Source organism: Sminthopsis crassicaudata, chromosome 1 (assembly GCF_048593235.1).
Source record: "Sminthopsis crassicaudata isolate SCR6 chromosome 1, ASM4859323v1, whole genome shotgun sequence".
NCBI lineage: Eukaryota > Metazoa > Chordata > Mammalia > Dasyuromorphia > Dasyuridae > Sminthopsis > Sminthopsis crassicaudata.
The window spans coordinates 121,500,322-121,572,410 of record NC_133617.1 but is presented as its reverse complement, the minus strand read 5'-3'; positions in this window follow the sequence as shown (position 1 = coordinate 121,572,410).

Here is a 72,089-nt window from a genome sequence, read left to right as displayed (position 1 = left end):
CTGGTCATTTCTTACAGAACAATAATATTCCATAATATTCATATACCACAATTTATTCAGCTATTCTCCAGTTGATGAGCATCCACTCAGTTTCCAGTTTCTGGCCACTATAAAGAGGGCTACCACAAACATTCTTGCACATACAGGTAAGTCCCTTTCCCTCCTTTAAAATCTCTTTGGGATATAAGCCCTAGTAACACTGCTGGTCAAAGGGTATGCACAGTTTGATAACTTTTTGAGCATAGTTCCAAATTGCTCTCCAGAATGGTTGGATGCATTCATAATTCCACCAACAATGTCTCAGTATCCCAGTTTTCCCACATCCTCTCCAACATTCTGCATTATCTTTCTCTGTCATTCTAGCCAATCTGACAGATGTGTAGTGGTATCTCAGAGTTGTCTTAATTTGTATTTCTCTGATTAATAATGACTTGGAGCATTATAGTGAGTATTTTCAAAACAACATGCTACATTCTTGGGAAGAGAAAACGAGGGAAAAATAACAAAAACAAAATAGTCATGCTATCATGGAATATTCATTCTAGTTGGAATAATATGTAAATGCTATTAACTATAATGAATGATGCATATAACAAATATATTAAAATAGTGCTCAAGAGAGTTTTCAAATAAAGGGTTTGATTTGCGGTTGTTGTCTTGGTGATGGTGGTGGTATATGTATGGATCTATATATGTTACCCAAAGGACCATGAATGATGTAGCATTTGTGTTAGGGTATGTTGGAAACTGACAGGAGGAATGAGCTGAAATCTAAAATTTAAAAATGGAAAGAATAGGGAAGAGTGTGTACTAAGGAATATATTCAAGGGAATATAACACATGATACAATATCAAAAAGTAATCTAGTTTAGCTGGCATATAATATGTGTGAAACAATAGTAGTAACAAATAGTACTTGTATAGTACTTTCTTTGTGTCTGACACTGTACTGTTTTATCTTCTTGCAGTATCACAATAACCCTGAGAAGTAGGTGTTATCATTATTCTCATTTTATAGATAAGGAAAATGAAAACAAATAAACCTTAAATTACTTGTCCAGAGTCACACAATTAGTAAATAGATGAAAGAGATTTGAACTTGTCTTCCTAACTCAAGTATCTATTCATTTTGATTCTTATTGAAAGAAAGATTTAATTCTACAAAATGAAGGTGCACCAATTTTTGGAGGTCCTTGAATACTGGGTAAAATTTTAAATATTATTTTATAGACAAGATGAAATTTTACTTCATTACTTCATTGACCTCTGTTTTATCAGTGTGGGACCTTCTTGTATCTACTTAGTTTCCAATTTTTACAAAATGGAATAAGTTTTTAGTAGTTCTTGTGGCCATTCTCCTGATTTCATATTCCACTGCCATCTCATAAAATTTTCTTTCATAATTATATTGAAAGAAGTTGTTGTTCAATCATTTTTCAGTCATATCTGTGATCCTATATGGAATTTTCCAGGTAGATATATATGCGACTTTTTCATTTCCTTCTCTAGTTTCCCTTTACAGATGAGAAAACTAAGGCAGAGTTAAGTGACTTATTCACAACCACACAACTAATACATGTTGAAACCATATTTGAACTCTAGTAAATTAATTTTCCTAACTCTAGATTCAGTACTCTATCCATTGCACAATTTATTTGTTTCAATGAAAAAGGGGGATATTGAAATTCAGCATTAACTTTGAAGAATCTTTATGGGTAGGTGAATCACTTTTGTCCTATACTCACTGGGCTTTTCCTTCCATCCAGTTTGTAACAGAACTATTTTAGAATGAACAGAATTTAAATTCAGGAAATTATCTAAGCATTTGAAGTCAAGAGCATTGACTCTGACTTTAAAATACATAGCTTTCTCTCATTTAATTCTTTGAAATATTTTGTTCTTTTTTTCCATTTTGGATTTAATTTTGAGGTTTTCTGGTGTAAGCATTTAACTCTATAAAAACTCCAGGGATTTTCTACCAGTAATTATTTTAAAAATCTGAGTCATTTAAGAACTATTAAGGAAAATAATTTGCTTTTCCTTCTTTTTATCTTTTTTTTCTTGGAAGAAAATTAAATTTCAAGTTTTTCTTTGATCATTCAACATTAAAAGTTTTGAATAGAGGTTATGAAGTTAATAACTTCAATGACTTAATCTTTTTTCTTATGTGAGTGGTTTATTTCAGAGATAGGCTACCTCTGAGTAAGCTAGTCTTTTTTCACATTTTTGAAGTTTTTAAATTAAATCCAATTTCTTACTAGTATTCAGTGGTGTGGTTGTTAGAATTGATTTCCTTCAAATAGGTTTCAGAAACTTTGAATGAGTTATTATTTTGATAAATTGGGAACCAATAGCCATATTAGCCTTTAGGAGGTGTGTGTGTGTGTGTATGTGTTGAAAATTACCCTCTTATCCCAAAGCAGGAGACACTGATGACAGCAAATCATTTTATATAGCATCAGATTGAGCCATTATATTAGTTGTTTTACTGGTATAAAATCAAGGAAGATAATCAGAAATAACATACATATATATATATATATATATATATATATATATATATATATATATACACACACACATATATGTATATATTTATATTTATATATGTATATATAAGCACAATACTTAAACAAAATTTACTTAAATAATATTAATAATTAAATGATGCTTTTTTTAAAAAATCAGAATAAAATATAAAACTTTTCTCAATAGAACAGGGCTCACTGCCCAATGTAGTCAGTTCTAATAATGTTCTCTAGGTAGCTTGGTCGCTCAGTGGATAGAGTTCAAGCCCTGGAATCAAAAGGACATGGATTCAAATTTGTCCTCACTCAATTGGATTTTCTCTACTTAGGTAATATCTTCTTATGTTATTTTTCTGCTATTCCTAAGATCAAAGTTTTTTAAACTGTGGACTGCTACTCCCACATGGGATCACATAATTGAATACAGGAAAAATTTCCAGTAAAAGAGTTTTGAATGCAATAACCAAAAATTAACCCAATCAAAAGCATGATGAATCTGAAAAGTTTCTGACAGCACTTGTCTGTGTTGCACTTTGCAACTTCATGGCAGCTTTGATTCTGAGCATACAGCATGTGCACTTTGTACTGAGCATCTATTAATGCTGTCAGAAACAGAGTTGGCTCAGATTTGAGACAGAATCATGAAAAAATTTCTCAGGCAATAAAGTGTTACAAGTGAAAAAACTTTAAGAAGCCTTGCCCTAGATGACAAAAAGGCTAATATAATGTGTGATACCATGTCTACATTATTCCCTTAATTTCAGTATATTTAGATTTAGCATTTTTATATTTTATAATATAATATAATATATAATATTTGTATATTGTTAGTATTCTAAAAAATGTCTTTGCAAAGTATATTTAACAAAAATTGCTTTGTGTATTTAAACATATTATTGAATTGTTTGCTGAATGCCCAGCCATCTATCTAAATCTAGCTCAGTTGTCATTCTCTAGGTAAAAATTTGATTTTTTTGTTTAGATCTTGCCTAATATTCTGTTTTTTATCTCATATATGCTCAGTGTCCTGATAATTTACTCATTTTTCTATTCAATTATTTGCATTGCTATATATCATCCATCTATCTAATTAAATTAATGTTACTATACCTATTTGGTAGATGGCAGGTTCTGTAGTCATCATACATATTAGAAGAAGAATCCATCTGTTTTTCTTTCAGCAAAATAGATGCTGAAAAGGTTTGTTTCATTGAGCTTTTTTGCAATTAAGCATAACTTTTTAAGCTTTGTTTTATCATAAGCCTTTGTATTGTTATTTTTACTATTATATTCCAATGATTTATTGATATAGGGGTCTTCAGAGAGGAAATTCTCTCCACAAGTGAAAATAAGCTAGTAAATTATCTGCAATTAATAATCTTAATGTACTGCCTGGGTTACTGCAAAAGTCATTATTGTCTTGTTCCGGTTTACACAGACAGTGAATGTCAAAGGAAGAATTTGAACTCAGGGTTTTGTGATGCCTAAGCCAACCCTGTATCCAAAAATTCCATGTTGCCTCTACTCATAAAAGAACTAAATGCTGCAGTAAATTTTCTGAACATCCATCATTGTCATCATGAACATAGTTAGTTGATAACTTTATTCGGTTGTAATTTACAAGCTACACTAACATCATATTAAAATCTAATTGTACCTGACTCTGACTACATGAGCTATACTGTCAGAAAGCCAAAGAAAAACATCTCTATTATGGCCTTTTTTGGACTAGTTATGTGATATGTGTCTACTCCTTCCTTAGAGACATGATTTTTTTGTAAAAGTCACAGGGAACATTGAAATTACCTAATGCTTTGGGATAAAGATACTTTTCTGGCAAATGCCATATAATAACCCTGACATTTCAACAATAAGCATTGCCTTTGTGTATAACCTACTTCTAAGGTGCTATTTGTAGCATTCTTTAAAAAAATAATCAGCTTCCATTTTGATACATGACAAATTTCTCAATATTAATTTAACTTGCTCCAGAAACATTTTTAAAAGTCCCTGCTGATTCTCCTCTTGGCAAAATGAACATAAAGCCTTTGAAGTATCTCTTGAAAGGATCTTTGTAAACACGCAAATATACAAAAATTCTATTGATGTAACATTTGGATCTTTTACCACAGCAGATAAGATGGCTCGATTTCCCTATTGTGAATAGATTCTCATACTTTATTCTGTTATATTTCTTCCTTTGACTTGTATCTTTCTTTCATAAGGAAAGACAAAAACTTATTTGATAACTTTTGTTGGAACAGCTTTTTTTTTTCACCCTTTTTCTCAAACCAGTCCCTGAATACAGTATAGGATCAAAGATTCAAAGCAAGAATCATACATAGAAATCTTCATGGCAAAACATTGATTTTATGGATGAGAAAACTAAGGCACTAAAATAGTTAATTGGCACATTGAATAGAACTCTAAGCTGAAAGCAAAAAAGAGTTGGGTTCAAATTCTACCTTCTGCACACCTGACTTCATGACTCTATTCAAGTTATGTGTGGAATGAAGGAAGGAGGAAGAGAGTAAGCATTCATATATTATCCAATATGTGCTAGGAAAAACTATGAAGGAAAGAAGGAGGGAAGGAAAAGAAGGAGTGAAAAAGGAATGGATGGAAGAAAGGAGGAAGATAAGTGAGGAAGGAAACGAGGGAGACAGAAATAGAGGACTGGAGGAACAATTTAGTGAAAAATGAAAATAAAGAAAAGAGGAATGGAAATAAAAGAGAAGGAAGGATTTATTAGGAAACTAATATATGCTGCATACTTGGTTAAATGTTTCATAAATATTATAATATTTGATCTTTACCAAACTTTATCTTATTCATATTTTACATATATATATATATATTTATATTACATTAATTCAACTTTACATAAAAAGTTATAGAAATCTGAGTGAAGATTCTGAGTGAAGAATTTGCATCTGCTAGCTGCAAAGATTTTAGAAAGAAAAAAAAAAGGGAATCTTTGGAACCTTAAGTTGAACCAAAAAGTTTCACAACAAAGCAGTTAGCAGAAGCATTTCATCATTAGAGTGATTTTTTCCCCCTTATATTGAAAAGATTTCAAGTACTTCAAAATACTTTCAAAGACTAGTTGGAGGATAATGCATGCTATCATCAGATCATCTATAAGGGAAAAAAGAGAGTCATTGTTCAAATACATCTCAGTTTCATTTTTAAAAAAATGTGTAGACAACCGTCAATGACAAACGCTAGGTGCAGTGTGGGTAGGGAACAGACAGCCCACTATTTACCTGTGTTAACTTTACTATACAGTATTGCATGTATTTTATCATTAACTTTAACTTTCATTTCATGATTCTGTTTTTAGGTAGAGTATCTAATATGTTTGCATTTCAATACCTATTATGACTATGTGAAGGTTTTTTTTTTAATGCATGGCTTACTATAAATTGTGGATTGGTGGGGGCAAATTCACACTGAGTAAAAATAGCTTTATATTTGAGGTGGGAGGGGGGGAAAGAGGGGAGGGGAAATGGTCCAATTACATAAAAAGAAAATAGTACTAACTGGCTTCATTATACCCATATCCTTGTACACTTCCACTGGAGTTCAGGGTAACCCAATTCAAGAAAGAAAAACCTATTAGAGTAGTCTAGACAGAGATAGATTCCTTTGTGCAGATTGTTGGAGATGGCTGAGACTCATGATCAAGCCATACCTTCAGCAGAAGGAGACTGCTAACTCAATTCTTCATTTAACTGTCTACCCATCAAGTATAATTTCTCCTGTTAAAAACATTCCCTTTCAAAAAATAGTTAAGGTATTGTGTCTCTATTAGGTGTCTTTGGTTACTGAGAGAAACCACTGACCAACAATGTATTTATTATTAAATAATTTAATAAATTAACTAATTACACAGAAATTTTGTCTCAGGTTTGTTTTGTTTTGCTTTCGTTTTTGTTTCTTTTATCTCAGTAAGTTTCAAGTATTATTTATGATTTTGATGGCTAAGACACAGAACTTGGTTCCAAAAAAAGTAAAAGTGATTATAAAAAGGTCCCTTAAGGAGTACATTGGCATATTTCTTCAAGATTAATGTCAGAGTTGCCAAAAAAAAATGTATGGAGAGTAGGAATGGAGTGAAGCATATGTATATCTAGATATACTGGACCAAGTAAGGCAGTCACCAATTAGTGTGGTTAATGCATGATGGAATCTCTGAATAACAAAAGAGTTAAAGCTTCCAGAATATGGTTTCTGGTAGTCTGTGTAATTTGAGGTAAAAATAGGAGTTCTGCTCTGAAAATATGATACAGTTCCATTGAATCAAATGGAACTATCATTCCTTGATCCTAACTTTAACTTGACATATTGGTTTCTTAAACTTATCACACTCCATTTTACTTTCATTTCAAAAGATTCACTTATCTACAATCACTCCTGACTTAGTAGATCATGTGCGTGGCATAAAATAATCCTGTTAGTGTTAGATTTCTTAATAGTATATCCTCATAACACATTAACAACCAAGAAATATTTAGGCCTCATTTCCAAAGCAACTCTGTCAACTCTGTGGACTTAAAAGTTTTAACAGAAATTCAAGAGACCCATGGGTCAATGAGAAAACCAAAATATAGTTTCAAATGATTAAGAATTTTAACAAATACTTGGCAAAGCATGATGTTTTTCTTAGCTATATTTCTGACAACCTGATATGACCCAGTAGATCTACTTATGAAGTAGAATCAAGAATTCTTACTTGATGATTCAATTTGGTTAACTATGCTTTCTATTACCAAGCCAAATCAATGGTAGAGAAACCACATGCATTGCAATGTGACAAAATTCGGCATTTATAACACTCTTCAAATTCCTTTCCATGGTCAGAACCTAGCCTCTGAAAATAATAAGTGAAAAAGTGATAAAAACAGAATTTGGATTGATTATTTTAGATCTCAGAGGAAATAATTGTAGTAATTATAATTCAGCAAATCTACGCTTGATGTTGGGAAGGGAGTAGAATAAACAAACCACCATAAAAAACAAACTTTACTAAAAATCAGATCTTTACAAAAGTATAATGGTCTACCTTGGGAAAAGAAGTGATGGGCATTTTTTTTTTTTTTACTGGAGATTTTACCCCTTATAAAAGACACTGGTATTTGTTACCTAATTTTTTAAAAAAGTATATGAAAATACAAAGTAAATAAGGTATAATTTCACCCCCCTTCCAAAAACTATCTTGGATTCATATAGTATGTATCTTATACATGATTTGTTATTTCTTTCTCCAGCTCATTTGACAAATAAGTAAATGGAGGCAAAGAGGGTTAATTGACTTGCCAAGGTTTATACAGCTCCTAAATGTCCAAGGCTTGATTTCAATTCAGGTCTTTTTGTCTCAAGGCCCAGCACTCTGTTCACTAAGCTATCTTGCAGTAGCTCAAAAGAAACATGAGATGTGCACATTTCCAGACATCTCCACTCCAAATGTTCATATATACTCTGTGTGCCTGATCTGTGGTAGAACCTTCTTAGCTTTATTGTTATGATCAGCTGTATAGTTAGATACGGTATACCTTGACACCATCATAGTAGTGATATATTGGTCCTGTTTAAGAATAAGTGAAAATAACCAACAAATTTGCATGAACACAGATCATATGCACCATTAGAATGTCACCTACTTGGGTGCAGCAATTTTTGTCATTTAATTTCTAGCACTCAATGAAATGCCTGACACCTAGTAGGTACTTAGAGAACAGGTATTTATTGTTTTATTGACTTTAATATGTTTATTAGAAAAATTATAAAAACTTGAAGAACTTAATATTTTTTCATGATTCAGATAATGACCTCACTAAATAATAATGTAGGAAATGTGATGGGCAGGTTATACTTAGAAATAAAAATGCATAATCTTTATCTTAGGCAGAAAACTTGAGGCATAGAATGAATGAACGACATGCAAAACTCCAGTTTTGGTCTGACCAGGGCAGAAATATTGAAGACTGCTCTCTCTCTCTTTCCCTGCAAAATGTGCTTCTCTAAAGTTTCCTGTAGTTTTGAATATCCTGCCCTATAACCAATGCATTACCTGTCTTGTGCAGCTTAATAGCACATAGCTTTCTGGAATTGAAGGGCAGGCTAATAAATTTGGAATAATATTAGCTACATATCAGTATATGTGATTTAGAGATTTCTGTGTATTTTTCAATACACATTTTTGGAACATGCCCATTAATGTTGAGGTTGGGAAGGAACCCCAAAAAGATTGGGGTTGCAGATTGGTGTCCCAAGATGTCTCAAAAGAATTTATAGATTTGAACCCATCTCCAAGTAAGGGAAAATATTATTATATTCCTAGGCGAGAAGATTTTTACAATAAATGATGGACATATTGTTAGAACAATAGCACCTAAGGTGGGGGTGGGAGAACCTCAGGATCACTGATTTTTAAAGCCAGAAGACTTTAGAATCATTGACAAATTGTTAGAAGAGAGGCATGCTAAGGTCAGGGGACCTTAAAATTATTGCTATTTTTCTCCTAGAAGTTGTACCCTGTCATTATGACATAGATCTATTATTTTGCTCATTAATTTTACAGTTGCAATTTAACCTCTCAAGATTTTTATAATTTGTTTTCCTACAAGAAAAATAAAGATAGTTTTCATTCAAAACACAAAGTCATGGGGCAGCTAAGTGGCACAGTGGATAGAGCACCAGCCCTGAAGTCAGGAGGACCTTAGTTCAAATCTGGTCTCAGACACTTAACACTTCCTAGCTGTGTGACCCTGGGCAAGTCACTTAACTCCAATTGCCTCAGCAAACAAATGAATAAATAAAGACATAGCAAAGTCTAAGGAGATAAATTTCATAAATTTTATCTCTCTTTTAAATATCATTGCTTTTATTTTTGTTGGATCTTGTTTTTGGGAGGCAAATCTGATGCTTTGCTTGGTACCTTATATGTTGGTATTCTCTTAGCCTGTTTGTAACATAAATAGTAGAAGGAGATGTAGATAGTTTTGTTTATGATCATTGTTTTGTGGACATTAAAGAACTTTAATCTGTGAATCCTTCATAAGCATAATTCATTCTGCACAGTTCCAATGTTATTTTCTACTTTGTAAAGCATTGTTAAACTATCTTTTGATTGAATGACATAGATCAACTGAAGTAAACTGAATTAAAAATCAGAAGACTCAATTTTATGGAGACCAATTTATAATAATTTTTGTGCCAATTGTTGAAATATGGGGGAATATTTATTATGAATGTCACAAATTATATAAACAATAAATGTCAATTCTGTGAATTTTCATATTTTTATTGAACTAAATATTTCCTTAAACTATATTTCCTTATTCCTAAGTAAAATGCCAGGGTAATTTCCATTTCCTTAAAGCTCCTTGCCAGAGGCCTGATAGGAGATGAGTCATTTATTCTAACCAAAATATCAAACAGACCATGATTTATTCCTGCTGAGGGACAGTGTAATTGTCAAAAAGAAAGATTTTGACATGATGGAAGTTTTCCAAGCTGTCCAGAACTTATGACAATTAAAAAAATATAAAGATTATTCTGATATCGGTATGATCTGTCTACTAATTTGGGATATCGGCTGTAACATTCATTTTATAGGCCAAACCTCCATAAGCTATATCGTCAGTTCTAGCTGATGCAAGTAGCAAAGTGGAAAAGCCTAGAATCAGGCAAGAATACCTAAAAATAGTTCAGGAACAGATGAAAGCAGCAAATATGTGGAGAAGTAGCAAAAAGTAACTTATTAAATGTAGTGACAGTGGTAAATAACCATTATTTCCTAAGATGGAGGACACACAGATCTTGCAAAGGGAATTATCTGAGTAGGAGGGTGTACTCTTTCATTATTTACACAGATTGGAAAATTTTTGAAGGCAGAGTATGTCTTTTGCCTTGTTTTGTATCTCAAATGTTTAGCACAGTGCCTGGCACATACAAAGTGTTCAATAAATATTGACTGATTGATTGATTGATTTGTGAGAAATCTTACAATTTGGGGCAGAATAAATAGAATGATTCCTAGGTTTTGGTTTTCATTTGCAATAATGTTGTAATGAAATGTGACTTTGCTCTAATATCATGTGCCATTTGTATTTCTTGGTTAAAAAACAAAAACAAAAACAAATTTTAATTGGAACTTAAAATAAAACTTAGTATTGAAGAATCTAAGAGTGTTGTGGAAACTAATGGAAGAACCCAAGCAAGTTATGTATGTGTGTGTGTGTGTGTGTGTGTGTGTGTGTATACTTTTTAAAATATTATATACTATATTTAATACTTTAGAAGTGTTTGATATATTTTAGAACTTTTAGAAGGTTATTTGCATGGGTGACTTTGTGATTTTTTTTCATTGTAGCAACAATGCAAAAGTTGTAAGATTGATAATAACTTAGTACTAATGGATTATGCTAATCAATGTAATTTTATGCATTCTTCAATTTATTAATTTTTATAGTTTGTTTTCTCTAGAGAGGGTTTACTATTTTTGACCTAATTTAAGGATACAAAAAACTAAAAAGACAGGAAAAAAAACTTTCCCATAATTTATTTGTAAATGAATATTCTCTGATTCCAAATTTTAGGCTTACTTTTTAGAACCTTTGATCTTTCTAAAAGATTTTTTCCCCCAAACATATTTTCATAGTTATTTTGTAATGCTTAAATTATAATATGTTTCTCTACAAATTCCATCTGTTCCTATTGTTTTGGCTTGCTTGGATCTGAAAGATATAATAATCATTACATAAATCTTTGAGAATTAAAAGGTAAGTTATTACATATACTCTACCTCATATTTTGACAAGATTTTAACTTCTCCAAGTTAAAAATCTCCCAATTTCTGCAACCTGTACTTGTCAGTATTTTATATAATCTCATAAAGTGGATCTGCTTTGTGGGACTACATCTCATCTTCTCTAGGTTCTTCTTATAATAAAAATGACAATACTTTCTAAATCTAACAATTAGATACTAATCAAACTCCCAAGAAATTATTTTACAAATCTAGAAAAAATAATAGCAAAGTTCATCTGGAAGAACAAAAGGTCAAGAATTTCAAGGGAATTAAAGAAAAATGCAAATTAAAGTGGCCTAGCAATGCCAAATCTAAAATTATGTTACAAAGCAGCAGTCATCAAAACCATTAGGTACTAGCTAAGAAATAGAGTACTCAATCAGTGAAATAGGTTAGGTTCACAGGACAAAATAATGAATGAGTACAATGATCTAGTATTTGACAAACCCCAAAATTCCAGCTTTAGAGATAAAAACTCACTACTTTAAAACTGCTAGGAAAATTGGAAACTAGTATGGCAGAAATTAGGCATTCACCCACACCTAACACCCTATATCAAGATAAGGTCAAAATGGGTTCCTGATTTATGCATAAAGAGTGATATTATAAGCCAATTAAAAAAAAAAACACAGGATAGTTTACCTCTTAGATCTGTGAAGAAGGAAGGAATTTGTGTCCAAATAAGAACTGGAATTGGAACTCATTATTGAACACAAAATAGATAATTTTGATTATATGAAGTTAAAAAAATCATATAAATAAAACTAATGTATACAAGATTAGAAGGGAAGCAATAAACTGGGAAAACATTTTTACAGTAAAGTTTCTGATAAAGGCTTCATTTCCAAAATATAGAGAATTGACTTAAATTTATAAGAATTCAAGCCATTCTCCAATTGATAAATGATCAAAGGATATGAACAGTCAGTTTCCTGATGAAGAAATTGAAATCATTTGTACACATATGAAAAGGTGCTCTAAATCACTATTGATCATAGAAATGCAAATTAAGACAACTCTGAGGTACCACTGCACATCTGTCAAATTGGCTAACATGACAGGAAAAGACAATAACAAATCTTGGAATGGATGTGGGAAAACATTGTTAGTGAAGTTGTAAAGTGATCTAACCATCCTGGGGAGCAATTTGAAACTATGTCCAAAGTGCTATCAACTGTACATACCCTTTGATCCGGCAGTATCTCTACTGAGCTTATATCCCAAAGAGATCTTAAAGGAGGGAAAGGGACCATATGTGCAAAAAAATGCTTGTGGCAGCCCTTTTCTTAGTGGCTAGAAACTGGAAACTGAGTGGATGCCCATAAGTTAGAGAATGGTTGAATAAACTGTGGTATATGAATGTTATAGAATATTATTGTTCTGTAAGAAATGACCAACAGGATGATTTTATAGAGGCCTAGAGACACATTGTGCACAGAAACAAGATTATATGATGATCAATTCTGATGAATGTGGCTTTTTTCAACAATGAGATGATTCATACCAGGTCCAATGATCTTGTGATAAAGAGAGCCATCTACACCCAGAGAGAGAACTGTGGGAGTTGAGTGTGGATCACAAATAGCATTTTCATTCTTTTTCTTGTTTGCTTGCATTTTATTTTTTCTCACTTTTTTTTTCCTTTTTGATTTTATTTTTCTTGTGCAGCAAGATAACTGTATAAATATGTATGTATATTTTTACCATCTTTTACATATGGTGGATTACTTGCTATTTAGGGGAGGGGATTGGGGGAAAGGGGCAAAATTGGAATACAAGGTTTTCTCAAGGGTTAATGTTGAAAAATTATCCATGCATATCTTTTGAACATTCAAAAGCTTTAATAATTAAAAAATAGACAATGTTGAAGGAGCTGTGAAAACCAATTTGGAATTTTGTAAATAAAGTGTTTAAAATGTCCACATCCTTTTCCTGTAACATTCCATTGTTTGGTATATTACATAATAATTTAATTGACAAAAATTGATACTTGATGAGAACCAAAGCTCTTAAAAAGTAATTTTTCCCCACATAATAATAAAGTGAAAATAAAATAGATAGTCATTGATGGGAAATAAATAACCAAGTTATGGTAGAAATTGTGAATATTGTTAAATTTTAAGGAAAAAAAAAACTGAAAAGGTAGAGAAAAAATGATGATGGAAATAGAAAGAATAGACCAACTCAGAAATGAAATTGAAACTTCATATTGAATAGTCAATATTGACCTAAAAAAGAGATTTTTAAAAATCTGTTCTTTATTTTGTTTTGTTTTTTCCCAGAGGTCAGGAGACACAGATATGGAAAATGTAAACTTTTTTTAATGTATTGATTTGTTTTGTTTAATTTTCTCTTTCTCTTAAAAAATCTTACACTTTTTATACAAAAATTAATGGAAAATATTGTGCTCTAAGAAAATAATTATATAATTTCAGGGAAACAGAGCAACAAATTATATATAATTCAAACAATCAATAAAAACTATTAAATACCTACTATGTTTTGGTCACTGTTAAGCACTAGAGACATAAAGGCAAAATACAGTCCCTGTTCTCTATGACCTAGCAGTCTAGTAAAAGGGAAAACATATAAAAAAGTATGTAAGCTATTTCCAGAAGAAATTTGACATAATCAACAGAGAGGTTACAACACACACATACACACACACACACACATACACACACACATATGTAAATACATAGACAAACACATATTTACATTTAGCTAGTTCTATACACACACAAACATAGGAAGAGAGGTAGTAAAACTAGACTGAGACAAAAGATAGAAAATAGTGTGAAGAAGGGGATAAGATACTTGAGAGAAATATATCAAATATTTTGGAAATTAAAGCTCAGTACCATTAATATGTCATACGTGAGTTTTGTGCTTAAAATTAAAAATATTTTCCTTCTTTATGAATTGTTTATAGAATACTATCTAACAGCTATTTTTTATTCAATATTTCTTTCTCCAAATAATCTCCAATATGGCATAGTGGATAGGTTGTTGCATCTGGCATCAAGATGTAAGTTTAAATTCAGTTTCAGATACTTACTGAATTGTGACCTCTTTCTGTCTTAATTTTAAAACTGTAAGTGGACATGGACATGATAATAAATAATCTTCCAAGGTTGCTGTGAGATTTATAGTGATCAGTACATATTAGCCTCTTGATAAATGCTTGTGTCCTTGCTTTCTTTATTTTTTCCTTGCTTCCTTCCACTGTGATTTCTCTGATCAGTTAAAAGATTTCAACATAGGAATTAAAAGTTCTTGCTATACAATGCTACTCTGCTTCTCATTTTTATTCTTTACATGTTGAATATTTGTAACATTTTAATATGATATTCTAGTCACTAATTAAATCCCATCATATTTCAATAACACATATGAAGCCAAATATATATTTTTACATTAAGATTTCCATTTATTTTATTTATTCCCATATGTAGAAGTTTTCTATTTGGATACCCGAAATAATGAGTATATTATTGTCTTATATTGATGCCTGTTAAATACTGGTATCTCTGTTGACAATGGTTTTCATTTTGTTCATACTTGTTTTTCTCTATAGTATGTAGTTAAGTGGCTATTTATGGATTATTTCCTTCAAACTTTTATAGTTTAAAATTTATTGATCATTTTTTAAAGTTTTTATGTAAATGAAAGTATGGAATTTCCCTATGCTCTCCACAGCATACACACATTAATTAACAGAATGTTTTATGCCCTGAAATGAGATCAAATGAGATCTCTGCTTTATACAATTGATCAAACAAAAAATTGTGTGTAATGTGTGTTGTGAACCTACTGAATTGGGTCAAGAGAAAAAAAAAAGTATGATTGTCTAATTACACAAGCTAATTAGGCCTCAAAATATAAAATAGAAAAGAGATTTTAGTTATTTTGTATTCTATAGGAGTCCAAGAGTAGAGTAGAAGTTTCCAGTTCAGACAGTGAGGATTAAATTTAAAACCAATGCCAGGAGAAGAAACTATACTTAACACAAGGAAAGAGTTTGTCTTTCCTTGCTTCTCTCCTCCATTCAAAGGTCATATGATAGGAAAGAATGAACTAGCAGGAGATAACGTACAACATAGGAACTGAGAAATACACACGGTAGATAAATATAGACAAATAGATGGATATAGAAATATAACTATTCAAGAGAAGAAGTGGCTTCAGGTAGTATAATTTTCCTGTGGCAGAAAAAAAAAACACAATAGGGATTCTAGAAATGCGTTAATCATGGAATCCCACCAGAGAGCTACATCTGAGGGGAATTTTGTAAGGACTAAAACACAAAAAAGATGGTTGAGGATATCTTTTCTTCTATATAGGTTCTCTTCCTTTGTGTTTTAGTATCATTTTAACTTAAATTTAAATCACTCTTCCTCAGGGACCTTTCATGTACTTAGGAAGAATGCATCTTTGATTTGAGAAGTTAATTTAAATTAGCTGATTATCCATGAGCATCAGATTATTATCTATTTATGAATGTCATTACTAAAAATGTCATTAGGCTGATATAGTCAAATCTTGTTAACCCTCAGAAGGGAAATACCAATTCTTAGGATCCCATCTTCTTTTCACCACTTTGCATGTCCTGTCTCCTGATGGCATCTCTGAATTTTCCTTATTATTATGGAATATGAGAAATCATTTGCTTTTCTGAGATCCTGGCTGTATCTTCCATGAAAGTAGCACAGTTGACCCAGCAGTGCTACTACTGGGATTATATCCCAAAGAAATACTAAAGAGTGGAAAGAGACATATATGTGCCAAAATGTTTGTGGCAGCTCTTTTGGTTGTAGCTAGAAACTGGAAGATGAATGGATGTCCATCAGTTGGAGAATGGTTGGGTAAATTGTGGTATATGAAAGTTATGAAATATTATTGCTCGGTAAGAAATGACCAGCAGGAGGAATACAGAGAGGATTGGAGAGACTTAAATCAACTGATGCTGAGTGAAATGAGCAGAACCAGAAGATCACTGTATACTTCAACAACAATACTGTATGAGGATGTATTCTGATGGAAGTGGAAATCTTCAACATAAAGAAGATCCAACTCACTTCCAGTTGATCAATGATGGACAGAGGTAGATACACCCAGAGAAGAAACACTGGGAGGGGAATGTAAATTGTTAGCACTACAATCTGTCTGCCCAGGTTGCATGTACCTTCGGATTCTAATGTTTATTGTGCAACAAGAAAATGATATTCACACACATGTATTGTACTTAGACTATATTGTAACACAGGTAAAATGTATGGTATTGCCTGTCGTCGGGGGGAGGGAAAAGAGGGAGGGGGGGTAATTTGGAAAAATGAATACAAGGGATAATATTATAAAATATATATATATATATAATAACAAAAAAAAAATTAGAGGAACATAGGATAGTCTACCTCTCAGACTTGAAGAAGGAATTTGTGTCCAAAGGAGAACTAGAGATCATTATTGATCACAAAATAGAAAATTTTGATTACATCAAATTAAAAAGTTTCTGCACAAACAAAACTAATGCAAACAATATTAGAAGGGAAGTAACAAATTGGGAAAACATTTTTACAGGTAAAGATTCTGATAAAGGCCTCATCTCCAAAATATACAGAGAATTGACTTTAATTTATAAGAAATCAAGCCATTCTCCAATTGAAAAATAGTCAAAGGATATGAATAATTTTCAGATGATGAAATTGAAACTATTTATGAAAGAGTGTTCCAAATCACTATTGATCAGAGAAATGCAAATTAAGACAACTCTGAGATACCACTGCAGATTGGCTAAGATGACAGGAACAAATAATGATGAATGTTGGAGGGGATGTGGGAAAACTGGGACACTGATACATTGTTGGTGGAGTTGTGAAAGAATCCAACCATTCTGGAGGGCAATTTGGAATTATGCCCAAAAAGTTATCAAAATGTGCATACCCTTTGACCCATCAGTGCTACTACTGGGCTTATATCCCAAGGAAATACTAAAGAAGGGAAAGGGACCTATATGTGCCAAAATGTTTGTAGTGGCTAGAAACTGGAAAATGAATGGATGTCCATCAATTGGAGAATGGTTGGGTAAATTGTGGTATATGAATGTTCTGGAATATTATTGTTCTGTAAGAAATGACCAACAGGAGAAATACAGAGAGGCTTGGAGAGACTTACATCAATTGATGCTGAGTGAAACGAGCAGAGCTAGGAGATCATTATACACTTCAGTAATGATACTGTATGAGGATGTATTCTGATGGAAGTGGATATCTTCAACATAGAGAAGAGCTAATCCAATTCTAATTGATCAACGATGGACAGAATCAGGTACACCCAGAAAAGGAACACTGGGAAATGAGTGTAAACTGTGAGCATTTTTTTTTTGTTTTTCTTCCCAGATTATTTTTACCTTCTGAATACAATTCTTCCTTTGCAACAACAACAACAACAAAATTCGGTTCTGCACATATATATTGTACCAAGCATATACTATAAGCTATTTAATATGTATGGGAATGCCTGCCATCTAGGGGAGGGGGTGGAGGGAAGGAGGGGAAAAATTTGGAACAGAAGGGAGTACAAGGGATAATGTTGTAAAAAAAATTACCTATGCATATGTACTGTCAAAAATGTTATAATTATAAAATTAATTAAAAAAAGATGCAGAGAAGAAAAAAATTAAGAGAACTACCATTAAAAAAATAAGTAAAAATAATGCCTTTCCTTTGAGATTACCCCTATTTATCCTTTTTTTTATCATATTTATACATAGCTGTCAGCATGTTATCTCTCCCATTAGGTAATGAGCTCCTTGAAAGCAGGTCCTTTTATCTACCTATGTATTTATTCTATTTGTCTTTCTTTGTATTCCCAGTACTTAGCACAATACTTGGCACATGGTAAACACTTAATAAATACTTGTTGATTTGAAAAAAAAAAAAAAGAAAGTAGCACAGTTTATACCAGGGTTCCATATTTATTCATAATTCCTTTCCCATTGAATTAATTTTCACAGTTCCACTGTAGTTGTTAGAAATTTCATTAAATTTTTCTATATCTTGATGTGATCTCATTGATTATATATTTTTCGCTCATATTGATGCCATTTTCTCCAGTGGTTTTTGTCAGGAATATACTGGTGTGTTTATTCACATGGACCAAAATCCCTGATTCATCCAACAATTCATATCATTATTATCCTTAAGATAATATTATTGGAGCATTATATTTTAATATCACATCTAAGGATAAAACTAATAAAGATTTTCACCAATAATAATGATAGTCTTTTTATTGCACATCTTTGATTAGAACCTGAGTCAATCATTGTAGCACCTACAAATTAGCTATGTAATCCTGGAAAAGTCAGGTAACTGCTTTCAGTAGTAGTTTTCTCATCTCCAAAATGGGAACAGTAACAGCACTTACATCACAGGGTTGTTGTAAAGATGAAATGAAATATATAGAGTGTTCTGTACAAAACATACTTGATACATAAGCACTATTTATTATTAGAGACAGCCCATATATTACAATATATTTTGTCTTTGATACTAGTGTGTATAGTTCAGTAATTCAAAATGTTAATAATTTATTTGATGTAAGTACTCCCTTCCATTGAAGAAGAATATCTCAACTTCCTATCTTAAGAGAGAATTTATTTCTCTGAATCCAAATGTTTATCACTTGATGGCCAATCTGATAATGAACCAGTTCAAAATGTCTGTCTTTGGATGATCTGCTGCCATGGATCTTTACTTGAATCAATACATACATGATGAGATATGCTAGATTTTGAACAAGAAGTTGCTTCAGTAGAATTCTGTTAAGAATTGTCATCAAATCAAACTTAACATGTTTGTTTTTTTTTAAAGGGTTCTAAACAACTGAATTGCCCCAGACCCATTAATATGTGCCATTTAAATAGGATAAGTATATGTTTGGTGTGGATCATGGATCTAAAAGCCTGAGATACAAAATTGTTTTTTGTTTTTGTTTTTGTTTTTTTCCTTATGTGTATCCTGGAAGTTTATATCCATAGGTGCAAATATTTTAGACTTGAAGGCTTTTTGCCTAATGTTCCAAAGTGGTGGCAAATTAGAGTTACCACTTTAATGCTATTTTTGAGTCATTTAATCCACCATAGGTTCTATTGCTCTCCTTTAAGTTCTTCATTCACCTCTAATGAATTTTAATTATGCTATCTTGATTGCTGAGGTTATTCAAATAAAGGGTGTAATTAATAAAATAAAAAACAAAAATGAGAACATGCATAATATATCCTGAAGTAAAAATAAATGTAAAAAAAATCAAAAATAACTAGATAAATTTAGTTGACACCTCAATATCCTTTTTAAAAATGAATTATAATCAGTCTCTTTTGTTTATACAACACCTAAACTTTTCTTCATGTTTCTCAACATGTTATCCTATATAATAAATAATGTATTTTAAAGTAAGGAAAATATGGGGGGGGACAAATCATGCAAAACTGATCCATATTTATAAAATATATGAAGGGATATAAAATTCTTCCTATACATATGTAACCTTAGCTTTCTAAATAGTGTGGGGGTGGGAAAAGACATTTACTTGTATAACCTCTTTGAGACTATGTTCGATTTTGTTTGTTTTCAAGTTTCACAAAATAAACTTTCAATTATTTTGTGTCTGTTTCCATTTCATGTATATGCTTATAATTCTCTCTTTGCCTCTTTCCTCTCTGTATCTATCTCTCTCTTTAAATCAGCTATAACAATTAAATTTTCTAGGAAGTCCAGAAAACAGTAGAATAGCTTTTGAAAACTATAGCTACTTTTTTTTTTTCTTTTTTCCCCCTTCCTCCTCTCTCCTCCCCTTCCTTGTCGTCTCCTTCCCTTTGTCTTCCCTTCCCCTCCTTTCCCTTGCCTTACCTTATATATCCATACATATATGTGTAGGTGTTTCCTCATATGTAGACATACATCTGATACAATATTAATATGACATACATAAAATATAGCTTTCTCTCTTGATTGAATCTTTAAGACTTTGAAATCAATTATTATTAGTCTTACTGTTTTTTTCTAATAAGTTCTACACCTGATCCTTGTTATTGTTTGTATGTTACTCTTATAGCTCTTCTACTTTAAATCTATTCCTTAACTTGATTATATAATTTGATTATTTTCTGCATTATTGTCTCAAGGTTCTTTTTCTGGTCATAATTCTCAGGTAGTCCAATTATTCTTTTCTTCTTTGTCTGTTCTCTAGATCTGTAGTTTTTCTTCTAAGATAGTCCCCATTCTCTTCTATTCTTTCATTCTTTGTATTTTGTTTTGTTATTTCTTTATCTCTTACATCTTTATGGTTTTTCCCCATCCAATTCTAAATTTCAAAGAATTGTTTTTTTTGTTTTTTTTTTTTTACTTTTTAAGATATTGGATTTCCTTTTGGTTGATTTTTTTTTTCATAATCTTGTGTGTGTGTGTGTGTGTGTGTGTTTTGATGATTTTATATATATTTTATTTTTTCTCAATTTTTCTCACTTGATTTTTTGAGTTCTTTTATAATTTTTTTCTAGATAGGTAAGTCATTTAATGTTACTCTTCAGGTTAGAAAAGGATTTATTTTAAAGTTCAGTGTCCTCCCCTGAAAATTAATTCTGATCTCCTCTATTCCCATACTAAGTTTCTATAATTGGGTTCCTTCTTATTTGCCTGTTTCTTCTTTTTTTAAAATGAGAACTATTAGTGTAAGCATCTCTAATTTAGTAGTGAGGGAGATGGTGCTTCTGGCTTCACTTCAGATCTCCCCTCAGACCTAGAATCCTAAACCAAAAGGTCCATCCTCCTGAAAGTGCCCATAGCCAGCAGCTTCTTTGCTTCACTGCTTTTGCACTCACCAGGTGTTCTGGTTCCTTCTTGCTTAGGGCCTTCTCTGAAGCACAGCTGGGCCTAGAATTCCTAATCAGGAGAGTTTCCTTCACTCTCTGTGCTTCAAATCCTCCAACTCCCCATGGTGCCCTGAGGGTGAAAGTTTCTATGGTGGGCTGAGGCTACCTCCTAAACCAGCTGCCTCAGAGTTCCCTAGTTACTATTTCTGCAGAGGTATCCTGGAGGTGTTAACACTTCCTACCTATTAAATGCCAATCACAATCCTTGGGTCTTTTTGTTTTTTGTATCTTTTCTGGTTGTACCAGGAGAACCCCTACTCTGTCCCAAATATTATTTATTTTTTATCCCTCTACATTTTCCCAGAGGCACAACTTTGTTTTGTTTGTGAGAGAAATCTGAAAAGTTTGGAATTTTCTGACCTACTTTGCCATCTTCCTGGAATTATCCCCCTTAACATATTTTCTTTAACCTTAATTCTTCCCTGACTCTCCTCAAATTCAGAAGTATAAAAAAAATTAAAAATTAGAAACATTTAAAATAAATAAGAAAAAAATACAAATACATTTTTACCATAAGTGATATAAAATTTTAAAACTCTCTTTTTAAAATTAACTCCTCTTAGTAGACTATTTCATTGAAATGGGCTTCTTCCTATCCCTCTGGAAACCATAGCTTTGGAGAACTGACATACTGTGTAATGCCTACAATATGCAATGTTATCTCAAGAGAAATAGTGTTCTAAACTTAAATGAGTGGAACATCTTTTATTCAGATTTCTTCTCTTACCCTCATTCTACTCTCTGTGATTGAAAAAAGGCAGAAACTCATGAGAAAAATATTAAAAGGTAAATGTACCTTTCTACTCTTAAATTCTGAAAACATAAATGTATAATAATATAATCCATACTTGGATTCAGTGTCTGGGAGTTGTCTTTCTAGATCTATTTCCCAGCTGTGGTTTAGTAAGCTTGCATGTTTACTTTGTCTCAGTACCAAAGAGAATTATCTAAAGAGCTTAGAATAAAATACTAATTGGATACAACTTTATTATCACTTTCAATGTATTTGTTCCAATTTTCAAATGAAAAAGAACAAAAGGATAACAGGTCATTCATTAGGCACTAATTTAGTCAGACATACAAAAAGACTTTTTTCCCCACCAACAGAAAAAGTGACAGTGAAATATAATTTAAAGTCTTCTAACTATACTCAATACATAGTACAGTCTACTTTTATGGTGAGATCAAGTATGGTGCTAAAATGAAAATAATGAATGTAAAATTAGAACACATTCATTATTATAACATTTATTAAACAATTACTTAATACTAGTCACTATGTACATAATCAAATTCTGGTTTGGAGATTGATTCTCTGTTTATTAATTTGTGAAATGGAGATAATTACTTGTACTATCTTCCTAACAAGTTTATTTTGTGTAAACAACTCAAATCTTGCCCCTGGATGAAGTAGAGAAACTAGTGACCCAAGATACTTCATCTGTAAATTAAGAGTAAAAATACTTGTAGTGTTTAATCCATAAAGTTTTCTACTGAAGTGAAGTAGACCAAAACTTTTGAAACAATATATATTTAATAAATGAGACATCAGACTTCCATATTGTTAAAAGCATTCTATTCAATATGCAATGCTGCTGATAGAATTGGTAGATCCAAATTCTGATTTTTTTTTTTTTACTATCTGTGATTACCCCCAAGTAACATAATCCTGATTAGTAAATTGGGGATAATTATAATTTTACTCTTAACTCCTAAGATTGCTGTGAGAATAAAATGAGATAATTCATGTAAAATGTTTTTAAAATCTTAAACTACTATACAAATATCAGCTATTTCCATATTAAAAATTCTTAAAACCAAAATGTGTGTTTTGTTAATTTTGTTCCATCAATTCAATTAAACAAATGCCTGTACATTACTATTATATGTGTAGTGTTTTAGTATTTTTTGCTTAGGGGATTTCTCTCTAATTTGTTTTGGTATTTCCTAGAAAATAGATGATTTCTTAATGAGATAAAGGATAGAAATATAAGGAAGATACTCATTGAAGAGACATTTCTCAATTCCTTGAGATATTATTATTATTATTATTACCACCAAACTATTCAATTTCATTAGTCTGTAACATTGGTGTCCTTTCAAAGATTATTCATTTCAGCTCTGAAAACTTGATGATACATAAATCATTTCCTTTGGAAAAAGGAGGAAAATTAGCAGAGGAATATCACACCTCTGAGATCCCACTGTATTCTCATCTGGAGAAGTTTACATCTTAATTTCTGTGTCTGTGCAATTTCAATAGTAAATCATTAGTGCAGGAACTCTGCCATTTCCAATGGCTTATGTTTGGCCAAGTATACTGTCACCACTTCAAAACTAACTACATTATAATATTCTCTGTACAAATAAATTTGGAAACCAAAATTTTTAGTTAATTGTCCTTTGAGTTTCTTGCATACAGTAATTCCTTAGTAATGCAACGACTTGCAACGTGAAAACCAAGGATTTTTTGGGTTTTTTTTCATTTGTTGTCCTATAAGTATCATTTATTTTGATTTGTGTGCAGAGCCAGAAATGGCTTTCCCCCCTGGCTGTCTGACAATTTCATATACTTGGCTCCAGATTCTTACATGAGAATGTCAAATACTGCCCCACCCAATGTATTTCTGAAGAAAGTTTTGCTTTTCAGAGTTGCTTGGAAAAAGTTATAGTCTAGAGAAAAGAGAAAATTACTAAGGGTAGCTGATTGATTTGCCAACAAGTAAGATAATAATAATAACAAAAAAAAAGAGTAAGGAAGTATCAGTCTTCTTTTCAACAACTGACTTGTTAACAAGAATATCATGAAAGGAAGAAGTTTTCTTGTTCAGATTATAAAAATACATTAGTGGCATGAATTATGCATTTTTTGTCTTTGGTCACTGGTCTTATCTACTGGTGAACTGAATTATTAGATTTGATATTTATGAAAGATATAATTCATTTTATTTTGTTTCAGTGTATAGGAACCCTATGAATGGATAGTCTTATGTACTTTTTGGGGAAATGACAGTATTATAGAATTAAATAAATTCTCTCTTTCATAACTAGAAACAATTTAATAACCTAACTTTCTGGTAATTACATAAATAATGCCTTCACTCTTGGAGCATTGGCTGAAGGTTTGAACATTATAGAGGAGTTTAAGTTTTAAGATATTGATTTATTACTGAAGAAATGAAGATGTTAATATATTTCTAATTTTGATATAACCCATACTACTCTACAAGTGTCTTGTTATACAATCAAGTTAAATAATGTATAAAACTTGACAGAACTATGCAAATTACAGTTATCATTTTCATTATTATTATTGTGATTATTGCTATCACTTTCTCTCTTTTATCTATCTTCACAGAGGTTAACAAATGAAGAGAAATTCTATAAACCATCAAGTAGGGTAGGAACATCAGACTTTATCTTCTTTCTGGCAACCATGTGTCTTTAAATTTGTGCCTTCCATTTTTTCTCATTTGTGTTTGTTCTTTCCTAAATATAAGTGCTAGAATGTTATATGATATAATTGTCTATTTCATGAATTTGTGAGTTCTGGATGACTGTCCCTTCAGCAATCAGAATTGGCAGCTCCTGTAACTGTAACCAGTGAGCAAACCACCTTGAATAGTGATTTGCTTGACCAGATTTGATATCGGATTGTCCAGAACTTAGCAAAGGATCCAACAAACAAAGTTCCTGAAACTTAGTAAATGATTTTTGATTGATTAACCTATTTGTCACAGCCTACAGAGAATTACATATGATGATGCAAGGGGGTAACATTCATTGACTATGAAATCCATAAACTTACTTATGAGAATACTGTGAAGGGAAGAAAAAAAAAGACTTCAAGTGTTAAGAGGTAATCAAAAATGGATAGTAAGGACTTCAGAGCCAGGAAAATCTGATTTAAAGTCTTGTCTCTTAAATACATTAGTTGTCTGAACCTGGCAATTTCTTAAATCCTAAGTGGTCTAACCAATAATCTAAGTTTATAAATTTTTGAGAAGATGCCAACTGACTTTGATAGAATATCATCAATTAGGAGTTTTTTTTCCCTATAAATGAAATTATAGCTTTAGTGTTTCTCTTTCACCATCATTATCATCATCAACAACAACAACAACAACAAAAACATCATCATGGAAACATACTAGAAAATGTAATAGAAATCAGTTCTTGGACTCAGGAAGAGGGGGTAGGAAAGAGTTCCATTGCTGGGAAATGCTTTACTTAAAAGCCCAGAAAGTCTAATATCAAAGCCAGACACAGTCACTTTGACAGAATAAGCAGAATCCTGAGTCAAAGATAGACAGGGTCCTGGTCTGTGCCCAGAGACGAGATCAAAATCATCCATATTAGAGATTCAGTTTGCAGACCACAGTGTAGACAGTAGTTGTTTCAAATTGCTTCAATGATGTTTGAACTCTGACATATTTTGAAGAAGCTATATGTGTGGATGATATTTAAAGGCAGAGGAGTTTGTCTCTCTCTCTAAGAGTGGGCTATTTCTGCAAATGTAATAAAGAGCAAGAGAATATTATAAAAACCAAAGAAAGACTATCACAGTGAAGGGAGTAATCAAAAATATTAGAAACTTCAGATTGTTTGAGAGTTTAAAAGCCTTTGTATTAAGTAAAGGAACACAAGAAACTTTGTAAAAGGCAATGGAGGATACATTTGGCTACCAGTTAGGAGGAAGTAATTAAGAAATGATTTGAAATTAAAGAAATGGAAGAAACAAATTATATAGAAAACCAGGCTTTGAAAGGAAAAAGCGATTTATTCTAATTTCTACTTTTAGAATTTATCCAGATTAAAATCTAAAATGGCATGTTATAACTCAAGATGTATTGAATTTTCTCTGACTGAAATCTTAAAGCAGAATCCAGATAACCATTTTTTAAAATAGAGATTAGACTAAAATCTATTTTTGTGACTGAGGTCCCTTGCAATTTAAATTGTTTCTTTGAATATTACTATTTCAACAGAAATGATGTGGAAAAAACTTTCCCAATATTCTCTTTAAATCCCATAAAAATACATTGTTTTTTCTTCTGTTATGAACATATGGGTTTAAATTGTGTATAAACTCTATGCTTATTAACGATCTCCCTCTTTTGGAAAAAAGTTTCTTAAGAATAAGAATATAAATTTATATAAACCACATATCTTCTCTATTACCTAATACTTCTCTTTATGTAGCAGCTACTTACTAAAGATTAGTTGTTTTTGATTATGATGGCAGTTAAGTTTTCTTAATGTTCTTCATGTTATTTTTTAAATTTATCTTAGAGATTATAATGTTCTGTGATCTGTTACATAATAGCACAAAGGATATATCAATATTGTATTTGCTTTTCTGACAGTAAGAAGTTTTTAATTACTGTGAGCCCTACAATTTCTTAAATGATATTCAGCCCACTATCTTTTTCAATTACTGCTCCATTTTATTGTCCAAAAGTAGAATTCCCCTCCAACATTATGTAAGGGTTGATTAATTCAATTAGTTGTCCATTTAATTACTTATAATTTGATTAATGTGGGTTTTTCATCCACTGTTTTTCTAGCATTCATAAATATATCATTCTCTTTTGGATTTCTCTAATTACTATATTTCAAGTCAGTTCAAAGAAATGATCTTAGAAGGAAATGGAGGTAATGAGAGGAGGCTATGTTTACCCTTGCCTTTTCTTCATATAAGTTTTTCAGAGCTTTATAAAACAAACTTAGAATTTGTAGAGAATATTTATTTATAGGAACAAGGAAATATTAAGAATATTGAGAAACCTCAATTTCTAAAATCTGTCCCAAATAAGTATACATATATAAATTTTATTGCATATATACATGCATAGTTATATACACACAAATTGTATTTAGCCTTTTAATTTTCAATTTTGCAACTGTGATCTAAAATAAAAAAAGCTTATTTTAATTCCTAATGTTTGCTTATAAATTACATATCACTGTGCTGCTGTTACCAATTGAAGATGAAATTAGGGGAAGGTGACTCTAGGTTCAATCACTGTAGCAATTATGTTAGTATGTCTCATGACCTTTCAATTTATGTATTGAACATATTCTAATATTCAAGAAAAAATAATGTGAAAATGGAAAAGTAAAACATTATCCAATATTGTCTGGCAGGCGTGTAATTTAATCATTTGACAGTGGTTCCACATCTCTATATTAATATGAATAAATTATCCGTCATCATGTCTTAAGTTGAATTTATATTTCACTAATACTAGTGAAGTTGTTTTGTGGTTATTAAAATAATAAGAAAAATGCCTTGTTATTAACAAAGAGAATAAAATGAAAGTTTCCCAATTTCACGTCATATCCCAACACTGCTAAACATATAATTATTATGAGAGAAATAATATTCATCTTCCTTTTTGAAACTGAAGGAACTAATAGGTAACTGAGGGTAAGAGGGACAGAAGCATAATGATCACAAATTTGGCCTCTATAATTTTCATAGTGATATTAGTCTTGATAAGAATATCCCAGAGAATGTACTCAGGAATATATAACTCTCTTGCAATTTCTTAGAGTGGAGCATAATTTTATGGGTAGAGTCCAAATTCTCATATATATCAAAACTTGCTATCAAAATCTGACATATATAGCTGTTCTTTAAGATAAATGAATATTTATAATAGCAATTATTTTATTACATGTAATCTCTCAAAGGACTGAAAAATAAATATTAGCAGAATCTGTGTGTAATGAGTAATATCACCTTCTCTTATATTTGGAAGGGTGTTAAAAAACCATCTTTTTCCTCTTCCAAAAGGGGGATGTCTTAAATAACATATATGAAAACCCAGTCAATCCCTGCTCTGAACATTCATAATAATGGGGGATTTACCATTATGTCAAATAATGTTTTCACTAGAAAGTTATAATTTTTAGACTATATTTCTTTATATTTTGCCAAAATCTTCCTCCTTCTAGCTTTCATTCATTGCTCTTAGTTCTGGAGAAAATACACATAATAAAATTAAACATTTTCTTGCAAAAGCAGCCTTTCAAATGTTTGGAAAGAATTGTCATTTCTCATTACGTCTTCTGTTGCATGGGTGCAAAATCTTCTGTTATTAACATTTTTATTCATTTACGTGTTTCATCCCTGCTGCCCTTCAACATGTCCGTTTCTTCAAAATCTGTCATCCAACAATAAATACAATATCAAAGATAGTTTGAATAGTGCAGAAGAAAGTAAAACTACTCCATCTCTTATTATTTATTCCATATTCTATTAATTAAAACAGATATTTTTGCTAATAAATCTTATTTTTATTTCATATTGAGCTTGACGTCGTGTTCTTTTTTTTTCTTTTTTTGAAATAACAACTCCTATAGTCAATTGCCATATATCATTTGGTTTTTAGTTAATTTTTTAAAACCCAAGTGTTCTTTTCCTAGTAAATTACTTGTCAGTCATTTTGATTTATCATTGTTGATAGTCCATTGAGAATTTTTTTGTACTGTATTTCCTCTTCTAACTTCATGCCATTTGCAAACCAGACCAACACAATTTCTGTGATACATGTAATTAATAAACATTATTGAATAAATCAAAACCAATGATAATAACACATTGTATACTTTTGCAGATCTCCTTAAATGTTGATATCCATTCCTCAATATTCAGAATAAATAACTACTAACCATCATAGTACCTAGCCATGATATCAACTAGTATAGATTTTTCTATTTGACCAAATAAGAAATATAGTTTAATTAGGAGTATGGATATGAGTGGAGCCAAGATGGTAAAGTCAGGAAGCTGCTCAAATCCAAGTTTCCCTGGAAAACTATATGAAACCAAGAATGTGATGGAATGAAATCATGATGCAGATCAAGATACATTGGAAAAACTTCCTGAAAGGTCAGTATCACTGGGGTGAAAAAGGTGCTCGGCCCTGCTCAGATAGACTTTGGGGAAAGCCAATGAGAGGGTCTTAATCTTAACAAATCAGCAACTAAGACATTCAGTCTTAGTTCAGTAGAATCTCAATAGAAAACCAGTGGGAAAGCTTTCAGTCATAGCTCAGAAGGCAAACTCTGGGAAACTACGCTGTTTCCCAAAAAGAACAAGCAAAGATACCCCTTATAAATGCAAAACACCCCAGTGTTCAAAGCCAAGTTCAAAGCAGGAAGCTTGGGACAGCACCCCTTTTATCCCAGGAGCAAAGCTCAATCATAAAAGGAAAAAAAAAAAAAACACACACAGACACAAAGAAATATCAAGAGAAAAAGAAAGAAAATAAGCAAGAAACAGAAAAGAACCTTGACCATAGAAAACTACCGTGGTTACAGGGGATACCAAAAAACAAATTCAGACAAGGATAGAATGTCCACAGAAGAAATTTCAGAGTGATACAAATTGGTTTCAAGCCCAAAGAGGCTTCTTAGAAGCGTTCATAAAAGATTTTAAAAGGCAAATAAGACAGATATAAGAAAAAGTATATAAAGGAAATGAGAAGTATGCACGAGAAAAAGTCAACAACTTGGAAAAGGAAAGAAAAAAAATTGAAGAAAACAATTCCTGAAACAGTAGAATTAACCAAATGAAAAAAAAGAGATACAAAAGCTACCTGAAAAAAATCACTTATTAAAAACTAGAACAGAGAAAATGGAAGATAATCCATTTTTTGATTTTATGAGACATGAAGAATCAGTCAAACAAACTAAAAAGAATGAAGCAACAGAAGAAACTTTGAAATGCCTCATCGGCAAATAGCTAACCTGGAAAACAGATCCAGAAAAGACAATTTAAAAATTATTAGTCAACCTGAAGGCCATAACAGAAACAAGAGCCTGGATCTCATTCTTCAAAAGATCATCAAGGAAAACTACAGAGGGGGAAATACTGATTGAAAGAATCCATCAAATAGTTTGGGAAAAAAGATCGCACAAAAAAACCCCAAGGAGGAAATAAAACTATCACCTTTGAAGATGATATGATGATATACTTAGAGAATCCTTGACAATCATCCAAAAACCTACTAGAAATAGTTCAAAATGTTAGAAAAGTTGCAGGATATAAATAAACCCACACAAATTGCCAGCATTTTTATCTATTATTGACAAACAAGGCCCATCAACAACAGATAGCAAGAGAAATTCCATTTAAAGTTACTGTAGACAAACTAAAATTCTGTGGATGTATTCATCAAGATAAACCTAAGAACTATATGAATGTAATTATAAAACACTTCTCACACAAATAAAGTCACATTTAAACAATTGGAAAAATATTAATTGTTCATGGTTCAGCCAAGTTAATATAATAAAAATGAAAATTATGCCTAAATTGGTCTATTTGTTCAATGCCACACCAATGAAACCACCAAAACATCATTTTATAGAGCTAGGAAAAAAAATAACAAAATTCATCTGGAAGAACAAAAGATCAAGACTATCAAGGGAATTAATGGAAAATATATATATATATATACAAAGGATGATGGCTTATCAGTACCAAAGCTAAAACTATTATAAAGAAGCAGTCATCAAAAACATTTGTAACTGGCTAAGAAATACAGTGGGGCATCAGTGGAATAGATTAAATATTTTTAGGCTCAAAGCAATCCAATCTAGTATTTGATAAACCCCCAAACTCCAGCTTCTGAAACAAGAACTCACTTTTTACAAAAAGTGCTTGGAAAAGTGGAAAATAATATGTCAGAAACTTAGCATAGACCTACAACCCCACAACAAAATAAGATCAAAATGGAAACCTGATTTGGGCATAAAGGATGATACAATAAACAAATTATGAGAACAAGGGATAATTTACCTATCAAATTTTTGAAGAAGGGAGGAATCTATGACTAAAGAAGAATTAGAGAACATTATGAAAAGTAAAATGGACAACTTTGATTACATTAATTTAAAAAAGGTTTTATACAAACAAAACCAACAGAAACAAGATTAAAAGGGAAGTATAAAGCTGGAAAAAATCTTTACAGCCAATAATTCTAATAAAGGTCTTATTTCTAAAATACATATAAAGAACTGTGTCAAATTTATAAGAATACAAGTCATTGCACAATTGAGAAATGATCAAAGTATATGAACAGACAATTTTCAAATGATTAAATTAAAGTCATCTATGGTTATATGAAAAAATGCTCTAAATCACTATTGATTAGAGAAATGCAAATTAAAACAGATCTAAGGAACCACCTCACACCTTCCAGATTGGCTGAGATGACAAGAAAATATAATGATAAATGTGAGAGATTGTGAGAAAACTGGGACACTAAGGCATTGTTGTTGGAATTGTGAAATGATCTAACCATTCTGGAGAGCAATATGAAACCATGCCCAAGCTGCTATTAAAATTGTGTATATTCTTTGACTCAGCAGTGCCATTATATATGTCAAGGAAATCGTAAAGAAGGGAAAAGGACCCACATGTGCAAAAATGTTTATAACAGCTCTTTTTGTGATAACAAAGAATTGGAAAATGAGTAGATGCTTATCAGTTAGGAAATGGTTGAACAACATATGGTATATAAAGATAATGGAATATTATGGCTCTATAAAAAATGATGAGCAAGCTGATTTTAAAAAGTCCTGGAAAGATTTACATGAACGGATGCTAAGCGAAACAATGACAACATGAAGTACATTGTACACAATAAAAGCAAGAATGTGGGATGATCAGATATAAAAGATTTAATTCTCAGTGGTTAAGTGATCCAAAGCAATCCAAATAGACTTTGGACTGAAGATACCATCTGCATACAGAAAAAGAACTGTGGAGATTGAATGTGAATCAATACATGGTATCTTCAGTTCTTTTTTTCTGTTGTTTTTTTTTTTTTTCTCACATTGTTTTTTCCATTTTGCTCTGATTTTTCTCTCCCAGGATGATTCATAAATCAATGTGTGTTTAAAAAAACATTTGAAAGATAGAGAACATAAATGATTGAGGAAGGGGGACAAACTGTAAGACAAAGAAAGCTAGTTGAATAATATTGTGAACAGACACATTAATAACTCCCTAGATTTCTGATAACATGTAACATTTAGATTATGTTAAGTACTTTCATCCAGAACTTTTGGGGAAGTTACATATTGTAAAGAACCTTTAATTCATGAAGAAAACCAATTAAAAAAAAAACAACTATATATCAGACATTTGTTCGGTTGGGGAGAAAGAGGAAAAATAATCTAGATCAGTGATTGAGCTGTGTAGGAAATTCCTCTTATAAGCATTGTGGCAATTACTATTCAACTTTTTATTTTAGAGAATGCTCCAGGTGAACTGAGAGGATATGTCATAAGTATGTCATAAGTGTACAGGATCATAAGAGGCAAATTGGAATCTTAGATTTTTCTGATTTCATTGTCACCTCTTGCTTTGGCACACCACAGTGCTTCTGAGAAAGTTCATTTATTGAATATTTTATAAGCCTTTTCATATTTCTTGTTGTTTATCCTTCCTTTTTGAAGAGGATCAATTACATCACCACAGGTGATTTTACTTCCACATGATTTAGATTTATGTGTAACAGAACTATCCAAAATCCTAAGCCACATTCTTTCTTTTTAAAAATTTAATTAATTTATTTTTTGAAAAATGCACAATGCTTTATGAATCATGTTGGGAAAGAAAAATCAGAACAAAAGGGAAAAACCATGGGAAAGAAAAAAAAAAAACATGAAAAAAGAAGTGAATACAGCATGTGTTGATTTACATACAATCTCCTTAATTATTTTTCTAGATGCAGATGATATTTTCTGTCCAAGTCTATTGTGATTGCTTTGGATCACTGAACCACTGAGAAGAACCAAGTCTTTTATAGTTGATCATAAAACATTCTTGGTATTATTGTGTACAAAGTAATCTTGGTTCTGTTTGTTTCATTCAGCATCAATTCATGTAAATCCAGACCTTTCTAAAATAAGCCTGTTCTTTATTTTTTATAGAACAATAATATTCCATTACTATCATATTGCACAGCTTATTCAGTCATTCCCCAATTGAAGGGCATCCATTTACTCATTTTCCAATTCTTTGATACCACAAAAAGAGCTGTTACAAACATTTTTTTGCACATGTGGGTCATTACCACTCCTTTATGATTCTTTGGGATAAGGATCCAGTAGTGGTACTGCTAGATCAAAGAGTGTGCAAAGTTTTATAGCTTTTTGGGCATATTTCCAAATTACACTCCAAAATGGTTGGTTCAGTTCAGAACTCCACCAACAATGTGTTAGTGTCCCAGTTTTTCCACATCCACTCCAAAATTTATCATTAACATATTTTTCATTTCATTTAGCTAATATGAGAGATGTAAGATGGTACATCCGAGTTATTTTAATTTGCATTTCTTTAAACTGTAGTTATTTAGAGTATTTTTTTTCAAATGACTATAGATGGCTTTAATATGGAAATTGTCTATTCATGTCCTTTGACCATTTATCAACTGGGGAATGATTTGTATTCTTACAAATTTGATATGGTAGAAATGAGACCATTATCAAAAAAAAAAAATTGTAAAAACTTTTCCTCAATTTCATACTTCCCTTTTAATCTTGTTTCTGTTGGTTTTGTTTATGCAATTTTTTTTCAAACAAATGCAAATAAAGTTGTCCATTTTGTCTTTCACAATGTTCTCTAGCTCTTCTGGAGTCATAAATTCCTCCCCTCTCCAAAGATCTGATAGGCAAGTTATCCCTTGCTCTCCTAATTAGTTTGAGGTATCATCCTTTAAACCCAAATCATGTACACATTTTGACCTTATTTTAGTGTGGGGTGTGAGATATAGGTCTATGATGTATTGCTGACATATTATTTTTCCAGTTTTCCCTGTCCTTAGTAGTAGTTTTTAAAATCCACTCAGCTCAATACCTTAACTTCTATCATCCTCCCCCTTTTCTTAACCTTTTTTTCCCCTAGTGTTTCTGCCCTCCCTTTTATCCTGTTCCCCCCTTTTCTTTCTTCTTTCTCCTCTTACTTCTGTATAAGGTTAGATAAATTTCTATATCCAACTGAATGATTAAATTTTTCCTTCATAGAACTGATGAGATCAAGTTCAGACAATCCTTATCCACCTCCCTTTTTCTCCTAGATTGTAATAAGTCTTTTGTGCCTCTTCATGTGATCTAATTTGTTCCATTATACTTAACCTTTCCTCTTCTTCCAATACAGATCTTTTTCCAACCCTTAAAGTCTTTTTCTCTGATGTCACATCAGAGTCCTTTCACAATTACACCCTTCATCCATGTGAAGCACCTGCCTCTTTCTGCCCTAGTAACAGAATCAGTTCTAAGGAGTTAGATATCATTTTCCCATATAGGGATATAAACAGTTTAAACTTTAAATAATACATATTTTTCCTTCCTTTCCTTTTTATGTTTCTCTTGAGTCCTATGATTATAGATTAAAAGTTCTATTTAGTTCTGTTGTTTTTTTTTTTTTTTTTCAATAGAAATGACTGAAAGTCTCTTACTTTATTGAAGATCCATTGCCTCAGGAAAGACAGTGCTGAATCTTGATGGGTAATTTACTCTTGATTATAATCCTACATCCTTTGCCTTCTGGAATATGGCATTCCAGGCCCTCTGATCCTTTATTGTAGAAGCTGCCAGAGCTTGGGTAAAAACTGTTGCTCCTTGATATTTAAATTGTTTTGACAGCTTGCAGTATTTTCCCCTTAAGAATGTAGTTTTGTAGTTTCACAACAATGTTACTTGGAGTTTTCCTGTGGTATCTCTTTCCAAAGATGATTAATGAATTCTTTCAGTCAGTATTTCCCCTTCTGTTTACAAAATATTGGGCAGTTTTCCTTGATGATCTTTTAAAGAATGAGATCCAAGCTCTTTTTTTTTTTTTTTTTTGGTGGTGGTGGCTTTCAAGTAGACCAATAATTTTTAAATTGTCTCTTCTATATCTGTATTTACAATTCAACTGTTTTTCTAATTAGGTATTTCACAATTTATTTTGTTTTGTCATTCTTTTTAGTTTGTCTGAGTGATTTTTCATGTCTCATAGAATCATTAGCTTCTAGTTGTTCTCTTCTAGTTTTAAATACATGATTTTCTTCAGTTTTCTTTTGTATGTCTTTTTCCAATTGCTTAATTCTACTTTTGAAAGTGTTATTTTCTTCAATGAATTTTTTTTGCATTTTCAATTGTATTTTTTAAGGAATTGTTTTTCTTTTCCAAATTGTTGAGTCTCTCTTCCATATCTTTCATTTCTTCTCTCATTTTTTCTTATACCTCTCTTATTTGCCTTTTAAAATCTTTTATGAGCCCTTTTAAGAAGCCACTTTGTGCTTGACACCAATTCATATCACACTGAGATTTCATCTGTGGACATTTTATTCTCATCTGAGTGGTGATTTGGGCTTGCCTGTCACCATAGCAGCTTTTTGTGGTCAAGGTTATTTTTCTGTTTCTTGCTCATTTTCTTTCCTTTTCTTTTGATATTTCCACTTTTTTTTTTTGTTTGTTTGTTTGTTTGTTTTTTTTTTGTTTTGTTTTTTTTTTTTTTTTTTGTTTTACTTTTACTGTCAAGCTCTGATCCTGGAGGATACAGAGCGATATTCCAAGCTTCCTGTGCAGCTTTGAGAATTGACTGAACACAGGGCTTCTTCTATTTGCAGAGAGCTGCTCTGCCTGTTCTCAGCAAACAGCCTAGATTCCATGAGTTTGCCTTCTTCTCAGGAACTGGAGGTTGCCCCACTGATCTCTTCTACTGATCCAGAACTGAGGGTCCTAATTGCTAATTTGTGGTGATGAAAACCCTCTCACTGGCTTTCTCACATTCTGTCTGAAATGGGCTGAACTCTTATCACCCAGTGAGACTGACCTTTCTTGAAGTTTTTCCAATCTAGCCTGAACTGGAGAGTGGTTTTATTCAGTCAGACTATGTTCAGAGGCTTAGTTTCATGTGGTTTTCAAAGAAAACTGATAGAGCTCAAACACATTCCTGGCTTAACTCTCCATCTTGGTTCTACTCCCAGAACTTCTGCCACAGTCTCTTACTGAGTCATCAGAGTACAGTGGCAGGAAAAGAAATTTAAGAATACGGGAAATGCTCCAGAATGAAGTAGATAACCTTGGTACCTTTGATCTCTGACCAAACTCCTAAGTGGTACAACATTCCTACTTTAGCCACTTTCATGACTGAGAGTCTTCATTAACAAATGTGAGGCACATAGTTTACCTTCTACCTAGTTTTAGCCCATGATAGTTTTACTGAGGTGTGACCTCTGTGTATTGTACAGCTTTTTAGAGTTGCAGGCTGAAGGTAGATATCAAGGCAAATGAGCAGCCCTGAAAAGGGCTCAGTAAGCCCTTACACCTCAGGTTCCAGTCCTCCCTGAATATATCCATATACCCTATCATATTTAGTCTCACAGTAATTCTATGAGATAGGCACTAAGTATATTATAATCCCTGTTTTACATACGATGAAGCTGAAGCATATAGAGTTTAAGAGATTTTTCTAGGTCATAAATGATTAAATGTCAGCAGGTCTACACTGCTTTCAAGGGGAAACAAATTAGCCCTATATAATTTCTTCTCTCTCTAAGAACCAATTTTAAGTCTTAGACCCCAAGAACCGAAAAATATTTTAATTCTAATAAGTTGAATAAATATGTTTATAATGAATAGAAAAGGTAATCAGAATAAAAAGGAAAAGCTACAAGACAGAAAAAAAGTGAAAATAATGTGTTTAAATCTGCATTCAATCTCCATAGTTCCTTCTCTGGATGAAGATGGCATTTTGCATTTAAAATGTATTGGAATTACCTTGAATCACTCATCACATAATCTTACTTTCATATACCAAAACTACTTATTCAGTCATTTCACAATTAATGGACATCCAAAAGGGTTGCTACATTTTTTTAAATTTTTATTTTTTTGCTTATGTGTGTCCTTTTTCCTCTTTTATGATTTCTTTGAGATAAATATCCAATAATGGTATTGCTGGATAAAAATGTATGCAGATGTTTATAGTCTTTTGGTCATAGATCCAAATTGCTTTCCAGAATGGTTCTATCAGTTAAAAATTTACCAACAATGCATTAGTGGCTCATTTTAGCCACATCCTCTCCATGATTTATCATTATCTTTTCTGTCATCTTTGCCAACCTGATAGGTGTAAAGTGGTAGTTCAGAGATGTTTTAATTGGCATTTCCGTAATCAATAGTGATTTAGAATATTTTTTTTCTTATAATCATAGATGACTTTAATTTCTTTATCTGAAAATTGTTTATGTTTTTTGGCCATTTATCAACTGGAGAATGTCTTGTATTGTTATAAATTTGATTCAATTCTCTCTATATCTTAGAAATTAAGTATTTAACAGAAATACTGGCTATAAATATATTTTTCCCAGAAGTTTCCCTTCCAATCTAGGCTGCATTGGTTTTGTTTGTGCAAACTTTTTTTCCCCCAGATTATTTTAATCCAAATTAACCATTTCTAAAAGATGGTGTTTAATTTGTTCTTTTTTCTAGCATTTTTAGTTGCATTGATCATCTTATTTTCTATTTTATTCATATAAGCATTTAGAGATATAAAATTTCCCCTAAGAACTGTTTTGGATGTATCCCATAAGTTTTGCTGTGTCATTTTCTAGTGTTTCTGCCCTCCATTCTAACCACTTCCTCCATTTTCTTTCAATTTTCCTCCTACTTCCCTGTAGGGTAAGATAAAATTCTATAGCCAACTGAGTGAATATACTATTTTCTCTTTGAGTCAAAACTGATGAGATTAGTTGGTTGTTTGGTTGATTGATTGGTTGCTTAGTTGACTGATGTCTTTCATTCTTAAACAGGATAAAAGTGATTATCACTGTGTTAGAGTAGTTACAGTGTTTCTGACTATGGCTGATCAGTTGAAATGATCATTCAGAATGTTCTGCCACAGAATGGATACAAATAGTTCCTCTGAAATTTTCTGACTGCTTATCTAACTTTGTTTATCTTGCATTTCTTCTGAGCCAATTTAATTCTTCTTTGCTCATAGAACACACAATACCTTTTCTGATGAGAGCATGCCATGCTGATTGGTCCTGTGCCAGTGTCTCCCATATCATACATGTTCTTCAAAGACACCTTGAGAGTGTCTTTATGTCATTTTTTCTGACTACCTTGTGAGGACTTACCATGGATGAATTCTCCATAAAATAATCTTTATTGGCAAAAGTACATTTGGCATTCAAACAATGTGGCCAGCCCAACAGAGTTGTGCTCTCTGCAGTCAAGGTAGAATGCATATCAGTTCATAAAAAGGACCTCAGTGACTGGTATTTATTTTACTAGGTGATCTTCAGAATTTTCTTAAGGTAATTCAAATGGAAATAATTCAGTTTTCTGACATGGTACTGGTACAGCTGTGTATTTCTTTCCCTTTTTGAGTCAAAAGTTGATGATGTTAAGATTCAGACAATGTTCTTTCCCCTTCCTTGTTTCTCTCTACTATAAAAGGTCTTTTGTATCATTTTATGTGATCTAATTTATCCCATTTTACATCCCGTTTCCTCTTCTCTCAGTACAATTCTTTTTTCCCTTAATGTTTTTCTCTTTTTTAAAATATCACATCAAAATTGATTTATATCCACACCTTCTGTGTATATATTCCTTCTAATTGCATTAATAAAATATATAATTATCAAAAGTATCAAAAAATCCCATGTAGGGATTTAAACAGTATAAGTTTTAAATTATTTATTATTTAATTACTTAAATTGTTTAAGTTTTAAATAATATCATTGTTATTGCTGTTGTTTCCCTTTCCCATTTACCTTTTTAAGCTTCTGTTGATTCTTTTATTTGAATATAAAATGTTCTATTTAGTTCTGGTCTTTTCATTAGAAATGATTAAAAATCTACTTCTATAAAGGTCCATCTTCTCTTCTGAAAAATGATGCTCAGTCTCACTGGGTAGTTGTTTCTTAGTTGTAATCCAAGATCCTTTGCCTTTTGAAATATAGTATTCCAGACTCTCATATCCTTTACTACAAGAAATGCCAAATCCTGGTTAATCTTGACTGTGGTTTCTCAATACTTGATTTTTTTTTTCCCGGAAGTTTGTAGTATTTTTTTCTTGAACTTATACTTCCAGAATTTTGCCAAACTATTTGTTGGAGTTTTCTTTTGAGATCTTTTTCAGGGGATGACAGATGGATTCTTTTAATGATATTTTACCTTCTGGTTTCTCCAATATATCAGGGAAGTTTTCTTTGATGATTTCTTGAAAAATGTTTTCCAAGTTCTTTTTTCAATTGTGACTTTAAGGTATTCCAATAAGTTTTTAATTTGCCTCTTCAGATCTTCCAGTTTTCCAGTTGAGTTATTTTCCCAAAGAGGTGTTTTACCCTTTTTTTTGTTTGTTTCATTCTTTTTAGTTTGACTGATTCTTGATGTCTCCTTGAGTCATTAGCTTTGATTTGCCCAGTTCTATTTTTTAATATGTGATTTCCTTTAGTTCACTTTTGTATTTCCTTTTTAATTTAATTAATTCTGTTTTTAAAGAAATTGCTTTCTTTATGGGATTTTTAAATGCATTTGTCCAATTGTATTTTTTTAAGGAATTGATTTCTTCAGTATTGTTGTTGTTGTTATTGTTGTTTTATTTGTCCAGTTGTATTTTTAAAGAAATTATTTCAATTTTTGTTCTTCGTTTTCTAAGCTGATGTCATTCTCTTACATACATCTCATTTCTTTCCCCATATTTTCTTCTCTTTTCTTTGACTTTTAAAACACTTTCTGAGCTCCTAAGAAGGATTTTGTGACTTAGGACCAATTCATATACCCTTTTGAGGATTCATTTATAGGCATTTTGTCCTCCTCTGAATTGGTATTTGTGTTTTGGTCTTTTCTCTCACCATAGTAGCTCTCTATAGTCTAGCTTCTTTTTTTGTAACTTGTTCATTTTCTTTTTTCTTTTTTTTTTCCCCTATTTTTTGTGTCTTTTAATGTCAAGCTCTTCTCATGGGGCACAAGGTGCTGTTCCAAGCTTCTTGTACAGCATTGAGTTTTGATTTTGAGCACAGAGGTCCTTTGTGTTTAGTGACTTGTTCATGGCATTGAAGGGAGCCTGATCTATTCCCTTCTGTTATTTCCTGGTTTTCCTAGCTGGCATTTTCTCTTCAGTGCTGGAACTAAAGGCTGCCCCACTGATCTGCTTTGCTATTGTTCTATTAAGCCATAACAATGGGTCTTGGTTGCTGCTCTCCTGTGATTAAGACCCTCTCATTGTATTTTCTGGACCCCATCTGAACTGAGCTGCATACTCCTTTTGTTCCAGTGAGTCTGACCTTTTTAAATGTTTTTCCACCCTATCTTATGCTGGACAGCAGCTTCAGATTCATTCTCTCTTCTTGTGGGCTCTATTATTCTAGATTGTTCAGAGGCTTGACTTCATTTGGTTAGTGAGGGGAACTGTGAAAGCTCAAGATGCTTATCTCCACTTTGCCAACTTGTCTCATGACCCCCGGGAATCTCTTATTTAAAAAAAAAATCAGATATAAATAATGATGCTTTAAAAGCAAATTCATTCAATTAAGTGAAGATATATATATATATGATTTCATTCTTTATGCCTAAATTTTGGACCCATTTTGATTTAATCTTAGTATGTAGTGTTAAATGTGGGTCCATGCCTAGTTTCTGCCATACTAATTTCCAGTTTTCCCAGCAGTTTTTGTCAAATAATGAATTCTTATCCTAAAATTTGGGCTCTTTGGGTTTGTCAAACACTAGATCGCTATTTTTATTCACTGTCTTGCCCTGTGAACCTAACCTATGCCACTGATCAACTAGTCTATTTCTTAGCCAATACCAAATGGTTTTGGTGACTGTTGCTTTATAATACAGTTCTAGATCCGGTACAGCTAGATCACCTTCACTTAATTTTTTTTCATTACTTCCCTTGAAATTCTCGACCTTTTGTTGTTCCATATGAATTCTGTAGTTATTTTTTCTAGGTTATTAAAATAGTTTCTTGGGAGTCTGATTGGTATAGCACTAAATAAATAGATTAGTTTAGGGAGTATTGTCATCTTAATTATATTCGCTCAGCCTATCTAAGAGCACTGAATGTCTTTCCAATTATTTAAATCTGACTTTATTTTTGTGGCAAGTGTTTTGTAATTTTGCTCATATAATTCCTGACTCTCCTTTGGTAGATATATTCCCAAATATTTTATACTATCGACCGTTATTTTGAATGGAATTTCTCTTTGTATCTCTTGCTGTTGAATTATGTTGGTAATGTATAAAAATGCTGAGGATTTATGTGGATTTATTTCGTATCCTGCAACTTTGCTAAAATTCTGAATTATTTCTAATAGCTTTTTAGCAGAGTCTTTGGGGTTCTCTAAATATACCATCATGTCATCTGAAAAAAGTGATAATTGATTTCCTCATTTCCTACTCTAGTTCCTTGAATCTCTTTCTCGGCTCTTATTGCCCAGGCTAGAGTTTCTAGTACTATATTGAATAGTAATGGTGATAGTGGGCAACCTTGTTTCACTCCTGATCTTACAGGGAAAGGTTCTAGTTTATCACCATTACATATGATGTTTATTGAAAGTTTTAAATATATGCTCCTTATTATTTTAAAGAATAGTCCATTTATTCTTATACTCTCAAGCGTTTTTAGTAGGAATAGATGTTGGATTTTATCAAATGCTTTTTCTGCATCTATTGAGATGATCATATAGTTTTTATTAATTTGATTATTAATATGGTCAATTATACTAATAGTTTTCCTAATATTAAACCAGCCCTGCATTCCTGGTATAAATCCAACTTGGTCATAGTATATTATTCTGGGGATGATTTTCTGAAGTCTATTTGCTAATATCTTATTTAAGATTTTAGCATCAATATTCATTAAGGAAATTGGTCTATAGTTTTCTTTCTCAGTTTTCGATCTACCTGGTTTAGCTATCAGTACCATGTCTGTGTCATAGAAGGAATTTGGTAGGACTCTTTCAATCCCTATTTTTTCAAATAGTTTACATAGCATTGGAGTTAGTTGTTCTTTAAATGTTAGGTAGAATTCACATGTAAATCCATCTGGTCCAGGGGACTTTTTCTTGGGAAGTTGGTTAATAGCTTTTTCTATTTCTTTTTCTGAGATGGGACTATTTAGACTACTTACGTCTTCCTCTGTTAATCTGGGCAAGCTATATTTTTGAAGGTATTCTTACATTTCATTTAAGTTATCGAATTTATCGGCATAAAGTTGAGCAAAGTAGCTCCTAACTATTGTTCTAATTTCCTCTTCATTAGTGGTAAGTTCACCCTTTTCATTTTCAAGACTAACAATTTGCTTTTTCTCTTTCTTTTTTTAATCAGGTTTACTAAGGGTTTGTCTATTTTGTTGGTTTTTTCATAGAACCAACTCTTAGTTTTATTAATTAATTCAATAGTTTTTTTTTTTTTTTTACTTTCAATTTTATTAATCTCCTTTTATTTTTTGAATTTCAAGCTTTGTGTTTGTCCGAGGGTTTTTAATTTGTTCCTTTTCTAGCAATTTTAGTTGTAAGCCCAATTCGTTGGCCCTCTCTTTTTCTATTTTATGCAAGTAGGCCTGTAGAGACATAAAGCTTCCCCTTATTTCTGGTTTGGCTGTATTCCACACATTTTGGTATGATGTCTCATTATTGTCATTTTCTTGGGTAAAGTTATTAATTATCTCTATGATTTGCTGTTTTACCCAATCATTCTTTAGTATAAGATTATTTAGTTTCCAATTATTTTTTGGTCTATTTTCCCCTAGCTTTTTATTAAATGTAATTTTGATTACATTGTGGTCTGAAAAGAATGCATTTACTATTTCTACCTTACTGCATTTGATTTTGAGGTTTTTATGTCCTAGTATATGACCAATTTTTGTATAGGTTCCATGAACTGCTGAAAAGAAAGTATACTTTCTGTCTCCATTTAGCTTTTGCCAAAGATCTACCATATCAAACTTTTCTAGTATTCTATTTACCTCTTTGACTTCTTTCTTATTTATTTTGTGGTTTGATTTATCTAATTCTGAGAGTGCAAGGTTGAGATCTCCCACTATTATAGTTTTGCTGTTTATTTCTTCTTGGAGCTCTCTTAATTTCTCTTTTAAGAATTTAGATGCTGCAACACTTGGTGCATATATGTTTAATATTGATACTGCCCTTTAGCAGGATGTAATGCCCTTCCTTATTTCCTTTAATTAGATCAATTTTTGTTTTTGCTTGATCTGAGATGAGGATGGCTACTCCTGTTTTTTTGGTTTTGCCTGAAGCATAATAGATTCTGCTCCAACCTTTTACTTTTAGTTTGAATGTATCGCCCTGTTTCAGGTGTGTTTCCTGTAAACAACATATAGTAGGATTCTGACTTTTAATCCAGTCTGCTAACTGCTTCCTCTTTATGAGGTAGTTTGCCCCATTCACATTTATGGTTAGAAGGACTAATTCTATGTTGCTTGCCATCCTATTAACCCCTGCTTATGCTTTTCCCCTTTCCTTCCCTCTTACCCCTCTACCCAGTATTAAACTTGTGAACACCACTTGCTTTTCACAGCCCTCCCTTTTTAGGATCTCTCCCACACCTTAAAGTTCCTCCCCTTATTTTACCCCTTTTCCTCACAATTTCTGTATTCCCTTCCCCTTAGCTTACTCCTTCCCTTTTGCTTTTCAGTGAAGTGGAAGAAGTTTCACCATAAATCGAATATGTCTATTGATACACACGATGTTCATCTCCCTCCTTTCTTTCTCTCAGATACAATAGGTTACCTTTGCCTCTTCATGAGATGTAGTACCACCACTTTACACTTTTTTTATGATATAATTTCCTTTCCACCTCTAGTTTCTAAGACAAATTGTACATATGTTCTTTACATATTTTTTGGTAGAAGTATAGTTCTCAAGCTTTCTTTTTACCTTTTTAGAAATCTCTTGAGTTCTGTATTTGAAGATCAAACATTTTATGTAGGTCTGGTTTTTTCATCAAGAATAGATGGAATTCATTTATTTCGTTAAATGTCCATCTTCTTCCCTGGAAAACGATGCTCATTCTTGCTGGGTAAGTTATCCTTGGCTGCATACCAAGTTCTTTAGACTTTTGGAATATCATATTCCAGGCCCTTTGTTCTTTTAAAGTAGACGCTGCTAGATCCTGGGTTATCCTTATTGTGGCTCCTTCATATCTGAATTGCTTTTTTTCTAGCAGCTTCCAATATCTTTTCCTTTGTCTGATGGTTCTTGAACTTGGCCACTATATTTTTTGGCGTTTTGATTTTAGGGTCCCTTTCAGTAGGTGATCGATGAATTTTTTCAATGTCTATTTTACCCTCTGTTTCCAGAACGTCTGGGCAGTTCTCTTTGATACTTTCCTCGAAAATGGTGTCCAAGCTCTTTGTTTCCTCACATTTTTCAGGGAGTCCGATTATTCTCAAATTGTCTCTCCTGGATCTGTTTTCCAGGTCTGTTGTCTTTCTAATAAGGTACTTAACATTCTTTTCAATTGTTTCATTTCTCTGGTTTTGCTTGACTACTTCTTGGTTTCTCTTTGAGTCACTCATTTCTACTTGTTCCAGTCTAATTTTCAATGGTGTATTTTCTTCACTCACTTTTTTATATCTTTTTGTAATTGTCCAATTGTGTTTTTAAGTGAGTTTTTTCTTTTATGGAATTTTTTTTCCATTTTATTTTTTAGAGAGCTGATTTCTTTATCCAGCTCATTAATCCTGTTTTCCTTGGAGTTGTTTACCTTTTCCAGCTCACTAATCCTGATTTCCTTGAAGTTGTTTATCTTTTCCAATTCACTAATCCTGTTTTCCTTGGAGTTGTTTGCCTTTTCTAATTCACTAATTTTATTTCTCAATGATTTGATCTCTTTATCCACTCTGGATAACTTCTCAAAGCTCTCTTTCCAAGCTTCCCTTTCCTTTTCCAATTTCTCTTTTAGCTCTCTTGTGAGAGGCTTTTTGATTTCCTCTATGAGATTCTTTTGTATTGAGGAGCAGCTCATATACCCCTTAGGGGATTCCTCTGGGGACAGTCTGTTTTTAGTTTCCTCAGTATTTGAAGTCTGCTCTCTCCATACAGAAGCTGTCAATGATTAGAGCCCTTTTGAATTTTTTGTTCATTTTGTCAAGAGCAGAATGGAAGAAAACAAATTGACAAGAGAAACAATAGGTCTGTTTTGGAGGGGCTGGGGCTGGATGGTGTTAATGGGCTTCCTCTACAGACTGGGGGTAGGGCAGCAGAGAGCCACTAACAAGAAAGTGATGGCTGCACTGCCTCTGAGCTCTGAGGCTCTGAGAACTCAGAGTCACTCCAGGTGGGGGTTGGGGGTAGCCGCTTCTGAGAGACACTTGCTTTCTGGGGTTTTAATCTTCACCTCCGGTGTTTACACCCTCTCTGTTGCTCCTGGCTTGCTGCCAAGATGGAACATCCACACTGGAGTAAAAGCCTTTTCACAGAATCAGCAGAGATTGTACCTTTCCCCCCTCCCATCTGAGCTGTGTGAGCTGTCTGTCTTGCTCTGGCTGCCTGCCCTCAGTCTGCAGCCAGTCTGTTTGACCCTCCCCCGAGCAAATACAGACCTTCTCTGGTAAATTTCAAGGATGTCTTCTCTTGGTGATTATTTGTGGGTTTCTTTTCTGGTCAAGCATTAACTGTGAGGCTTGTCATGAAGTAAGTCTTGAGAGAAAGTGTGGAGCTCAAGCACCTGTCTGCCTCCATGCCGCCATCTTGGCCGGAAGTCCCAGACTGGAGCTGATTTATGACACATTCTCCTTTAGGAAACTGAATAATCTGAATTCAATTCCTAGTTTATTTATTACATGTGTGACTTTAGATTGATTATTTTGAGTTCTGAGGCTTTACTTTATATGTAAATATAAATAGTTGAATTATATGACCTTCAAAGTCCTCTCCAATTCTAAGTTCATTTATGGCCCCCAATATCTGAAATTTCCCTCTCATGATGATATTGTTGCAACAAATAGCACTACTGGAGAACAAAAAAGCAGACTGATAATGTGGTAGAGTTGCAAATATGGTCAGGTTTAATTATCAATTATCAATTACTTCATAGATCATATAAATAATGTATGTCATAGCCCTCACTGTTTATTTGATTTTTTGTCTCTGATTCATAGGCTTGCAAAAGAAAAATAAATAATACATCAACAGCAATCTCAAAGTAAGGGAACATGTTGACAATAATCATGTGATTTTATATTTCTCCTGAAGGCACATTTATTTGGGGGATTTTATATTAAATTGCATTGATACTATCATTCATGTTCTATCTAGTACAGTAGTTTCTGAAACCGATGATTTCCACTTCAGTCTCCTTCGTTTGCTCTCTTTATGGTACTCCATCTGTCCTCAAATCATCATTAAATACTCCTATCATCCCCTCCCTCTCTGACTATTAACAAACTTTTTTTCAGTGGAGGTATTCCTTTTACATGAATGTTATCTAAAGTTCAAACAGAAAATGCCTTATATAGATTATTTCTTTTAATATTACATTTTATTATCAAAATTGTAACTGTATAATTAAATGTTATAATATGATGTCAAGTAATTAATAAGATTGTATGGGAAAATCTAAATCTCCATTACATAGTTTTGTTTTTTTTAAGTGCATATTCAATTTCACATTATAGTAAGAAAATCTTCTCCTTTGTCTCTTTCCTTTTCCATACATCTTACTGTTCTCTTTATAAAGTAACCTCATGATGTCAATTTATTGTACTGCATTGAATTTTATGTTTGAGTTCTTCTAACCTTGGAGCCCAAAGAAACAAGGGAGATGTCTATATTGCTAAATTCCATTTAATGAATTTCTCTCTTTCGTGAATTATATATATATATGTATATATATATATATATATATATATACATATATATATATACATATATTTGTGTATATATATATATATATGGAGAGAGAGAAAGAGAGAGAGAGAGAGAGAGAGAGAGAGAGAGAGAGAGAGAGAGAGAGAGAGAGAGAAAGAGAGAGAGAGAGAGATACTTGTATATATATTTTACCCAATAAAACTATAAGGGCAATTACAAGAGTTCATTAGTGAAATAATCCTTATATTATATAGAAGTAAGTGAATCAAAAACAATAACGTAGAAAAGATAATTCACATCTACTAGTGCTTAAATAGGCCAAGAAGGATCAACATATTATTCCATGTTCTTTATGTGTTCCTCAAATCAGTATATGCAGATAGTGGTAAATAGTGACTACAGTGACCTACTCAATAACATTTTGTATCTTTCTATTATGTGTGTGCTCATCTAGCTAGCTATGAACAAGTGACTAGATAAGTTTTACTATCATCAGAAAATCATCACTGAAATAAGCATTGTTCTGTTGTCAGTGAGGGGTAAAGCATCACATATTCTCATATTTTGGAAATTTGGGATTCTTCTTGCTTTTCCCTTGAGAAAACATTATAAGAGCCATTGAATCAAGAAATAAAAGTGTTCTTATCATAAGTCATGGTATTTTAATGAGATCAGTGACTCTTGAAGCATAATTGCTCCTTGTTTTATTTTCATAGTCTAGCAATGAAATATTCATAAATGATTTTTTCCTCTTTGGTCAATATTTCATGTATTTTAATCATATAAGTCACTGTTAATGTAGAAATGTGAACCCACTTCTTGGTTATCAGTTTAGTCAGTTATTCAATATACATCTGTTAAATATTTACTATATTCTAGTCACTGTGTTAAAATAAGCTTATACTCAGGGTCCAAATCAAATGGCAAAGGGATGCTGGGAAGATAATGAAGTAGGTCAAAAACTTTTGGATGTTCGAATTTCCTCCAGAGAAAAAGACAGAACATTGTTTCAGAAGAAATGTAGAACAAAGGGGAAATAAACAAAAGTCTAGGTAATTAATCCTTTTCCTAACACAACCTAAGACAACTCCAGGAAAGACTTGAACCCTTGGGGCAAAAGTTCAATCTGAGTGCAGTGTAAACACCTCCAGATGAACTCTGTGAAATCTACAAACAAGCCCTGGGAGAAGCTGGAGCTGGGAGGCCATCCTTAGCAACTTTCATCTTGACCACAGTGTGTGAGTCTGACTGCTGAGTAGAAGCTTGAAGAACTTTTTATTGTCAAGGAATACTAAGCACAGCTGTGGTGGCCAGACACGTCCCAGGCTGGACTGCTGTAGCTGGGGAGGAAGGGACTATAACCTGGTGAGTGCAGAAGTGGAGGGATGATTATTACCATGCTGTTTGTGAACAGTATGACAGGCACCAGGTGAGCAGAGTCCCTGGTTTTACTTCCACCAGAGGGACAGCAGAGAACAAAATCAGATGCAAAGTGACTGGGGACTTAGGCAGTGGCTTAAGAGTCCAAGATTGAACCCCTGGACAGATCTCAGAAAAGAACAATAATTAGAAGACTCCTGAGACTTGGGGCATAATTCCCCATGCTAAAGGACTAGAACTTGATCATACAATAAAAATGCTAAGAATAAAATGAAATAAAAAAATGAACACAAACAAACAAAGTAAGCAAAGGGAAAAAGATCCCAACCATAGATAGTTACTATGGGCATAGAAAATATCAGAGTTCATATTCAGAGGAACATAATGAAGCTAAAAATGGTACTCCTTTTCTAATGAGAAGAATGGTTTTCACTTATAAATAAAATCTGTGTAGCCATTAATAGAAGGAATGCTGAAAACTGGGTGGACACTTTAATCTCTCAGGTGGAATGTGACTGGGTTGGGAAATTGCTGTACTTTAGGAAATGAGCTGGTTAATTTAGAAAACCATGGAAAAACTTGAAAGTATAAAAGAAAATGCTACCCACCTCTAAAGAAATAGTTAAGTGAAAGCAAAGTGAGTATGAAAATATGTGTGTGTGTTTGTATGAGCATGTATATATATGTGTGTGTGTGTGTGTGTGTGTGTGTGTGTGTGTGTGTGTGTGTAAGTTTATATATATAAATGTAGGTATATGTGTGTAGGTATGTATATATGTAAAATGTACACGTGTGTGTCTCTGTGTATATATCTATATCTATATCTATATCTATATCTATATCTATATCTATATCTATATCTATATCTATATCTATATCTATATCTATATCTATATCCATGCCTAATTGTAGCTTTTTGGGGGAAACTGATGAGGGAGGAGGAGAAAATAAAGTAAAAAGTGCCCAGCAGAGAACAAAAGAAAAACTCTTCAAGGAGGAAAAGCAAAGTTGAATAGCTATGAAAAAACAATATGTAGTGTTTATTATTCAAATTTTCCTGAAATGGAAATTTATTGCTTTATATTGAATCAACTATTTAGTTCTGCTGTGCACATAGCAATGTTTTTTTTTTTTTTTTGTACTTAAGTTAAAATAAATTATAATAATAAAAAATCTAAATATTTAGACAAGTAAGCAAATGTATATAAAAGCTATACATAGAATAAATAGGACCTAATCAACAGAGGGATAATACTACAATTAAGAGAGATTAGGAAAAATTTTTTAATGAAAAAAGGAGTTTAGCTGAGCCTGAAAAGATGTCAAGGAATCCAGAAAATGGGTATGAAGAGAAAACATTCTGTACATTGGAGATAGATAATCAAAAGGCCCTTTCCTAAGAAATTGAATTTAAGGAATAGCAAGGAGGCTCCTGGGACCAGTGTTACTTGATCAAAAAATACTTGAGGATTCTGATTGTAAGAAGACTGAGAAGCTTGGGAAGGGTGCTTAGGTTATAAAGAGTTGCAAAATAGAAGGTTTTATATTTGACCATAGATATGATAGGCAGCCAGAGAAATTTTTGGCAGGGGAAGTCAGGAGGCGACATGATAGGCCTTGTACCTAAGGAGAATCACTTTGGTAATTTAATGGAGAATGCACTGGAGGGATGAGGGACTTGGGGCCTGCCGACCAACCAGACTGTTGTGGTAGTACATAAATTAGTATCCCCAGGATGGTAACAGTATCAAGGGGAAAGAAAAGTATATACTATAGAAATTTTACAAAGGTGAAATGGACATACTATGGCAAAAGGTTGGATATGAATATAGTTATATTTTTTATAAACTAATGGCATGATCTTAACAAATACAGTTACAGGAGAAATTCTCTTAAAGGAGGGACAATTGCAATAATGCAAATAACTCCCAAGTGAAATCTGATGTCACACATTTCCTTCAGGGACAAGCTACTCACCAGTCTTTTAATTTACTCATCTATAAAGTGTGTGTGTTTGGAAATTTATATATTACCTACCTAAAAGGATTCTTGTCAGAAAAATATTTTTCAGTAATTCCTTAAGGTAATACATAGATATATTATTTATTATTGCTAGCTAGATGACATATTATGTAGAGCAATAGGCTGAGAAGCTTTAAGTTCAAATTCAGCCTTAGCCATAGTAGTTGTATTGCATTTGTAAGTCACTTAGTTTACCCTCTTTACAATGAGGATGAGAATAGTGACTATCTCTGAGAATCATTGTAAAAACAAAATGAGTAAATTATAAAGTGCTCTATAAATGCAAAAAACCCTACAAAATGCTAATTGTTATTGGATGTTATTTTTATTTCTAATTACAGTCATCCATTTGTCATGAACCTCTACTAGACTACAAGTTCTAGTAAATAATTTAAATTTTGTCTTATTGTCTAAGACAGTACTCAGTATATAAATATGATGAATGTGTGAAAGGAAAGCAATTACATCACTCCTTTTATAGAATGATGAGCAGGAGAATTTTTCTATTATGTGTGACTTAACGTTGAGGTTTGCACCTCTTCCTGAAGGTTTGACCAGCTGAATGCCACATCTATAGAGAAGCAATTTTTAAATCAATTAGTTTTAACCAAAGAGTGACTTTTAGTCATTTAATTAATTTTTCTTTCACATTTCCAGACATACTTCCAGAAAACATTGACCTATCATCTAATTTTCATAACTTTATTGCATATACCACAAATTTATTAGTACATTCCCGTACTCCTTCAGATGTCCAAGAAGCATATTCAAGCAAGTTTCAAGAAGTCAGGGAAAGAACAGAAAATACCAATATTCAATTTATAGTCAGCCAGAGTCCACACTCTCTAGCTTGAAAGAATGCCTTTACAAGTGAGATAAAAATATTTCCTCCATCAATTTCCTAATTTCAGTAATCTTGGGAGTCAGAAAATCAGGGTTATTTGTTTACCTGAATTATAGGCCTATTGTTTTTGTTTGTTTCCATTTATTTCTATATTAGTAGTTTTAAATTTTTTTGATCCAAATTTTCTCTTTCCCTTCAAATCCTCATCCACTGAGTAGACAAGCAAACAATATGATACCCATTATATATGTGAAATCACATAAAGCTTATTCCTGTGTTAGCTATGTCACAAAAATTTAAATAGGTAAAGTTAGAAAAGTCGACTTTTATTTGTTCATCAGTTCTTTCTCTCCAGATGAATAGTAGTTTTCATCATGAGTCTTTCAAAATTGTCTTAGATCATTATGTAGATCAGAGTAGCTAAATTTTTCATGTTGATCTTCATTACAATATTGCTGTTACTGTGTGCAGTGATCTCCTAGTTCTGCTCATTTCATTTTGCATTAGTTAATACAGGTGATGTTTCCTAGAAATCCTCCTCATTTCTCACAGCATAATAATATCCCATCACAATCATGATTACTCAAGCAGAATGATCTGACCAGATCACAACTTTACAAAAAGTTTATTAGTATATGTACTTTTCTCATATCCATCCAGCCTTTCTTATTTTTCTTATAATTGTATTTTGTTATGAATTGGTATCTCAGAATTTTTTTAAATTTGTATTTTTCAAATGATCAACATTTTTTCCACCTTATTAGTGATTGAATTTGAATGAGTAATTCTTCTGAAAAGAGTCTGTTCATATCCCTTGATCATTTATCATTTGAGGAATGGCTCTTTTTCCCTTTAAATTTAATTCAGTTTTCTACACATTTGAGAAAGGGGGCTTTTACTTAAGAAACTGGCTACATATTTTTTGTTATTCCTTCATTATCTAAGGTATTTTTATCAAAATTTAGTTTCCCTAATTATATGTTAATTAAATCTATTTTTTTTTACTTTTGCTTAATCTGAAATTATGATTGGTAACCCTGTCCTTTTTTTTTAACTAAAGTTGAAGCATAATAAATTATGCTCCAGGCCCTTAACTCCATGTGTGTATCTTCCAGTTGTACCTCTTGTAAATAATATATTGTTAGATTCTGTATATAATCTATTCTGTTATAAGTGTAGTCATACATTCATAGTTTTGATTTCTTTATATTTCTTTATGTTTTATTTTATTTTTATATTTCTCTATTTCTTTTTAATTAACCCTCTTCAAAATTGTTTTATTTCTGACTACTTCTTTTCTTAATATATAATCTTCGTTTTATCAGACAGTCTTCCCCTGGTACTCTTTTCCTCTCTATATATTTATTTTTAATTCCTTTTTGAACCCTTTTCAAGGATCCTAATATTTAGGCATCATTCCATTGTAAATTTTAATCATTCTATTTTTTTCCCCTTCTTCTCATACACCTTTCTTTCTCAATCCTTCTTTTGAAAGAAAAAATCTTTCCAAAATTATTGATAATAGCAATGTTATAGTTCTGAAGACTTAACAATTATAATCTTTCCATATAAGAATGAAAACACTTTATTGAATTTCTCTTTTGTGACTTTCTATTGTGATTTTTATTTCAAATTTCCCTTTTCTCTGTTCTTAAGTATTGTGTTTGAATGTCAGAATTTCTATCCAGATCTAGTCTTTTCATTATGAATGCTTGAAAGTCTTTTATTTCACTGAATAAATATTTAGTGAATTTTTTTCTAACTTAGATAATTAGTAAATTAGAACTAAAAAATAGATATTTAGTGAATTTTTTCTCCATAGAAAGATTATACTCAGTTTTATTGGATAGGTCATTATTGGTTGCAATCCTAACTACTTTGCTTCTGAAATATCATATTCTAAGCCTTCTGGTTCTTTAATTAACTTGTTAAATTTTATATTATCATGATGTGGCTCCATGACATTTAATTTCTTTTTTTTTTTTGTTTCTGCCTATTTAAAATAATTTTTCTTGACCTAGAAACTCTGGAATTTGGGTATAATGTTTTAATTTTGGTAATGTTTTAGGAAGTGATTGGTGGATTTTTCAATTTCTCGTATCTTTGGACCTAAGATATTAAGGCACTTTTTCTTTATAATTTCTTGAATGATGTTGTTGAGGCTTTTTTACAAACATTCTTTTAGTTATTTAATAATTTTTAATTATCTCTTTTCAATCTAATTTTGAGGTTGATTTTTTAGAATTAGATATTTCACATTTTCTTTTCTTTTTTTTTATTCTTTTGATTTTGCTTTTTCTTGTTATCTCATGGAGTCACTGGCTTCCACTTGTCCAATTCTAATTTTTAATGAATTATTTTCCTCTTTAAACTTCTGTAGTTCTTTTTCCATTTGACCATTTCTAGAAAAATCATTTTCCTCTGTGAATTTTTGTGTCTCTTTTACCAGAAGGTCATTTTTATTTTTTTTAAGTATTATTTTCTTCAGTATTTTGTGTCTATTTTACAAAGTTGTAATTTCTCTTTTCATAGTTGTTTTTTTTTTTTTGTTTTTTTTTTTGTTTTTGTTTTTTTTTTTGCTTCACTACCAATTTTTTTTCTCAGTTCTTCCTCTGTCACTCTTACCTCTTTCTTTAATTCTTCTAAGAATTCTGGTTGGGTTTATATTCAGTCAGCATTTATCTTTGAGAATTTGTTTGTGGCTGTTTTCATATTATTGTGTTCTGATCTTCTCTGCCACTACATTATCTTCTTATGGTCAAGTTTATTTATTTATTTATTTTTAATTATTATTGTCTTCTCATTTTTTCCAGTCTGTTTCTTGACTTTAACCTTTATCTTGTGTGTGTGTGTGTGTGTTTGTTTGTGTATCAATTGGGGTTAAGTGATTTTCTTGGGGTCACATAGCTAAATGTTAAGTGTTTTGAGGCTAAATTTGAACTCAGGTCCCGCTGATTTCAGGGCTGATGCTCTATCCATTGCACTGTATAGCTGCCCCTGACTTTTATATGAGTGTTGGGCTTTGGTCAGCTGTGGGTGAGGAGTTACAGTTCCCATTATTACCACAAAAGATCCCAGAATTTGTTTTAATCCTTAAATCTTTGCTCCTGTCATCTTCACAAAATGCCCAATTGAATCTTGATTGGAGATATAAGGACACTTTGAATATAATCCAAATAATATAAATGGCTGATAAATTAAGCGTTAAGAAATGGATTAGACTTAAGATTCTGTGGTTTAAAGAACTCCAAGTCAGGAGATTACCTCTGCCAATGCTTGCCAATATCTCCTCTGTAGTCTAGAGATTTTAGATAGCTAACTAGGGCAGTGACAGTTCAGAGACTTGACCATATAAGGCTGAGCAGAGGTTGTACCAGTAATTACAGGTTCTTTGAAAGGACATGAACACTTAAGGTTAATCTATATTATTATCATTTTACCTAATATTAATCACATAATACATTAAACCCTGATTTATAGAATTTATAAATTTCCAAGACAAAATTACTCACATTGAACATTTAGTTATCAGCCCTCCCAATCTCCTACCAAAAATCATTCCTTTTTGTCTTAATCTCAGTTCTTTCTGACTCACTATCGGTAATTAATTCTGAACAGAGAGAAGTATTTTAAAATAAAACTTTCTATAAATTCATCTTGAGTACTAGGGAGATCCACCTGCACATATCTAATGATCAGTTACTAACTGGACAAAGAAATAAGGAAAAGAGATCAAGTGGATTGTATTCCAAAGTGCAGTGCTTATAAAGAGCTCAAAATTATTAATCTTGCAAAGTCTTATTCTTTAATCTCTATTTCATAATATCAACATAATATATATATATATATATATATATATATATATAAAATCTCTATGATATTATGTGACATTAGTCTTGATATACCAAGATTACAGAATAACTAAAATAATTAAAACAAAAGAGCAAAGGAAATCTGGATATGGGTTTCTGTAGGTGGCATCATATTGTCAAATATCTTGCAGGATTGGCACAAAATTGCATAACAGAACAATTATTATCAAAGTTGAATTTGTACAGCTCAGGTAATATCCAAAATAATCTATTGGGTTGTAGAAAGAAGCCAGTTGACAAGAATAATATTCAAGGAGAGCCTTCATTCTATCAATGGGGCAGTAAATGTCCCTTGGCAGAACCAGTAGCTTAGAATGCAGCTTTATTCAGCAGCCAAGGAGGTTGCTGCTATACTTTTATCATTCATCTTATGTTCTCTAGTCACTGCGAATATGGGTGGATAGATCTTCTGGAGAAGAACAACAGTTCTCAGGGATACTTATGTCTAACAACCACCACAAAAGAATTAGGAGATATTTCAATAAGATTAACAAAGGAGAAATAAGGCAAGAGTATCAGAGAATTCTATGTTGTTCCAAAAAAGTGCATAGCTCACAATGACTCAAGTCAGAGATATAGCCAATCCATAACCCTTATCTAGTCAGTTTGCTGCCTATATATCAGGTGTAAAAATGGGCATTCATGATACTTTCAGCTGAAAAGCAATTTTGGCAATCACACTAATTTCATGAATCATGGACTACTTTATACCAAATATGTAAATTATGACTTAGGAGAGGAAAGGAAACCTATATTTAAATAGTAGGAGTTGGACTGACTCTATTAAACTGATTATTCAATCTTGGGAAAGTACCAGAAGTATTTTTGGTTATATTCAATTCTCAGGAAACATTTTATTATTTCCATTACAACTAGCACTGAGCCAAAATGGAAGGGAAGTACTATGGTAGAAACAATATACTTGCCAGCAGATTTCTGCCCTCTACTCTTTTTCTCCAGACTGAATACCACATTGAGTAAGATCTGGTCACACTCCGATCACTTGTGAAAGAGAATCAGGCTTCTGAGAGATATCCAGACAAGACATGTCCAGGTAAAACATATTGACTATATAGATTTGTCTCCTACAAAATCAATTGCAATTCAGTCTTTGGGTTTTTTTTAGCTACAACATAATATAACATTGTAATATGTAACAGTATAATTTTGTATGAAACAAATACATACATATGAGACAAATATATTAAAGACATATGTACAAATATTTATTTATTTATTAAATGTTTTACAACACAATACAGCTTTTCATTTGGAAGATTTTTAAACCTTACAAATTTGTAAGGTTTTTTAAAAGTGCTGAACTATGTGGAAGTCACACAGAACAGATGTAGAATATCTGTAATTGTCCTTATTGCCAAATGATATTTTTCTATCACTTGTATTGCTCTAACTCTGAAACAAACTATATCTCCAATATTTACTCTTTAATCATTTGTGTACTTTTTATGTGTGTGGAAAAGAAACTGCTTTTGCTAAATTATTGATCAGTATTTCAGCAAATTATATTATTGGGAAATTAAATGTGGATGAGAGCCAGGGATACTGAGGGAAAGACAGAAATAGTTTCTTTCTTTAAACATTGATATTACTAGCTGTAGGGGTTCAAGTTGAACAAATGAGTTTTTATTGAAGCATGATCCAGAAAAGCAGAGATGAATCCATGAATCCAGACTATCCAGGGAATAAGATATGCCAACACTTTTCTGGTGGGAGGAAGCATTATATATAAATAGAAGGCAGCACTACCTGAGTCAGTGGCTTTGACCAATTTCCTTTCCTAATTTTTTCTTATATCTAATTTAAAATAACCCTATTCTCAAGAATAGCACCTCCAGAACTTAATCTATATTACAAATTAACAATCACCAAAACATTTGATACTGTTTGAAATATAAAAGTATATTAATAGAATGGAGTAGAAAAGGAAGAAACAGAAGAACTGGCACTCAATAATTCACTTTTCAATAAATCTGAAAATTTTGCACTAGAATTATGTATTCAAAAACAACTAGAAAATACTGGAATTCACACTTGCAGAAATTCAATTTAAAATAACATTTTATACCAATAAATATATCAGTTGAATATTAAAGATAATATTTTTAAAATAAAAGGAAAAACAGATTATATAATTCCACAGTTATGTAAGGATGAATTCTTAACCAAAAAGGGGTAGAGGGATTTCCAAAAGATACAAAAGAGTATTTTTATTATTTAAAAAAAACCAATTGATGCATCTGGGAATTAATGAAATGAGAGACTTAAGAAAAATATCAAATAATTCTGATTAGCATTGACAAACTAACAAGCTAACAGGACTGTATACAACAAAATTTCATTTAGTATTTAGTCAAGGTATATATAATATACTTTACAAAAGAGGATGGCAATTAATAACGATGAAGATAAATGTTTAAAATCACTAATAATAAGAGTTCAACAAATCAATATAACCCTCAGCTTTCATATTCTATTCATTAAATTAGCAAAGATGACACAGTATAGTAATATCCAATAATGAAGATTTTATAGAAACCGGCGTATTGTTGTAACATTGGTAGAGTTATGAATTGGCACAGTCTGGAAAATGACTTAAAATTATATTAAAAGAATTACCAAAATTCTGTACATTTTGACTCATAATCTATGTGCGCGCACGTGTGTGTTAGTGTGTGTGTGTGTGTGTGTGTGTGTGTGTGTGTGTATGTGTAAGATATTAAAGTGGTTTGCCTTTTCCTTCTTTGTTTTCCTTTTTCCTTTTTCTAGCTCATTTTTCAGATAAGGAAACTGAGGAAAACAAAGATTAAATGACTTGACCAGGATCACAGTATCAAAAGTCAGATTTAAATTCAGGAAAATATCTTCCTGACTCCTACTGGGAAAACTGGGGCATAGTTTCTGTCAGAATGGAAGTTTTCTTATTTTTGTTTTGTTTTGTTTTAAGGAAGAAAAGGGGTTGGTTGGAAGGAGTGTCTTTTGAAAGAATGGGAAGCAGCAGAGAGAGGATAAACTACTTGTTTAAATGTTTCAGTCCTATCTGAATTTTCATGATTTAATATAGGGTTTTCTTGGCCAAGAAACTGGAGAACTTTACCATTTCCTTATTTAGGTCATCCTATATATAAGGAACCTGAGGTAAGTAGGGTTAAATTACTTGACTAGAGTCACACACCTAAAAGCTATCTGAGTCAACATTTGAAGGAAAGTTCAAATCTGGTCTTTTTGACTTCAGGCCTAGCAATCCATTAAATGTCATCTAGCTGTCCTTCAAATATTCCACTTTTCAGAAAATATGCCAAGGAAGTAATTGACAATAAGAATTGTTCTTTTCCCAAAAATAAATATATTAATGAAATAATGAAATAAATGCACAGAACTTTATCACTTTTACTTTTTTTTTTTTTGAAGGGAAATAACAAAATAACAAAAAATGCAAATATTGATACATAAAGCCTATGGAATATTATTGTGCTAAAATAAAGACTATGCTAAATATAAATAAGCAGAGAAAGACATTAATTGATGCTGTGATGTAAGAAGAACTAGAAAAATTATATCCACAATCATCATAATGAAAAATGAACTTTGAACAATTTTAAAGAACAAAGTTGGTCTCTAAGAATAGTTATGAAAAAAAATCTTTCCTCATTCCTTTATAAAAGTAGAGGTTCATATTCTTGAACACTACATATAACACAGCATATTTTTTATGTGTTTTCCATTTTTCTTGATTTTGTTTTTCTCTTCTTTCTTTTCTTCTTCTTTCAATCTTTGTTATGAGAAAAAAATATCTCAATGATGAAATGTGAAAGAAGTTGTCAAAACTTGTCAAAAGAAGTATCCAAAAAGCTCAGAAAGTTTTGTACTATTCATATGTGGTCATGACACCATAGAAAAGGAATAATTAATTCTTTCCTTTAAGCAAATACTTTCTAGCTGTTGCTTTCACTATAACAATTAAAAACAACTCCTTTTGATTTAAGCTTTTACAATTAAGATTTAAATGATACTCACATTGTTCTTCATAATATTTTGGAGAATTATGTCTGCCATTAAAATTGAAATGTGACAAAGAGAATATATTTAAGTCCCCTCTAACTTTATAATTATAAATAGTTTATGAAAATCTTAATATATTAACAATTACTTTTTTCATAGTGGCATTATGAAAAAAAACTTTTAAAAGCAACTATATTTTCTCATAGTTTCTGGGTTTTTTTGTTTTTGTTTATTTAATTTTTATTTTATTTTATAATTATAACTTTTTTTGACAGTACATATGCATGGGTAATTTTTTACAACATTATCCCTTGCACTTACTTCTGTTCAGATTTTTTCCCTTCCTCCCCCAACTCCCTCCCCCAGATGGCAGGCAGTCTTATACATGTTAAATATATTATAATATATTCTAGATACTATATATGTGTGTAGAACCGAATTTCTTGTTGCACAGGCAGAATTGGATTCAGAAGGTAAAAATAACAGTTTACACTCATTTCCCAGTGTTCCTTTTCTGGATGTAGCTGATTCTATCCATCATTAATCAATTGGAATTGGATTAGCTCTTCTCTATGTTGAAGATATCCACTTCCATCAGAATACATCCTCATACAGTATCATTGTTGAAGTGTATAATGATCTTCTGGTTCTGCTCGGTTTACTTAGCATCAGTTGATGTAAGTCTCTCCAAGCCTCTCTGTATTCCTCCTGTTGGTCATTTCTTACAGAGCAATAATATTCCATAACATTCATATACCATAATTTACCCAACCATTCTCCAATTGATGGACATCCATTCATCTTCCACCTTCTAGCCACTATGAAAAGGGCTGCCACAAACATTTTGTCACATACAGGTCCCTTTCCCTTCTTTAGTATTTCCTTGGGATATAAGCCCAGGAGTAATAAGGCTGGGCCAAAGGGTATGCACATTTTGATAACTTTTTGGGCATAATTCCAGATTGCTCTCCAGAATGGTTGGATTCTTTCACAACTCCACCAACAATGCATCAGTGTCCCAGTTTTCCCACAGCCCCTCCAACATTCATCATTATTTGTTCCTGTCATCTTAGCCAATCTGACAGGTGTGTAATGATATCTCAGAGTTGTCTTAATTTGCATTTCTCTGATCAATAGTGATTTGGAACACTCTTTCATATGAGCAGAAATAGTTTTAATTTCATCATCTGAAAATTGTCTGTTCATATCCTTTGACCATTTATCAATTGGAGAATAGCTTGATTTCTTATAAGTTTAAGTCAATTCTCTGTATATTTTCGAGATGAGGCCTTTATCAGAACCTTTAACTGTAAAAATGTTTCCTTTCTAATCTTGTTTGCATTAGTTTTGTTTGTGCAGAAACTTTTTAATTTGGTGTAATCAAAATGTTCTATTTTGTGATCAATAATGGTCTCTAGTTCTCCCTTGGACACAAACTCCTTCCTCCTCCACAAGTCTGAGAGGTAAACCATCGCATGTTCCTCCAATTTATTTATGATTTCATTCTTTATGCCTAAATCTTGGACCCATTTTGATCTAATCTTAGTATGTGGTGTTAAATGTGGGTCCATGCCTAATTTCTGCCCTACTAATTTCCAGTTTTCCCAGCAGTTTTTGTCAAATAATGAATTCTTATCCCAAAATTTGGGATTTGGGGGTTTGTCAAACATTAGATTGCTATTTTTATTCACTGTCTTGCCCTGTGAACCTAACCTATGCCACTGATCAACTAGTCTATTTCTTAGCCAATACCAAATGGTTTTGGTGACTGTTGCTTTATAATACAGTTCTAGATCAGGTACAGCTAGACCACCTTCACTTAATTTTTTTTTCATTACTTCCCTTGAAATTCTCGACCTTTTGTTGTTCCATATGAATTCTGTAGTTATTTTTTCTAGGTTATTAAAATAGTTTCTTGGAAGTCTGATTGGTATAGCACTAAATAAATAGATTAGTTTAGGGAGTATTGTCATCTTAATTATATTCGCTCAGCCTATCCAAGAGCACTGAATGTCTTTCCAGTTATTTAAATCTGACTTTATTTTTGTGGCAAGTGTTTTGTAATTTTGCTCATATAATTCCTGACTCTCCTTTGGTAGATATATTCCCAAATATTTTATACTATCGACCGTTATTTTGAATGGAATTTCTCTTTGTATCTCTTGCTGTTGAATTATGTTGGTAATGTATAAAAATGCTGAGGATTTATGTGGATTTATTTTGTATCCTGCAACTTTGCTAAAATTCTGAATTATTTCTAAATAGTTTCTGTTAATATTGAAGTTAAATAGATCATCTTATTTTAAAAACTGATTTAGGACGTAAAGAGAAATTACTCTTACTTTAAAAAGAAGTCTTTTAGAAATACAAAATATCTGCCTATAAAGATGCTCTAGTGTTATTAATGTTTATAATTTCTCATTTTACATATTAATAATTGTAAGATAAAATAAGGTTAATTTCTGGATTATCCTTGCTTTCAAAAAATTTATATTTATTTGGAAAAATACATTGGCCATTAAATTATCCTTAAGTTTCCTCTCTCCTACAAATGTTTCCATTTCAAATGAGGGCCTCAACTATCCTCTCAAATTCCAATCCCTGGAGTCTTCCTTGATCTTTATATCCATTCACCTGTCTCTTGACAGTTGTATCTCTGTAAGATCTTTCACATCTATTCTAGTCTCTCTCTCCCTATTCTTTAAGATTTACTGCTAGAAGGAAAATTAAAGCCATTCTAGTGCAGACTCCTATTTTTCCCAGATAGAAAAACTGAAATTTGATGAGTTTAATAATGTCACAAATTATAAAAAGAGTGAATGGCATAGAATGGCAAAATTTTGAACTCACATGCACTAGCTCCAAACCCAACTGTTTCCACCATAAGACCCATTCATCCTCTAAATTGAAGCTTCACCTCAGGCTTTATTTATTATTTTTTTTCAGGCCCTCATAATCAGTTGCTGGACAATCACAATAACTTGCTAATTTTGCTGCCTTTCATCATGTCTTTCTAATTCAATTCATTATCTAAAAACTTTCTAGACTGATATTCTTGAAAAAGCAGACTTATCTTTTTTATCTCCTCCTTATAAAAATAATAATTTGTTCCTTATTTCCTCTAAGAGAAATGGTGAACTCAGGAGACATTAAATTCCTTCTATAATCTTTTTATCTCTTACCTTAGAAAGCTTATTAATTATTGTTATATACACTGTATCTGCAAGGTCAAACTGGCCATCACCTATGTCCTTGGCAGGTTATAACAACCCATAACCCTTACATTTATATAATTATTTTCCCCTGTTTGGTATGAGATTCCTTCTCATATGTATATTGAAAAATCCATTTGTTCCTTTCAATGATACCTTCATGACATATTTCGCAAAATTAATTTTCTAACTCCCCTCTCCCTACTTCTTACCATTCAAGTATGCATTATCTCACTTTCTATTTCTCTCTCTCCACATTCACACACACACACACACACACACACACACACACACACACACAGATTTATAATATTTTTTCAATGCAGATGTACACATACATGCACATATATATGTATATATGTACATAATGTGTACACAACTATATATAAATAAACATATACATAAATTCACATATACACACATATAACAATGGGAAACTATTCATAAATAGACATTTGAAAAGGACAGATTTGTCCTCAGGAAATAGTCCATCACTATAACTGTAAATCCAAATCTTTTCAAAGTGAATTTAGGTATATCAACAACAGAATAGAATCTCAGAGAAATTTAGTGAAAAAAGAATAACCTTCTTAAATAATGAAATAAAATGTTCCAAATTCTTGACCTTAACCTGTTGAGACTTACATAATAACAAGTAAAAATGATTTATTGCAGAAATAAAGGGAAATGTAATAATTGGAAGGATATCCCATATATTTGGCTAGGTTTGAACCAATGCAAGAAAAATGCCGATACCTCACAAATTAATATATAGATTCAGTGCTATACTAATCAAAATTCCAAGGCATTATTCCACTGAACTTTTAAATATAACAGATTCAAGAAAGCAGAGTAAAGGAGAAAATAATACTTTTTTCTGATTTAGGCTTATTGAGGGAAATATCAAAATAACAATTAACAGCTGTCATTTATGTAGTTTTTCAATGATTACAAAATAATTTACAAGTATAATTTTTACACTTTGAATCAGATAATTTGAGATTTGAGTTGAATGTCAATCTCCATTGGGGTACAAAACAATGAAATCATTTGCCAAACGACATTCATGTAGCAAGAGGTAATGTTTAACTTTGAATGCACACTGTAAGACTCCAGGTGCAGTGCTCTTTTAAGGTCCCAAAGTGGTCACAGAAAAGACTGGCCCCATACTTTGCAAATCAGTACACTTGATTCTTCAGTATTGAAGAAGAGAGAAACTCTTCACTTCTCTGGAATTTGGACAGTAGGGGGAATTATATATCTCAAATTGGAAACTGTGAAATGAAACTGGATACATTCCATAAATATATTTTCCTGAGCAAATAAACCATGTCATCTCTCTACAAAGGTCTATACTTGACCCCACAAAGCAGAGATTGGTAAAAAGTGCCCAGAGGAAATGGAGACCTTTTGGAATCTTTGTTAACTTAGTAAAAAAAAAATCCATGTTTTTCTTTTATTTAACACATGCTCTTAAAATTGATCTTTGATATTGACTTTTATACACTAAATTTTTTGTTAAGTTTGATTTTGGTTTTTAGAGAGTCCTAAAAATATTCAAGTTCATGGAAGGTCCATTTTTTTCTCATTTAGAATTGTAGGCAATTTTTTGCTGGATATGATATTTTTGGTCAGAGGCCTAATTCTTTTGATTTGAGGTATATATGACTTCAGAACCTGCAATCTTTTATTGTACTGCTAAGAATTGTACAATTTTAACTGTAATGATGAGGTTTAGGTTTTGGGATTCCCTTTCAGGGAACCAAATGATGAGGTCTAGATTTAGGGAACTAAAGGCCTAGTGGCAGGTTTCGGGTTCAGGGAAGCAAATGGAGAGGTTTAGCTCTCCCACAACCCCTTGGGATTCAGCACACGGGTAGGAAGTTTGGAGGAACCCTTTTTGGGGGCACAGAGATTCTCTGTAAAGGAACTTACATACCTGAAAAGGCTAGACTGATAAAAGAGTGATAAAAGAGATTTATTATTGGCATTGGAAGTCAGCCTTTACTATGCAAGAATAGAAAGGCTGAATTCCTCAGTGGAGGAGTTCTGGAAGAGAAGTAAAGTTTAGAGCAATCCCAACAGAGAGGCAAAAAAGTCTCCTTAGGGAAATAGGTGAGGATAAAGAGAGGGTAACACTGGAAGAGAATATTATTTCAGTGGGCAGAGGCCTTCTTGGCATTTCATGGCATGGCATTAGAATGGCATAGCATGGTATGACATGTTTAGAATCTGTACAAAGACATGAGTTTAGAATTGGCTCTTTTATAATAGGAGCTTTGGCTACAAGCTGGGTTTTAGCTTGAGGTGAATTTGAGTAGAATTGAATGAGTTTTTTAGCTCAGGACTGAACCAACTCCACCTAGGTAACAGAATGAAACTGTTTATCTTGTTTCCTCTATGGAGTGGGGTCCCACAGACACAGGGTTCAAGGGGACTCTTCCCTTCAAGGAGCTGTAGAGTTTTGGGGTCCCTTTTTCAGTAACCCCAGTATATTTGAATTGTTTTGTTTTGTTTTTCTTGTTTCTTGCAACATTTTCTCTTTGATCTGGGAGTTTTGAAATTTGGCAATAACATTCCTATGTTTTCCACAAAGGATCTCTTTGAAGTGATAATTGCTGGGTTTTTTTTTTTTTCTGTTTCTACTTTCCCCTTGTTGTGCCACAGTTCTTTTTTTAATGTCCTTCCCCAGTTTCTCTAATTGTCCTATTCAGTTACTCTGCCTCAGGCTATAACCATTCCCTTTTAATGTTTGATAAGATAAAGATTTTATATTTTAGACCTTAGGCTATACTTATTTCCTCTTAATGTTTGCTGGGATAAAGATCTTTATCCATTTTTAGACATCATTAGAATATCAGGAGCCTCTCCAAGACCTCCCTCCATCATGTTATCCTAGGTCCTTGCCCCATTAGGTCATCTCCATCCAGGTACCTCCCCCATTATGTCATTGTTCTTGTTAACCTATTAAAAAATCTTGCTGAATTCTTTGAGATGATAGTCTCATTCAGTCCTGGGACCAACCATGGATTTATTGGTCCCAGTAAATCTCTCCATTTAATAAATTCTGTATTGAATACTCTCTAATCTCTGTCTTTCTCAGTTTCTTCAGCATTACACCCTCATGTTCTTATCACTTCAGGATAATTTTCTCGGATTATTTTCTGCATTATTATGCCACGAGTTCTCTTTTTGGTCAGTTCAATTATTCTTACATTTACTTCTTTATTTGTTCTCCAGATCTATTGTTTTTCTTATGAGATGTTTCATTTTCTGTTCTATTTTCTCATTCTTTATAATCTGTTTTGTTACATTTTGGTCTTTCATAGCTTCACTGGCTTCCCCTTGCCCAATTTTATTTTTCAAATAATTATTTTCATATATGAGACTCTGTAGTTCCTTTTGTAGTTGTTTAACTTTTCACATTATCTTCTTTTCTTTTTTTACTTATTTTTTTATTTTTAGTTTTTTTTCCTCAATGTCTCTTATTTTTATTTTTTTTTAAGTTCATATATATATATATATATACACACATACATATATTTTTTTTTTTTGGGGGGGGAGCCATTTCATGTTTAATCTTTGAGGTAAAAGTGTTTTGTTTATTTATTTATTTATTTATTTATTTATTTATTTATTTATTCATTCATTCATTCATTCATTCATTCATTCATTCATTTATTTATTTATTTATCTATTTATTTATTTATTTATTTATTTATTTATACTAGGATGAATACTGGTTTTCTTAGTTCCAGTACTATGTTTCAGTGGTGGGGTTCTTTCTTCTTTGCCAGTTCATTATTTTAATAAGAGGTATTAATGTAAGCACCTCTAATCATGGGGGGTGGGCGAAGCTTTTCTTCAGCTTTTCCCTATGAGCAATAACCCCAAATCAAGAGCTCCACCTTTTTCCAAGTGCCCATAACCAGCAGCATACCTGCCCTGCTGCTTCTGCACTCACTAGGTACTGGTTTCTTTTAGCCCTGGGCCACATCTCAGCAGCACAGCTGGGCCAGGCATTCCTAATCTGGTGAGGTTTACTTTTTCTTCCCAGACTCAAAACCCCACGGGGCAAACAATCTGGAAGATCATAGTCTCTGTGGTTCCTGCTGAGACTCCGGCCACACCCAGCTAGCTTGAGGGTCCTTGTTTGAAGTTTCTGCAGGATTAGATGTCTGCACTTTGGACAGGTTACTACTACCTGGCCTGAGGTCTTTCTTCAGATCTTCTCTGATTGTAGGAGCCCTGTTCTGCTCCAAGTCTTCTTGATTTCTCCCCAGTTTGTTTGCCCTGAGGCACAAATTTGTTAGGTTTGTGGGAGCAATCAGAAGAGCTTGAAATTTTACCAACCTACTCCACCATCTTCCCAGAATATCAAACATCCCTGTAGTTAGCAAAATGTTCTGCTTATGGTAAGAACTCAAGAAATATTTTATTAATTGGATTAGCGCTGATGAATTCTGATATCCTTAGATTAAATTGAAATTATCACAAATGTTTAGGCCTTTGAATCACTAAACTGTTCTGTCTTTAATGGTTATTTCCTTTTTTTTTTTTTTTTATTTTTTGTTTTTTGTTTTTTACCCTTTTATTCATTCTTCTTTATCACCAGTGATTTGTTTAATAAAATTAAAAAAAAATTGTAGGAGAATAAATGTTTGATAGTTGAAATGCAATTGTATTTAATCCTTTAAAGTCTGAAGCTTTATTTTTTTATTTTTATTTTTTTATCTTTTTTTATTAATTTTATAATTATAACATTTTTATTGACAGTACATATGCCTAGGTAATTTTTTATAACATTATCCCTTGTAGTCCATTCTGTTCCGAATTTTTCCCCTCCTTCCTTCCACCCCCCCCATGGCAGGCATTCCCATACATATTAAATATGTTATCATATATCCTAGGTACAATATATATGTGCGGAACTGAATTTTGTTGTTATTGTTGTTGTCGCAAAGGAAGAATTGGATTCGGAAGGTAAAAATAACCAGGGGAGAAAAACAAAAAATGCTAACATTTTACTCTCATTTCCCAGTGTTCCTTCTCTGGGTGTAGCTGATTCTGCCCATCATTGATCAATTGGGATTGATTAGCTCTGAAGCTTTATTTTTAATCCTTTTTCTTGTTTACTATGTAATATCTATATGTCTATGTATTATGTGGCATTATGTGTATGTGTGAATACGTATAAGTGTTTGTGTGCATTTTTGTATTTCTGGATGTCTCTTCTTGCCTACCCAAAGATTCAAGGCAGAACAGCAGAATTATTTGTTTCTTTGGAAAACTGGATTTTTACCAAGTAAAATAATAGGATCAGCCCTAATGTAAAAATGAAATCAGTAAATTTGGCATAGTTTATCTTGTTTAGCTCAGATTTGTGAGCTTTTCCATATATTTGGTTTGGAACATCTCAGGAAATATGCAAGTGGTAAAGGTTTCTCTTGCTCCTGCTACAGGGATACAGAAGTCTTATTTTAAATATTCATTGCTTAAAATGCCAAAATGGCTTGCAGAGGGAGGTTGTATAATTGTTTTTGCTGGAGATCTTTAGGAACAGAACAGAAACCTATTCTCTTGTGTTGGTTTAAATGTAGTTATGCCCTGAGGTAAGGAAAGAGAGAAGCTGAGCTCTTGAGATAGCTTTCAGCTCTATGATCCACAGCACATGTAAGTACTGACTTTTAAGAGCACTGCTTACATAAATCTTGGCTACATTAGAAATGCAGCAATGCTTACTTAATAAATAGAGAACAATTTAAGTGTCTCTTGGGGGATGAAAAAAAAATATACATTTCTCCTGAATTTGTGATGTATTTATGATATATTTTTTAATAAAGTTCTTTTTCTAGTGATTTTTTTCTAACTTATTTTCCTGTAAATTTCATGTAAAAACTTTTTTTTAATCATTTAAAAAATTCTCTGTTTGAAATCCTCACTTTCTTATTTCTCCTTTTTTTTGGGGAATGCAAGCAATTTGATATGAATTTTGTATGTGAAAGTCATGTAAAACATATTTACTTATATGTTGTAAAAGAAAGAAAAAAAACAAACAAACAAGAAAAATAAAAATTAAAAGGAAGGCTTTGATCTACATCCAGACTCCCTCAGTTCTTTCCCTAAACTTGGATAGTATTTTTCATCATGAATCCTTCAGAATTGTCTTTAATCATTGTATTGCTAAAAGTTCTATAGAGTCATTGTGCTGACTTCATCGTTGTATGGCAGTTAAATCTATGCAGTGCCATGGCAGAAAATTGAATTACTACCATCTGAATTGTCATATGAAGATTCTGAAGATTACTTGGCAACATACATTAGCTACTGAATTCCTCTTATAAGCTGAACTGCCAAGCCTTTAGACTCTGCTTGTAATGAGTGCAACTCAATGAGCTGACCAGGTAATCAAATGCCAAATGTACATCTATCTAAAAGATTATTTTACAGAAAGCTCACAAAGATAAATTGTCTCATGAAGGTCAGAAAAAGATGTATAAGGTCACTCTCAAGGTCTCTCTAAATAACTTCATTATTGATTTGTGATATGGGGACACTGCATGAGCACAACAAAGTAGATGTGGTTTATGTTTAAAACAGAATCACAATAGTGGAAAGGAAAGATAAGATGCAGAAATCTAGAGATATCTTCATTTCAAATGTTCAAATGAACTATATGTATCTTGTTTTAGAGCCTTCCAAGTTCTTAAAGAACATAAAAAACCAAGTGAAAAGGTCTTTTGAAAAGCTGATGTGTCTCTGTCTTTACCTCTATCTATACAGTGAGAATATTAAGCAACCAAGTTACTGTTCTTTTATGATTCTCTACAAAAAAGTCATGTAATCAGAATGTCTATAAATGATTTATTTCCACAGAATAGACATTGCTTCGCAAAATCACTCTACTAAAATCATTCACATATGTTCATTTAATACTTCAACATTTGTCTTGTTTCAGGGTGTTTTGATTTGATTAGATCTTCATTCTAGCCTTCAAATTCATCTTTATGGAGATTCAGCATTATTATCAGATAGTTAGTATGTGATTCAGAAAGAACTGGACCCAGATCTTCTAATGTATATTGTCTGGGTTAACATGGACAAGTTGTTTACTCTCTCTCATTGCTTAAAGCAATTCCTTCAGAGGTCATTTTGATGTTAATAGTGTGAAGTTACATATTAGGAGTTTCTTATAGGCTCAAACTAAAAATTAAAGTAACAGTAATTGAAACTTTTGTCCTAACTTTTAAGGAATAATAGAAAAAAAATTTAAGACATGTGGAAGCTCAGTTTGAGAGAGTGAATAGGAAAAAAAAATGAATGAGTAAATGAATGAAATTACCAAAGTCTCTATTTAGAGATTTAACCAGTAAATGCTGAATTTCAAGTTGAGCAGATAATTTAGAGGGGCTTCATACCTACCTATGTTTATGCTGTCCCCCCAAATAGAATGTAAATGACTTAAAGATAGCAGATTTTTTTGTGTGTCTTTGTATGCCCAGAATAGTGTTCTTCCATACTAGCCTTCTAAATAAGTACTTTTGATTAAGTCCTAATTATTTTTTCTAGCTTCTTCTTTCTTCTTTGATCTCATGTGCCAGTAAACATTTCATCAATACAAAAATGAAGAACAAAATATTTTTTGGCCCTTTAATTCACCTGAGAAATCTAATGCCTTTCCTTTCCTTCAATTTTATTTTTTTAAAGGTATTGGAATGCTGCTACTCCTTTTTAATCTTCCCAGTGATTCTTTCTCCTACCACATATAATTAAATTTCAGACCCTAAAAATCTACTGAAATAACTCTTTAAGATCATTAATCATCTCTTAATTGCCAAATCCAATGAACCATTTTCAATCATTATCTTCTTTGACTTCTGGGCAACTTTTGATACAGTTGAGTACATTCTTCTACTGAATATTCTCTTTTAATATCAGAAATATCGTGTTCTCTTGGGTCTCTACTGCTTTCTTGACTTATACTTTGATTCATTCTGCACCCACTTCCTCCATCCTAAATATGAATATTCTGTAAAGGATTGTAGTTAGCCTCCCTTAGTCAGACTCTATCTGTTCTTTTTTGGGTAATCTCATTAAAATTCAGAGTAAACTACTATTTCTGGGAAGATGACTCACAAATCACAATCTCCATTTTTGCACTACACACCTACATCTTCTACAGCCCTATGATCCACATCTGGTTAAACCATGAGGTCTTCACATTCAAGATGTCACAATTTGATTCCTTAACTTTTTTCTTACTGTGTCAGCTTTCATCATTTTTGTCATACTACTATTCATTCAGTATCCCATAATTGTAAACATGAGTTTGCTAGATGTATAATGTCTAATAATTGAATAGATATTACTGATTCTTTTGCTCCAATATGTCTCTTCTATTTCTTTCCCTAGCTATTCACATCCCAAACACCCTTTGTTGGTAGATACAGTTTACTATCTAATTTTTATTATATTTTTGAATATCTGTTAGTGTTTTGCACAGTAATTGCTTGATAAGGATTTGTTTTGTATCGTATTCAATTGAGAAGAATTCACTAGGTACTTATTGTGTAGTTACCAACTGTTGGTAACTAGCTAGGTTCTAGAACTCCAAAGGCAGAAACAAAACCAATTCTGATCTCAAGGAGTAGCTATATAAATATATAGATAGATAATTATAGACACATGTGTGCTTGTAGAGGGATGTGGATGTATGTACAGAGAAAGTGAGAGCCATAACTTTTATTTCTTTAGTAGAGAATTATTATATAACCTATCAACACAGCTGTTGTTCTTTCTTTTATAGCTCTCAACTAAAATAAATATTTCCATCAGAAATGACAGGGTATGTTGCCTTTTAGTATGAAGATAAGCTATTAGTCTAAACATTGCTTAGGAAAAAATGTGAAGAGTTGGGAAAATAAGCATCAAAATCAAAACAATATCAGTCCATTTCAGAATTATCTATCTATATTTTAGTATAGCTTAAGTAAAATGATATTAAGTTTATTATTTCTGAGTCTATCTTCATGATAGTAATATTTCAAATTATCAAAGAATGGATTCAATAATTCTATGTAAAGAATATACGACATGATTGATTATTTTTCTGTTCTTTTTTCTTTCTTTTTTTTTCTCTTTTGCTATTGGTTGGATAAATGTATATGAATAAAATGTTAAAAAAAAGAGAGAAGAAGAAAGATCTCTTGAATATTAAAAGTCTGGATATTTACAGGTGTATTAGAATACCTATATCTAAAGCTTCATATAATACCAATCATTGCATCATTATGCAACTTAACTGAATCCCAGGACAATTTCAAAGGAAAGGATTGCATGCAAACTTAAGAAGAAGAATAATGAGAATATATAATAATGATTTTTTTTGAGGAAAAAAATGGTGACTGAAAAAATAATTAACATTCAATCATGTAAAAGATTATCATCTAGAACAGGCATAGTACAATTGAAATGCCATTCAACTTTGATTTAGAAGGTTTGGTTTTTTGACATGGCCAGATTATTTCACCACTGATTTTCAGTGTCCTAATCTATAAAAAAAGGGACAGGTATTGGGAATTTAATTTCATTGATATAGAGGACTTT